The sequence below is a fragment of the Geotrypetes seraphini genome, chromosome 2 (assembly GCF_902459505.1).
Source record: "Geotrypetes seraphini chromosome 2, aGeoSer1.1, whole genome shotgun sequence".
Lineage (NCBI taxonomy): Eukaryota > Metazoa > Chordata > Amphibia > Gymnophiona > Dermophiidae > Geotrypetes > Geotrypetes seraphini.
Window position 1 is genome coordinate 182,548,311 of NC_047085.1, and position 70,257 is coordinate 182,618,567.

Below are 70,257 nucleotides of genomic sequence, written 5' to 3' on the forward strand. Positions count from 1 at the left end.
CCTTCCCGCCCGGAGATCCGGGCGTGTCTCCTCAGTTCTTTCTTTTCCGCGGAGCTGAGAAGTTCAACTTCATCATGCGCTAGCTGAATTCAGTTAAATTTGCCTTCCTTGTCCGCGTTTTCGCTTTCTTTTAATTACAGTTAACAGTACTTTTCTTTTTCAGTAAAAAAAAAAAAAAAAAAAAAAGAAGATTATTTCCTCCGGCGGGTCGAACGGGCCGGCCACGTGGCTCAGGCCCACTGGCTTCGACCTCGCGGCGGAGATTTTCCGGCCTATGTCCCGGCCAATCACCGGGTTTAAAAAGTGCAGCAAGTGCCAACGCGCGATTTCACTCACGGACCCTCACTGGCGCTGTTTGCAGTGTTTGGGCCCTGACCACATCCCGAAATCGTGCAGGCCTTGCTCTACCCTTACGGCACGCTCATTCAAGCGGCGTTGCCTATTGTGGGAATCGATGTTCAAGATGGACGCAGCTAAGGATCCCTCAGCCTCCACTTCATCTGATACCTCCCCGGTTCGGGCGAAACCGGTATCGACCCCTCCTGCATCGAGTGTGGTGAAACCGGCATCGTTCATCCCGACACCATCCACGAGCTCGACGTCGGTGCCTGCCCCGGTCTCCTCGGTTCAGGTACCTCTTCCTTCCACAGTGCCACCAGTGGTCATCAAAGTGCCGAAAGCTACTAAGCAGAAGCACTCGGCCTCGAAGGAGCGCGATGTCCGTGCAGGAGGACCCCCTTTCGGTGCGGATCCCTCCTTATCGGCTTCGCTACGGTCCGTGCTGGAAGCTCAATTCGTTGAGCTCATGCAGACCATCGGACCCGGGCTCATCGCTGCCATACAGGGTGACCTCCCGGTACCGGTCCAAAGGGGCGGTCCGCCCCCTCCCCCTCCTCGAAAACCGACGAGGACGAACGGGGGAGGGCGGCGATGCCCACGCGGCAAGCCTCGCTTACCGATATGCCGCCATTAGAACCCATTACGCCTCCGCGCCAACATGGGACCAGACCTCCGATCGATACTCAAAGCCCTGGGCATAGTCAGGAAGAGTTCTTCCGTACTCCTTACCAGACTTGGGTAGCATCGCAAGAACCCGCATCGCAACCCCAGTTGCGATCCACCGCTTCCAGCCCTATCCACCACTTGGGGGCCTCGGGAGACCATGCGATGCACAGACGATCCCGATCCCCGTCCCGCCACCGAGACGGGCACCGATCGAGACACTCATCCTGGCACTCTTCACGCCATTCGGAGGTGTCACCGCAGAAAAAACTGCAACGTAGGGGATACTCCTCATCAGAGGTGTCCCCTCCGGGGGGCCCGGAGTACGAGCAGACACCGGTGCCCGATTCTCCTTGCCACTCCCCGATGTCCATGGACCTGGAGGCCTCCTCCTCCTCCAGCCCGTCCCACAGGCCGACGCTGGCGGATCAATTGTCCTTCTCATCATTCCTCCGACAAATGGCGGATGATCTGGATGTGACCCTTGACACGGGCTCCCGATACTCCAAAGAGTATCTGGACACCATGCATTTACCTAACCCTCCAACGGAGTCGCTTCGGCTCCCCCTGCATAAATTGCTGGACCAGACCTTCATGCAGTGTTTCGAAACACCGTACTCCATACCGGCGATCCCCAGCAAACTCGATGCTCGATACCGCATCGTGCACCATAAAGGGTTTGAGGGCCCTCAACTCTCCCACCAATCCCTACTGGTCGAGTCTTCTCTTAAACGCTCTAATCCCTCCCAGGTCTACGCCTCTGTATCGCCGGGCCGAGAGGGGAGAACGATGGACAAATTTGGTAGAAAATTCTATCAAAACTCCATGATGGCGTCACGGGTGCTGAACTACAATTTCTTTTTCTCTTCCTATCTGGAGTTCTTCTTGCCGGTGCTCCGCAAGTTCACTCCGTTCATAGACAACCAAGCTCGATTCGAGTTCGAGGAAGTGGTAGCCTCCCTCTCCCAATTACGCCTCCAGCTGATGCAATCCTCCTTCGATGCATTCGAACTCTCGGCACGTGCTGCCGCAAGCGCGGTAGCCATGCGTCGCCTGGCATGGCTCCGTACAATCGATATGGATCCCAACCTCCAGGACAGACTCGCCAACGTACCATGTGCTGGAGCTGACCTGTTCGATGAGTCTATCGAAACTGTTACCAAGAAGCTGTCGGATCATGAAAAATCTTTTCAATCCATCCTGCGGCCCAAACCCAAACCTCAACAGTCTCGACCTTCCAGGCCACCCCTGATTTACCAGCGGCGTTACATGCCCAGACAAACGCCTGCTGCGAGACAACCTGCGAAGAGACAACCTCCCCAGAAGTCTCAGCAAAAACCTCAGCCACCGGCTGCACCTAAGGCTCCCCAGCCCTTTTGACTCCCCCCCCGGGAGCATAACCGACACCGTTCTGCACTCAGCCTCTCCCATAGGGGGCCGCCTCCATCTTTTTTACCATCGATGGGAGGCCATAACCACGGACCTATGGGTCCTTACCATCATAAGAGAAGGATACTCTCTTCAATTCCATCGGGTCCCCCCGGACCATCCTCCAAGAGAGTATCCTTCAAGCTCGACGCAGACCGCCCTTCTTCTTCAGGAAGTCCAAACCTTACTTCAGCTTCGGGCTGTCGAGCCGGTCCCGTCAGACCAATTGAACCGAGGGTTTTACTCCCGGTACTTCCTCGTCCCGAAGAAAACGGGCAACCTGCGACCCATTTTAGACCTTCGGGCCCTCAACAAATTTCTGGTCAAAGAGAAGTTTCGCATGTTGACTTTGGCTTCTCTATACCCCCTCCTCGAGCAGAACGACTGGTTATGCTCCCTGGATCTCAAGGAGGCCTACACTCACATCCCCATTCACCCGGCCTCCCGAAAGTTCCTCAGATTTCGGGTGGGAAATCTGCACCTACAGTATCGAGTGCTACCATTCGGCCTATCTTCGTCCCCCAGAGTCTTCACAAAGTGCCTGGTGGTAGTGGCCGCAGCACTCCGGGACAGGGGTCTACAGGTGTTCCCATACCTCGACGACTGGCTCATCAAGGCCCCGTCAGCCCCAGAGGTCACTTCGGCGGCCTTGGCTACAACCTACTTCCTCCAAAATTTGGGCTTCGAGATCAACTTTTCCAAGTCTCATCTACAACCCACCCAGTCCCTCCCCTTCATCGGAGCGGTCCTGGACACCACCCGACTCCGAGCATTCCTGCCTCTGCAACGCATGGAGTCTCTTCTTCATCTCTGCCAGTCGGTGTCTACTCGCCAAACCCTACCGGCGAGACAACTGATGGTGCTCCTGGGCCATATGGCCTCCACAGTACATGTGACACCCTTTGCCAGACTCCACCTCAGGATCCCCCAGTGGACCCTGGCATCACAGTGGAATCAGACGTCCGATCCACTATCCAAACACATCTCAGTCACACCTGCTCTTCGGCAGTCTCTACTTTGGTGGATGACCTCTTCGAATCTATCCAGAGGTTTGCTGATGCACTCTCCCCCCCATCAGAAAGTTCTCACAACCGATTCGTCGAATTATGCATGGGGGGCCCACCTGGATGGTCTCCGCACCCAAGGATTCTGGACCAGTGCGGAAAGACTACACCAAATCAATCTACTGGAACTCAGAGCCATCTTCAATGCGCTCCAAGCTTTCCAACACCTACTTCACGACATGGTGATCCTCATTCGCACAGACAATCAGGCCGCCATGTATTATATCAACAAGCAAGGAGGCACGGGCTCGGCCCTCCTTTGCCAGGAAGCTCTACGAGTCTGGGACTGGGCGGTGCGCCACAACGCCCTACTCAGAGCAGTATACATTCAGGGGGAGAACAACGTCTTAGCAGACAAACTAAGCCGTCTGCTACAACCGCACGAATGGACTCTCCATTCCAGCCCCCTTCACCAAATCTTCACGCAATGGGGGACGCCTCAGATAGACCTCTTTGCGGCTCCCCACAACTCCAAACTGCCTCAGTTTTGCTCCAGGATCTACACCCCTCATCGCCTCGAGGCAGATGCTTTTCTACTGAACTGGGGGAAACGATTTCTATATGCGTTCCCTCCATTCCCGCTGATCCAGAAGACTCTGGTCAAGCTGAAACTCGAACGGGCTACCATGATTCTAATAGCCCCTCGGTGGCCCAGACAACCTTGGTTCTCCCTCCTACTTCAACTCAGCAGCAGGGAACCAGTACCACTTCCAGTGTTTCCTTCACTACTTACTCAACATCAAGGATCACTGCTTCATCCCAACCTGCAGTCTCTCCACCTGACAGCTTGGTTCCTCTCAACGTAACCCCTCACCAATTCTCACAAGAAGTGAGGGAGGTCTTGGAAGCTTCCAGGAAGCCCGCCACTCGACAATGCTACTCCCAGAAATGGACCAGATTCTCCTCATGGTGTGTTTCTAAATCAAAGGAACCTCAGCGAGCTTCCTTATCCTCCGTGCTGGACTATCTCCTACACCTATCTCAATCTGGGCTCAAGTCCACATCCATACGAGTCCACCTGAGCGCTATTGCGGCGTTCCACCAGCCCCTACAAGGGAAACCCCTCTCGGCCCATCCGGTGGTCGCCAGATTTATGAAAGGACTCTTCCATGTTAACCCTCCTCTCAAACCACCCCCAGTAGTTTGGGACCTCAATGTAGTCCTTTCCCGTCTCATGAAGCCCCCGTTTGAACCACTCAACAGGGCCCCTCTTAAGTATCTCACCTGGAAAGTGCTTTTTCTTGTAGCCCTTACGTCCGCTCGCAGAGTCAGCGAACTCCAGGCATTGATGGCGGATCCACCATTCACAGTATTCCATCATGACAAGGTGGTCCTCCGCACTCACCCGAAATTCCTGCCTAAGGTGGTCTCCGAATTTCATCTCAACCAATCCATTGTACTTCCAGTATTCTTCTCTAAGCCCCATTCTCACCACGGAGAATCGGCCCTTCACACTCTAGACTGTAAACGTGCCTTGGCTTTCTACCTGGATCGCACCACTCCTCAACTTTTTGTCTCCTTCGATCCTAACAAGTTGGGAAGACCCGTATCAAAGCGCACCATCTCTAATTGGATGGCGGCTTGTATCTCTTTCTGCTATGCCCAGGCTGGATTATCACTTCCTTGTAAGGTCACAGCCCATAAGGTCAGAGCAATGGCAGCCTCAGTAGCATTCCTCAGATCAACACCAATCGAGGAAATTTGTAAGGCTGCCACCTGGTCCTTGGTTCACACATTCACCTCACATTATTGTCTGGATACTCTCTCCAGACGGGATGGACAGTTTGGCCAAACAGTATTGAAAAATGTATTCTCTTAAGTCGCCAACTCCCCCTCCATCCCACTGAGGTTAGCTTGGAGGTCACCCACTAGTGAGAATACCTGCCTGCTTGTCCTGGGATAAAGCAATGTTACTTACCGTAACAGTTGTTATCCAGGGACAGCAGGCAGCTATTCTCACGTCCCACCCACCTCCCCTGGGTTGGCTTCTCAGGCTAGCTACCTGAACTGAGGAGACACGCCCGTATCTCCGGGCGGGAAGGCACCGGCGCATGCGCGGTGCGGGCATCTAGAAACTTTAAGTTTCTACAAGCAACACGTGCTTGTGAGACGTCCGTACCGGGGCTCTGTCTGATGACATCACCCACTAGTGAGAATAGCTGCCTGCTGTCCCTGGATAACAACTGTTACGGTAAGTAACATTGCTATTTCTGTCTCACAGTTCAGATGGGAGGGAGAGGGGGGAGGGTCGGGGGGGGGGGGGGAGCGCTGCTGCTATTGCTGCTTCTTTTCGGAGGTAGGGCTTATATTAAGACCTAACCCGAAAATCATGCTAGGGCTTATTTTCGGGTAAACACGGTAGTGATTTTCCCACCAGAATTCAAATTTGTGACCAATGGACTTTCCCAAAATACAAATTGGTGATCAACAGACTTTCCTGCCGCATTCACCTCAAGCCCCAACCACTTAGGTTTGGACCCACTATAAGGATAAACTGGAAACCCCAACAGTATACCCTGAAGAAAGCCACAGCATGATGGCTGAAACATCGGTCCTACCTAACCAGATGTGATAAGACCCGGAAAACTACAAGCAGCCATTAAAAACCTTTTCAAAGAAGATTTTAAAATTTGCTTAAGGGCAGATAACAAAATTCCACAAAGAAGGAATTAGGAACATAAAAGTAGTTTTGCACATATAGCTTTACTGTATTTATAATGTGCCTTTAACCAAGATGGAGAAAAGAAAACATATACAATATAAATCACATAACAAAGAAAAAATAAATTACAAAAATGTTTCAGAACAATAGACCAAACCAGTCTATTAAATTCACAATTTAGAGTGCCTCAAAACTAAGCAAAAGCCAGACGTAACAAATGCTGTTAAAAGCTATTGCTTAAAAAAAAAAAAAGGCAAATGTGTTTTTTCAGCGCTGAAGGCAACTTATTCTACTCATGTGGACAAGTCACAGAAAATATACCATTCCAAATCCTGTCTAGTTGCCATTGGGGATACTCAGGAACCAACAATTTGCATGCAACTGCTGATCATAAAGCTTGTGTTGGGCTGGCAAATAATGCTGCAAATTCAAACACAGATAACACGAACAGTCCTGATATAATCCAGAATAAATCATTAGTTGCAATGTAAACTGACTTTGGAAAGCAATAGACACACGATAGGAAGACATGATCAGTTTCAGCCAACCTGCAAGGAAAAGTAAACAATATTGCAGTAGTCCAGGCTACCCAGGATCATGGCTTGCAAAACCTGTCAAAAGTCGACCACAGATACTAGCAGCTTCAACTTCCTCAATAAGCAAGTCTTAAAATATGAATTGTAAATCAAACACTGTATCTGTGACTGTTTATTCATATTTTGGGGGGTGGGAGGGGCTTAGAGACCACTAGGAGAGAGAGAGTGTGTGTGTGTGTGGGGGGAGGGGGGCGGTGTTTATTGTTTAATTCCTCCAGTGGTCATCTGGTCAGTTTGGATACCTTTTTGGCACTTAGATGTTTCTAAAACAGGTCTAGCTCAGAACGTCTAAGTTCCATCTAGAAAGTCCTGCAAAAAGTTTGATTATCTTTGCAAATTCAAAAAGGGGCGTGTTAAGAGGCATATTTTGGGCGGACTGTGGGCCAAGTTAGACTTGGACGTTTTGAAATGATAAACTTTTTGCAGGACTTCCTAGATGGAACTTAGACGTTCTGAGCTAGACCTGTTTTAGAAACAGATGTAACTTTGTATATGGTCTCATATATATTCCCTATGTCTGCATACATTTTAAAGAATAAGCATGCATATTGCAACTTCACCCTTGCTGTGCCTCTAGAGACACCTAAACATGGTTTATGAATCTACTGTATGTAGGATCATGGGGGTGTATGCATATGTCTGTATTCAATCATGTAAATATGCCTTGCAGAGGCATAGCTAGGTGGGATACAAGGCAAAGCGTTGCTCCCTCAAATGGATTTTGATTGAAATGGCTTGGCTCTTCAGCCTTCTACTGGTGCCTATTTTGCAAAAGGTCTGCTCCCCCTGATGAGAAAACCTGGCTATGCTTCTGGTGTCTTTTATATACAGCTTATTGAAGAACTAAGGCCAGTACTGGGCAGATTTGCACGGTTTGTGTCTGTATATGGCTGTTTGGGGGAGGATGGGCTGGGGAGGGCTTCAATGGCTGGGAAGGTGTAGATGGACTGGAGTGAGCTTTGATGGAGACTTCAGTAGTTGAAACCTAAGAACAGTACCGGTCAGAGCTTTAGAATCTTGCCCAGAAATAGCTAAGGAGAAGAAAAAACAACAACAAATTTTTAGATTGAATCAGGTTGGGCCGACTAGATGGACCATTCGAGTCTTTATCTGCCGTCATCTACTATATTACTATGTGACTTAAAAGTCAAACCAAAATCCAACAAAACTCTTAAAATTTTACTTGAGACTGTCACAGGGGTTCCAAGCAATGAGATTGTATCAGGAAAAGTAACGTCAATTCAGAGTTTTTGATGATTAACACAAAATGATTACACATCAACCATCTGATTTACTCAGCTCATATTATTATTTATTCAATTTTCTATACCGTTCTCCCAGAAGAGCTCAGAACGGTTTACATGAATTTATTTAGGTATGCAAGCATTTTTCCCTGTATCCCGGTGGGCTCACAATCTAGCTAATTTACATTTCTATGTGCAATTGTAATTGCTTCAAGTTTAAACCAGAGTGGAGTACAAATTAAGTTGTGCACCATTGTCTTCAAAATTCTATATGGTATTCCTCCTCTGTATTTAATTAATTTGATAGCCCTTCTTCGCCAAGTTGAACTCTATTACAGTGATTCCCAACCCTGTCCTGGAGGACCATCAGGCCAATCGGGTTTTCAGGCTAGCCCTAATGAATATGCATGAGAGAGATTTGCATATGATGGAAGTGATAGGCATGCAAATTTGCTTCATGCATATTCATTAGGGCTAGCCTGAAAACCCAATTGGCCTGGTGTTCCTCCAGGACAGGGTTGGGAACCACTGCTCTATTATATCAGGTTGTTTTATCTCGGAACACTTACCTATTGTCATAAGATTAACTACAAACTCTTTGTAAATCACTTGGGAGGAAGGGGATTCCCATGTTCATTGCATCTTTCAAAGTACAGGAAAAAATCAATTTTTTAATTCAATTTTCCTGCCCAATTGGGTGTTGGTTTTTTTTTTTTTCCAAACATCCTGGTGGGTTTATTTTATAGCCTCTTCACCCCCTTTGCCTTCTCCTAACACAGGGGTTGGCAATGCCGGTCCTTGAGGGCCAGAATCCAGTCAGGTTTTTAGGATTTCCCCAATGAATATGCATGAGATCTATTTGCATGTACTGCTTTCAATGAATATTCATTGGGGAAATCCTGAAAACCCGACTTCTGGCCCTTGAGGACCGGAATTGCCCACCCCTGTCCTGGAGGACCACCAGGCCAATCGGGTTTTCAGTCTGGCCCTAATGAATATGCATGAGAGAGATTTGCATATAATGGAAGTGAGAGGCATGCAAATCTGCTGCATGCATACTCATTAGGGCTATCCTGAAAACCCGATTGGCCTGGTGGTCCTCCTGGACAGAAAATAAAATTATTTTTTCTACCTTTTGTTGTCTGGTCATTATTCAAATCTTGTTGGTCCCAGGCTTTGGTTGTCTTATGATAACTTGCTTGCCAGGGTCTTCTTTCTTCTTTTTCCGTGCTAACCATCCATCTTCTATCTCTGTCCTCCCCTTCCGTTTCCCTTCCCTGGAGGTCTGGCATCTTTCCTTTTTTTGTCTCCATCCACAGATCCCCCTTTTCTCAACTACCCTCCTATCCAGTATCTCTTTCCCCCACTCCACACCATCCCTTGTGTCCATTCTGTTCCTTCCCTCCCTAAATCACATTGTCCACCATCTCTCTCCCTCTCCTGTTTTTAGACCCATTATTTCTTCCCCCCCCAAGTCCGGCATATGCACTTCTCTTTGAACCCCCTCTTCCCTCCGTGTACTTCTACACCAGGGCCCCCTCCCCTGAATCCCTGCATTCCACCCCTGAAGGCCTGTACCACCCCTCCCCCCCAAAGGATTCGCACCCTCTCCTGGAAGGCCTGCATGTTCCCCCTGGCTTCCCATGCACCATTTACCTAATATCAGCAGCCTGCTGGTGCTAGCGATATTTGCAAGCTGCCATAGGTCTTTGGGGCTGTTTCCTCTGCCGCGATCCTGCTTCTGACGTTAGAGGAGGGGGCGGGACCACAGCAGAGGAAACAGCTCCGAAGACCTATGGCAGCTTGCAAAGATTGCTAGCACCAGCGATCTCTGCAGGCTGCTGATATTAGGTAAATGGTGTGCGGGAGGCCATGGGGGGAACACAGACACCAGTGGGAGGCCAGGGGGGAAGCCGGACACTAGCACTTCCCGACTGACCCTCCCCCCTCGCCCTCTAAAGCAGGTGCGACAGCGGCCAGCCAGCAAGAGGCAGCGCTGCCGCTCCTGCTTTAGGGGGCGAGAGTCAGTTACTGAATTGGGAGGCCGATTTGTTTTAAATCAATTCAAATTGATTCACCCGAAGTGAATCGGGCAGCACTAGTGTACAGAGAGAGCACAGAAGGGAGTTGGAGTCAGAAAGTGAGTAGGGAAAAACACAGTCTCTCTCTGGTTAATAGTTTTGTGGGAGGTGGTAGAGAATTTCTCTAAGCAGCAACTACTTCTGGTACTGAAATAAATAATACTCTATTGTCTTTTTGAACATTTGGCAGCTGCAAAAAATTATTTCTTTCTGAGCTTTTTCATCAGCCTCCCACTGCTGTTGGATAACAGCTCAGGGGTTCAATGTCCCAGAGCCCTGAATATACTGGTAAAGGGGGAATTTCTATTTTATCCTCCTGTTACCCGATACTGTCCTTAACTGCCTTCTGTGCATATAACCAACCACAGGGTATGAAGGCCAGGGGCTACACAGTGCCTGAACTACAGGGACCTATCTTAAAGAGCTTACCTTAATTTTGGTGTATTTTGCTACATGCCATTCTAGCCACTTTGTAGTACGTTGGTTGCTATATTATAGCAGGGATTTTAAAATAAAATAAACAAGAAAAGCTCTGAAATAGAAACTTGTTTGTGTACTTTAGAATATTACTTTGAAAATAGCAATACAAACTTTAATAAATGGGTGTTCAGATGAGGGAATTAATTCTGCAATGGCCTTTCTGTTATAAGAGGTGCCTCTGTCAATTAATTTCCAAGAAATTCAGGCTGTACTTCAGAGAAACACAAACGTAGAAGGTATAAAAATCCTAGGTACGATGAGAGACTCCTCACAGGCAAAATTACTAGTCCTGTGTGTATGCCTTTATGACACAGACCCTAGGACAGGGGTGTCAAAATCAATCACATAAGGGGCTGAAATCTAAAACATAGGCTAAGTCATGGGACAAATTTTTTATTAAGATACTTAGTCTTAGTAGAAGTATAGGGTTACAATCTCTCCAACCCCACGCCAGCTCTGTGGTGTAAACAAAATAAATAAAAAAAAGAGACTTTTCCTACCTTTTAGGTATAGACCAAGGGTGTCAAAGTCCCTCCTCAAGGGTCGCAATCCAGTCGGGTTTCCAGGATTTCCCCAATGAATATGCATGAGGTCTATTAGCATACAATGAAAGCAGTGCATGCAAATAGATCTCATGCATATTCATTGGGGAAATCCTGAAAAACCGACTGGATTGTGGCCCTTGAGGAGGGACTTTGACACCCTTGGTATAGACCAAGGGTAAGCAATTCTTGTCTTCGAGAGCCATAGGCAGGTCAGGTTTTCAGGATATCCACAGTAAAGATGGATGAGATAGATTTGCATCTCAAGGAAGTAGTGCATGCAAATCCATCTCATACATATTCATTGTGGATATCTGGAAAATCTGACCTGCCTGTGGCTCTCGAGGACCGGAATTGCCTACCCCTGGTGTAGCCTGTGACTCTTTGGGGGGTTAGATTTGGTGTGTTCCTTGCATAGTGGTTGGGTTATAGCTACTGGCTGGATTTTTGGTGTATGTGTGAGGTGGGTTTGAAGTGTACTGTGTATTCTTTGGGAGTTGGCTTGGAGATCGTTGTGGGGTGGTAGAACTTGAGGTTTCTGGCTTTGACCTTCTTGGTCCACCAGTGACCTTCAAATGGGGTAGAAGAGGAGCTGGAGTGGGCGGAGCCAAGCCCAATGAGCAAAGCTGGAGAGCAGGCTGGGCCGAAGCAGGAGGGACAAAATGGAGGACTCTTGCCACTGCCTGGATATGAGCTGGAACAGTGGTTAGTAGCCCTCAAATATTGCAGAAGAGGAGCAGGAAGAGCTGGAGTAGGCAGAGCTAAGACCAATCAGTATCACTGGAGAGCAGGCTGGGCTGAGGAACGCAGGACAAAATGGAGAAATCCTTCCTCTACCTGGAGATAGCTGCTTTTGATACTATTTAGGGCTCCTTTTACAAAGCTGCGCTAGCGGTTTTAGTGTGTGCTAAATTGCCGCGTAGCACAGGTTTAGCGCGTGCTATAATTCTGTGTACGCTCAAAACGCTATCGCAGCTTAGTAAAAGGAGCCCTTAGTTTCACCCAGGACATCCCTACATGCTACTCCACAGGACCTAAATGAAACTCACCTTGAGCAACTACTGAAAAAAGTGAGCAAAATCTAAATAAAAATGCTAAATTGTTTAACTTTTATATTAGATTAAAAGGGGTGCGGTGGTCATATGCATAATTCATCAGCAATCTGAATTTTTTATTTTTACTTATCTTCCAGAAAGTAAAAAGTTTATATAAAACTGAGTTATACACACAAAAATGTACAATCGGAACTGGAGTTAATACTCGTATAGGTAGGATGTTAAAATAAATTCTGGTGGGCAGGTCATTTGTTTAGCAGCTAAGAAAGGCATAGCGACTCACCCCAAGTCCTTTGCATGAAAGATCTGCAGGAACTGTCCTCTTGGCATGTAAATCTGTTGCATGTAGATATCCTGAAAACATAACTGGCTGAATGTGTCTCTAAGGGTTGAGCAGCACTGAGTTTAAGAGACTAGACTACAGCACATATGAAAAACTGTATCCTAAGTATTTATGTTAAAATTTATAGCTGGCTAGAGCCAGCGATCACAGTGTGTTACAACCAAAAACATACATACATAATGAAAACACATCATAAATTATACAGACAGAATAATGTATACAGTATTGCATCTGATTATATAAATTTCACCCTAAGAGTTGGAATAAGCAAGTGAAAATAATCTTAAGCCTCTTCCTAGATTATGCTGTATTGATCAATAAATCACAAATTCTGAGGTAAAGCATTCCAGAGTATTGGACCTACAACAGAGAAGATGCATTCTTGTGTCTCAGAAAGTCAAACCCATTTCTGATATGGAATATAAAATAAACAGATTTATTAATCTTAAAGCTTCTGTTTGCTCAAAGCCAATGCTTGGGAAGGAAATTGCTGTGATAGCTTTTTAATAGTTCTAAACGCTGTGTAAAGCATTTTTCTCCTATCTATTACCAAATTCAAATTAAGGCCATAGTAGCAGTAGCAGAAATTCTCCACAGATGATAAGGATGTGGTCCAAGTTGAACTCCTGCAGCCACAAGGGTAAAGGGTTATGCTGGCAGGAAAGAGAAGGGTTTCAGGTAGGGGTCATGTTGGAGAGCTATATTGATGACAGTATCAGGTTAAAGTGGAAAGGAAAAGTTTGCAGCAGTAGTGTCAGAGAAAAAAATAAAACATACACCCTTGTAGGTACCCTCAACCCTTGCCACAAAAAGGAAGCTCTACTAGAGGGTGTGAAATAATCAAGAGTATATACTACACCGATACCTTTGAGTTATCCAATCTTGTAATGATAGGGATTGGAACTCTACTCATACCAAAATATTCTACGCATTCTGATAACATCTGTATTGGTATATTACCACATGTGGGAATCCCTACTAAAGTCATCATAAACAAAAACTAGTAAAGAGGGATATACAACAGGTAAGGCCAAACTAGTATTTGTATACATTCCTATGGGGTAGGTGCACCCTTGAACAAAAAAATAATGGGCCCCATGAGGGTGCAGTTGGATTCTACACACCAAATTCTACAGAACTGTCACATCAGGAATCATGTTCAGAGCAGTAGCAAGATATAAATGTATGGATTGAAGACCACATTAGAGCCCTCCAAATCTCCTCAATGGAAGATGACTTCAAAACAGACTATAGCTGAAGTCATAAGAACATAAGAATAATCTTACTGGGCCAGACCAATGCTCTGTTTAGCCCAGTATCCCATCTTCACATGCCTATCGAACTTATTACACTTCTTCGAAGGAATTAACAAACGAATGGACAAAGGGGACCCCATAGACATCGTATACTTGGATTTCCAAAAAGCCTTTGACAAGGTACCCCATGAACGCCTACTATGGAAACTGAAGAGCCATGGGGTGGAAGGAGACTTACATAGATGGATCAAAAATTGGTTGGCGGGTAGGAAGCAGAGGGTAGGAGTGAAGGGCCACTACTCTGACTGGAGGAGGGTCACGAGTGGTGTTCCACAGGCGTCGGTGCTCGGACCGCTGCTGTTCAATGTTTCTATATGTAGATACGTATACGTAGATAAACGATCTAGAAACAGGGACGAAGTGCGAGGTAATAAAGTTCGCAGATGACACCAAACTATTTAGTGGAGTTGGGACAAAAGAGGACTGTGAAGCTTTACAAAGAGACCTGAACAAACTAAAAGAATGGGCGGCGAGATGGCAGATGAAATTTAATGTAGAGAAATGTAAAGTCTTGCATGTGGGAAACAGAAACCCAAAGTACAGCTATACGATGGGAGGGTTGGAATTGGGTGAAAGTACCCTAGAAAAGGACTTAGGGGTAATGGTAGACAAGACAATGAAGTCGTCGACACAGTGCGCAGCGGCCTCAAAGAAGGCGAATAGAATGCTGGGTATTATCAAGAAAGGTATTACAGCCAGAACGAAAGAGGTTATCCTGCCATTGTATCGGGCGATGGTGCGGCCGCATCTGGAGTACTGCGTCCAATATTGGTCGCCGTTGCTAAAGAAGGATATGGCGTTACTCGAAAGGGTCCAGAAAAGTGACGCGATTCATAAAAGGTATGGAAAACCTTTCATATGCTGAAAGACTAGAGAAACGGGGGCTCTTTTCACTGGAAAAGCGGAGACTTAGAGGGGACATGATAGAGACTTATAAGATCATGAAGGGCATAGAGAAAGTGGAGAGGGACAGATTCTTCAAAAACTTTTGAAAACTACAAGAACGAGAGGACATTCAGAAAAATTAAAAGGGGACAGATTCAGAACCAATGCTAGGACGTTCTTCTTTACCCAAAGGGTGGTGGACACCTGGAATGAGCTTCCAGAGGGTGTGATAGGACAGAGCACGATATCAGGGTTCAAGAAAGGATTAGATAAATTCCTGAAGGAAAAAGGGATGGAAGGGTATAGATAGAAAAATACTATACAGGTCCTGGACCTGATGGGCCGCCGTGTGTGCAGACTGCTGGGCATGATGGACCTCTGGTCTGACCCAGCAGCGGCAATGCTTATGTTTTTATGTTCTTATGTTCTCATGGTCAAGCTAGGTCACAAGTACCTGGCAAACCCCCAAAAAGTATCTACATTCCATGTTACCAATCCCGGGCAAACAATGGCTTCCTCCATGTCTCAATAGTAGACAATGGACCTTTCCTCAAGGAAACTGTCCAAACCTTTTTTAAAACCAGCTACGTTAACCAATCTTACTAAATCCATTTTTAATGGAGTGAAAAATTGATCCACTTGTATCTGTTCTACTCCACTCAGGATTTTGTAGCCTTCAATCATATCTCCCCCCAGCTGTTTCTTTTCCAAGCTGAAGAGCCCTAACCTTTTTTAGTCTTTCCTCAAACGAGGAGTCCCATCCCCTTTACCATCTTTATTTTAGATAAGGCAACCAGAATTGAACGCAAAACTCAAGATGAGGTCACACCATTGAGTGACACAGAGGCATTATAACTTTCTTAGTCTTGTTTACCATCCCTTTTCTAATAATTCCTAGCATTGTTTGTTTTTATGGCCATGAGAATGACCCACCAGTCAGTCCAGCCTGGTCATAAATGAAGGATATGCAGCCTGCCAGTCAACTGGATAAAGAACTGACTGTTTACCCCATCATGTTAACAGAGAGGAGGCAAAGGCTCATTCATAGTCCAAAGTGTGCAGTGCACTTTTATCAGGATGGGCATAAGGGTTTGGTAAGAATGTTGATAAACTGACTAAGAGCAGAGTGGCATTGATGTACGATACCATGCTTTATGGCACTTTAATGAGGACTAAAAGCCAAATATCTTCCCACAATAAACCTCTCTTCATTATGACAGGGGTTGCCATGCAACTTATTTTGAGGAACTGGAAAAACTGAGATTGGCTAAATTATACTTTCTGGTGGGAATTTCTATGCCACACTTTTAAAATGGAACATATGATGGCCATACACCAGGGACATTATAGGAAATTTATGGATGTTTGGGAGCCATTGACAAAATTCTGTAAGGACCATACACGTCCAGGGTGCATATGTTGGATGAAAGGGGGGGATGATATATGCTTGTCATAAAATATAATTTGATAGAATTTAAGTGCTGTTAAAGTATAAAATGTATGTTTAATATGTTGTACTTATTTTTGGCTTTAAAATGAATAATGATTAAAAAAAAGAGTAGAGGAGCAGATGTGCAAACTGAAGACCTTAGTGAGCATGGGAGTTCTACTTCTCCTGCGACTGATGATGGCCTATGAATCTTCTGAACATCTATTCCATAGTTAGATTAGTAGCACTACTTTGCCATTTTCAAAGCTCACAAAAGAAAGCGATTCTGCTTCTTCTAGTTTTCGGACTATATAATGGATGTGTGTGCCAATTTTTTATGTTTCTATCTTCTTATTTCAGAATAAGGTGATTCCCTTTCTTTTTCTGTTTCATACCTTTGAAAAATAGGTTATAAATGTAGATAAAAATAAAAACATTCACATTATCCATTTAGGTTTAGCACAGTTTGTCTTCAGCTGACAATTATGATTATTTTATAGGTAGATTACATCTGGCACCTACACAAATGTTTATATACAGTTAGTCACTTCTATTTTAATATTTCAAATATAGAAAAGAATACCTTTGGTTACAGTGCATATATGTTGACACTTTATATTATAATGAAAAAAAAAAAATCAAGATTCTAGCCTGACCATTTCAAAATAGAACATTAAAGTGCAAACACAGAATAGTCTTGTTTTAAGTTTGCATAGTTTGAGAGTTCAGAGGAATAGCAGTGTATTCTCTTAATTGTTCAACACACAATACTCTATGGTACCACCCATTACCTATTTCTTGAGGAATTCAATTATGCGCATTTCTAATTTCAGCTCCTCAATTACCAAAACTTTAACATCAAAAAAATCCTACTATACCTAAAAGTCTGAACAAACATTTTCAAAAAAACATTAAAATATATACAAAAACGCTGTTGAACAGTAATGTGCTTACAAAATGAGAATTCAGGCTTTACATCATTTTTTTGAGGTTTTATGCAGTTGCCAATGTCCACACTCCAGGAAGACATACAATGATACAGGCTCCTCCTTAATCACAGACTTGGGTCTTAGTTTATATTAGTGCTGTGTGTGGTGCTTATTACAAGTCCATGCAGCTAATGCAGAATCTCCAGCACAAAAAATATTTCAGTTCCTACTACAGTACACTGTTTTTTCAAATGGCCAAAATCAGCTTAGAAGCAAGTTCATGAATGAGGCTCCTTGTTTTGACCTGGAAAGTAGTCTTTTGTCTTAAAAATAACTGGAGGCACATACTGGGTTTCCTGTTGTCTTGTAGAAGAAAACTTCTATAAAAAAACAAAACAAAAATGCATTTGTTAAGGGTTGAATACCTCAAAAGTCTTCACGTCACTGGACAAACCTTTGTGGAGTTCCTCAGGGTTCTCCCTTATTTCCTACGTTGCTTCACTAGGGAACCTGTTGCATAGTTTAAAAGTGAAATTTTATATTTATGCGGACGATAGTTATTCCCCTTACCACTTGACACCTGAGATTATAAACCATTTATCTTCCATTTTAAACCATATTGGACAGTGGATGATGAATTTTAAATTAAAACTTAATCCTGATAAAATTAAGATTTTTCTGGCAAGTCCCAATGACAAAATTAAGGAAACATCGATATTCTTGAATGGTCAAGATTTCCCTATAGTCGATATAATAAAAATTGTGGGTGTGACATCTTACTTTAGAAGAACATACTGATCAATTAGTTAAAAAATGTTTTTTTGGTTTTATGGAAACTTTGAACCATAAAAAAATATTTTTTTTTTTTTTTTTTTTTTTTTTTTTTTTTTATTTATCATTTTAATACATCCTATATATATAAAGATGTTTAAAGAAATACAGAAATATTGTCTCTTAGTCATAATACAAACCAAGGATCGAAATTTAAACATTCAAAATAAATCATATAATACAGTCCACAACCTGGAGAGAAGAGACAAGATGAAATAAAAAACCCCCTCGGGAAAGGGGAAATATACAAAAGAAAAATAGAAATAAAGAAATAGAGCAGCCTGATCTTATCCTATCCAAAATAAATCAACCGCATTATTAACCTTTATCATTCGGACTGTGTAGAGATACCTTTACCTTCAAGGAAAAAACCTAATTGGGCAGGTTCGAAGAAAATATATTTACTTCCTTGATAGGAAATAAAACATTTGCAAGGAAATCGCAACTGAAAACTTGCCCCCAAAGCAATCACCTTTGGTCTATATAGCAGAAATTCTTTCCTCCTAGATTGTGTCCACCTCGAAACATCAGGAAATATATATACCCTTTCTCCCAAATATGTAATCTGCTTTAAATTAAAATATAATCTAAGCAACATCTCTTTGTCTTGAAGAAATACCAACGAGACCAATAAAGTTGTTCTTCCTTGAGTTTCAATATCAGAAGATTGCAGAATAGCGGAAACATCTAATTGAGCATTTTCATCCACTACAGCTTTTTCTTTCTGCACTTGTTTTAAGTAATAAATTCTTTGTATCGGAGGAAGACTTACTTCAGGTACATTTAAAACATTCAACATAAAGTTCTTAAACAGTTCTTGAGGAGACATAAACTTGGCAACCGGAAAATTAAGAATCCTCAAATTTAAATTCTTTTGCTGGTTCTCCAGGTTTTCAATCTTCCTCAAAATCATCATTTTATCTGTTGTTTGTTTAGAAATTAAATTCTTAGTCTCTGTTGTTTCTTTATCTAATTTTTTTAAGTCCACTTGGTGTTGCTGGGTAATAGTTTCTAGGGAACTTATCCTGGAAGTAGAATTCTGAGTTGTAGTAAGAAAATTAGAACATACCAGGTGCAAATTCTCTATCGCAGTCCAGATAGAATCCAGGGTAACAGCCTGTGGTTTCACCAACGGTCCGAGGAGGGGGATACCGGCCGGCTTTGGTACGGCTCCTGCTCCTGCGATGGAATTCTGAACTCCTACAGCCTCCCCGACGCTGGTTACCAATGGCTCCTCTCCCCCAGGACGCTGACTCTCCGACATCGGAGTCAGCGTGTCTGCTGTGTGTTTCACTTCCGGGTTCACTTCGGAGAGTGAATGAGCCTCCCCCCACACTCCGGGGGAGCCCTCTTGCCAATTCCTCTGCGACGAAGATTCTCCTGGGATGGGAGGGGTATGCGGTCCTCGTGGGCTCAGCGAGAGAGACATCTCGCTGTCCAAGCTGTGGAGTTCCCTCTCCACAGCAGCGGAGGCGCCCGACATGGAAGGAGGAACTGTGAAAGCTGTTATCACAGTTTGCCTCGGCGTCGAGAAGCCCGAGGTAGGTAGAGGAATACCCCTCGTTTTCCCTCTTCTTTTAGGCATTGAAATATAAACGTTAAAGTTGAAATAAAGGAAATTTTCCCCCAGAAGAGAGAAGTGCTCCTCTCAGCGTCCTGCTCCAGACGCCATCTTGCCTCGTCTCCCTCCTGCTCCAGACGCCATCTTGCCTCGTCTCAAGATTTCCCTATAGTCGATATAATAAAAATTGTGGGTGTGACATCTTACTTTAGAAGAACATACTGATCAATTAGTTAAAAAATGTTTTTTTGGTTTTATGGAAACTTTGAACCATAAAAAAATATTTTGATGCATTTTCATTCCGTTTGTTGGTTCAATTTTCCGTACTAAGTATGCTGGACTATTGTAATATTATTTATTTGGGAACTTGCAAGAAAACCCTTAATAGACTTTGAGTTGTTCAAAACTCAGCAGTTCAGTTGATTTTTGATTTGAAAAAAATGGGAACATATTAGTCCTTATTTTAAAAAATTGCATTGGTTGCCAACTGAGGCAAGAGTTCTATTTAAATTTATTTGTATCTGTTTTAAATCACTATTTGGTATGGCACCTGCCTACCTGGATTCACATTTTTCTTTGGACTGTTCTAACAGATCCACAAATCTAATACATCTGTTCACTTTTCCAACAGTAAAAGCTTGTAGGTATAAAAGATTTTTTGATAGAACCCTCGCTTTTAAAGCTGGCAAAATGAATGACTGGTTGGGTAATATCTTTATGCATGCGCCTTCTTATCTTGCTTTTAGAAAATTAGTAAAAACCCAGCTGTTTGATTGATTTATAATTTGAAGGTTTATTGTTTTAACTTTTTAATTCATTTTTATTCTTATTTTAATATTGTATTTCGTATGATATGTATCTTTCTACTGCTTGTCCAGTATTTCTTGTTGTAAACCGCCTCGAACTATTATGGCTTAGGCAGTATATAAGAATAAAATTATTATTATTACAACAGCAACAAAAAAACAGAAGCAGGGTGTTATTTCTTTAAACTACAAAGGTATTTCACCAGCAGCACTTATTAAACTTAAAGAACCATATGTTTTGCATAAAAAAGGAGGGGCAATCCCAAACTGCAAAATCAATGCAGGAAAATAAAAAGAGCAGTAGTATTGTATCTATTGATTAAAGTTTATAAATAGGAAATGGAAATAAGGCAGTTTTTTGGGGACTAAACCCCTTTCCTCAGGTCAGGACAGGATACCATAACAGCAGGGGTGCCCAAATGGTCGAGCGCGATTGACCAGTAGATCGCAAAGGCAATGTGAATTGATCGCGTTGCCTTTGCAATCTTTTTCTTCCTGCCTTCCCGAGCCAGGCCAGGCGCGTATAAGCGCCAGATTCACAAGACTTCACCTCCAACGTCAATTCTGACGTCAGAGAGGAAATTCTGAGCCAGCCAATCGCTGCCTGGCTGGCCTGGAACTTCCTCTCCGACGTTAGAATTGACGTCAGAGGTGAAGGTGGATCTGTGGAGGGAGACAAAAAAAAGGAAAGATGCTAGACCTCCTGGGGAGGGAAGAGAAACGGAAGTGGAGGACAGAGATGGAAGATGGATGGTTAGCAGGGAGAAAGAAGAAAGAAGGAGATCCTGGCAAGCAAGTTATCAGAAGACAACCAGAGCCCGAGACCAACAAAATTTGAATAATGACCACACAACAAAAGGTAGAAAAACTAATTTTATTTTCTGTTTTGTGATTACAATATGTCAGATTTGAAATGTGTATCCTGGCAGAGCTGGTGTTAGACTGCAAATGTGAGCTAGGATTTAACAGAGAGAGGAAAAGTCTTTTTTGTTTGTTTATTTTGTTTACACTACAGCACCAGTGTGGTTAGGAGAAGGCAAAGGGGGTGAAGAGGCTGTAAAATAAACCCACCAAGATGTTTGGAAAAAAACCCAAAACACCCAATTGGGCAGGAAAATCGAATTGAATCGAAAAACCAATTCAATAGGCTGAATTGAATTGAAAATTTTTTCCCTAAATCGGGCAGCACTAGTTGTGATGGATTGCCCAGTTCCACACCTTTTGAGCTTCCTGACAAAGAGGGAGAGAACCAGTGCCCCCCTGCTTGTTGACATATTACATGGTGACTTGGTTGTCTGTACGAATGAAGACTATTTGATCGTGAAGAAGATGCTGAAAAGCTTTGAGAGCATTGAAGATCACTCTGAGTTCCAACATTGATGTGGCACTGACGATCCATGCTGGACCAATGGCCTTGAGTAAGGAGACCATCGAGATGAGCCCCCCAAACATAGGTTGAGGAATCTGTCATGCGGACCTTCTGATGAGGGGGCGTTTGAAAGAGTAAATCTCTGAAGAGATTGGAAGAGAGCATCCACCAGTGGAGAGACTGTCTCAACGAAGGAGAGTGGGTCGAAAGCCTGCGCCCACTGAGATGCCAGGGTCCACTGAGGAATTCTGAGGTGAAGTCTGACAAAAGAAGTCATGTGAATGGTAGAAGCCATGTGACCTAGGAGAACCATCATGTGTTTGTCTTGCTGAAACTGAAGACAGAGAAGACACTTTTTGGCAAGGTTGAATGAGAATATCCCGACGTTGTTGAGGAAGAAATGCTCCGAGTTGCACAGTATCCAGTACAGCTCCAATGAACTGTAAATTCTGAGAGGGCTGTAGTTGGGTTTGGGAAAGTTGATTTTGAAGCCCAAACTTTGGAGGAACCACATAGTCCGTTGGGTCGCTACAATAACCCCCTGAGATGTTGAGTCTTTGATGAGCCAGTCGTCCAGGTATGGGAACACCTGAAGACCATGGTTGCGCAGAGCTGCTGCCACTACAACTAGGCACTTGGTGAACACTCTGGGAGATGATGCCAGGCCGAAGGGTAGTATTTTGTGCTGAAAATGAAGATGTCCTACCTGAAATCTGAGGAACTTGCGAGAGGCTGGATGAATGGGAATATGAGTGTAAGTCTCTTTGAGATCTACAGAACATAACCAATCGTTCTGATCTAGAAGGGGATATAAGGATGCCAGAGACAACATTCTAAATTTTTCTCTGACAAGAAATTTGTTGAGTGCTCTGAGATCCAAGATAGGTTGCAGATCGCCCGTCTTCTTTGGAACTAGGAAGTAGCGGGAGTAAAACCAACTGCTCTGCTGTTCCAGAGAAACCTCCACGATGGCACAGAGATGGAGCAGAGCCTGGGCTTCCTGAAGAAGAGTGGTCTGCGATGAATTGGAAGAATACTCTCTTGGAGGCAGATCTGGCAGAATCTGTTGAAATGAAGAGTAATTTTCCCTGATGATTGAGAGTACCCAGGGATCGGAAGTAATGAGTTCCCAACGTTGGTAAAGATGATGGAGACGACCCCCAATGGGAAAAGGAGAGGACAGAGGCAGAACGATTGAGGTTATGCTCTGTATTAGATGGTCAAAAAGACTGAGAGGCCTTGAGTGCAGCAGGAGTCTGAGGTTTCTGATGTCTTTGCTGTTGTTTCTTAGGGGGTGCCCTTGAATAAGGAGCCGTCCGCTGAGGAAAACGCCTCTGGTAGGATGGACTAGGCCTGGAGCCCTTAGAGGTAGAAGGCTTAGGCTTTGGCCTGATGATGGAAGCAAACGATTTCTCATGTTCAGATAAACGTTTGGTAGCTGCCTCGATAGAGTCATCAAAAAGCTCATTGCCTTGACAAGGAATGTTGGCCAGACGATCTTGAAGATTCGGGTCCATGTCTACAGTGTGAAGCCAGGCAAGCCGGCGCATTGCCACCAAGAATGCAGTGACCCTCGAGGAAAGTTCAAATGCATCATATGAAGATTGTACAAGATGAGTGTGAAGGTGAGTCAGAGTGTTGCACAGCTGTTGAAACTCTGGAAGCCGATGCTGTGGAATATATTTGGCAAAATCAGGCATGGTATTGACCAAATGTTTGAGATAAGAAGTGAATTCAAAACTCTGGTTGCTATAAGTGAATTTTGATACAGGCGACAGCTAAACTTGTCCATAGTCCTGCCCTCTCTTCCAGGCAAGACGGTGGAATTAACTTGGGCAGGATTGGTTCTTTTTAAAGAGGACTCCATGAGAAGGGACTGATGGGATAATTGAGACTTTTCAAAGCCTTTAGAGTGGACCATCCTGTGGCGAGATTCCAACTTCTCTGGCACAGCGGGAACGGAATTAGGTGTCTCAAGATTTTGTTTGAAGGTTTGAGAAATAAGTCGATTAATTGGTAATTTTAGAGACTCCCTAGGAGGATGAGGCATACCCATTTCTTCCAAATACTCAGTGGAGTATTTGGAGTCAGACTCCAACGTGATGTCCAGATCCTTACTCATTTGACAGAGAAACTTGGAAAAGGATACCTGATCTGAAGAAGGTGACCTTGAGGCTCCTCTCATTGCAGAGAACGAAGGTGAAGTGTCTCTGAAGTACTGATACCTTAGATCTGAATCCATTGGTAAAGCTGACTCACTGATAGAATGCATAGAATACCTCGCAGGAGAAGAACTCGAGAGGCGAGAGTGGTAAGGCTCTGCAGTAGGTCTTCTCAACTGAGGAGTTGGAGTCTTAATGCCTGGATAAGCGAGACCTATCTCGAGAAGACAACTTGGGCCTCGATGGGTACCTCGACAGCTGATGTGGAGAACTGTGCCCGAATCATGGTCCTGTGATTGAGTCAGGTCCAGCTTAGAATATGAATGTCGAGGAGTCCTTGCCCTATGCCTCGAAAAGGGCAATGCCTTTGAAAGGAAGGAGGGCTGGAAGTCGGAGATCGATGTCGAGACACCAAAAAGGATTCAGCTCCTTGTGTCGAGGTATCTTGAAGCACTCGTAAAGACTCAGCTCCTTGCATAGAGTGTGCAGACTCCGATTGAGTCACTCGCAAGGACTTGACTCCTTGATTAGTGTGTGTAGATTCAACTCGGGCATTCTTAAAGACTCGACTCCTTGCATAGAGTGACTAGGAAGAGCTTGAGGCACTGCCAAGGACTCGACTCCTTGTGATACTGCTGAGTACTCAGGCTGGACTGCAGGAGTAAATTGGGCAAGCACATTACCAAACTCCTGATGCAGAATAGTCTGGATCATATCCTGCAAAACCGGGACCAAGACCAGTGGATCTGGTACATTTGGTGTGGCTATAGTTTCCGAGGAAGATGAGGAAGAATGATGCCTAGATTTGGAGACATGCTTCTTAGGCAGCTTCAGGACTATCGGTTCTAAGGGTGGCATGACTGGAGGAATTTGCTTAGCTACCTTGCCTAAGGGAGACAGTTAGGATAACAGCTCCTCAGGAGAAGACTTACTAGATTTGCCCGAGGATGAGGACTTCTCAAACGAGGAAGGTTTGATTAAGGTTGAGGTTGAAGGTGGGAACCCCGTAAGAGACTTGACTGGATTCGGGGTTGAGGTTGAGACTGGGATTGGAGTCGGGGTTAGGACCTTAGGTAAAGGCCTATCCATACCACCGAATATCTTCTCTACCTGAACTCGACGACGTTTAATGGCTCGAGGTTGAAGGGTAGCGCAGCAGGCACATGACTCCAGACAATGGTCAAGTCCTAAACAATGAACACACCACTTATGTGGGTCAGTGAGGGATATTGCGCGCTGGCAGCGGCTACACTTCTTAAAGTCTGTGACTGACTGGGAAATAGACTGGAAAATAGCCACGTTGAAATCGAAGCCCATAGGCTGAGGCCCTGCTGTCACACAATGAAAAAAGGAAACAAAATTTTTTTTAAAGAAATGAAAACGCGCAAAAAGCACAGCGACCCTGTAAGAAAAAAATTTACATGAGCTGCAATGAGAGAAGGCACGAAGTAAAACTAAGTCTAGCACAGAGCTTTGAAAGAGGACTTCTCAGCTCCGCAGAAAACTGAGGAGACGCACGTCCTACATCGGGCAGGAAGACACTCGCACATGCACGGTGTGGCAGTTGCGAACTTTCTTAAAGTTTTACAAACAAGTCTGCTTGCGAGACTGTCCGCATCCGGGCTCCGTGGATGACATCATCCACATGTGAGAATATGCTGCCTGCTTGTCCTGGGATAAAAGCAAAACGTCGGCTACTGCACAGGAGGGAGGGAGACAAGCGGGTCCCCTGCTCATCGGGTCCCCCTGATCTCCTCGGGTCTTTCTTCATGTTATTCACATCATCCTGGGTGTCTACTCTATTGCAGATTTTGGAATCATCTACAAAGAGCCAAATCTTACCCAACAGCCCTGCAGCAATTTAGTTTATAAAAATGTTAAAAAGAACAGGACCAAGAAAGAACTTTGAGGCACACCACTGGCAACATTCCTTTCCTCAGAGCGATCTCCATTGATCACTACCTTCCGTCGCCTTCCACTCAACCAGTTCTTGACCCAGCCTATCACTTTGGGATCCATCCTGAGAGCACTCAGTTTATTTATTAGACGTCTGTGTGGAACACTGTCAAAACACTTTGCTAAAATCTAAATATACCACATCTAATGCACTCCCTCTATCCAATTCTCTGATCACCCAGTCAAAGAAAATGATCAGATTTGTCTGACAAGACCTACCTCTAGTGAATCCATATTGCCTCCGGTCCTGTAATCCACAGGTTTCCAGAAACTTGACCATTCTCCATTTTAAAAGCATTTCCATTAATTTGCTTACTACAGAAGTCAGACTTACCGGCCAGTAATTCCCTACTTCTTTCTCACTTCCACTTTTGTGGAGAGGAACCACATCCACCCTTCTCCAGTGCTCTGGTACCACTCCCGACTAGAGACTCATTGAAAAGGTCAGTCAGCGGAGCCACCAGAACTTCCCCAAGTTCCTTCAGCACCCTCGGGTGAACACCATCAGACCCCATCTCTTTGTCTACCTTTAGCTAGCTCCTCACGAAACACAACCCTCTGAAAATCAATCAGGGTCTACCACTCCTCCATCCTTATTCACGTTTGTCTTCTGCAGTTCCGCTCCTGTTGCTTTAGCCGTGAATACAGAACAGAAATATTTGTTAAGCAATTCAGCCTTTTCTTTATCAGCTTCTACATATTTCTCCCCTTCACCTTTGAGTCTCACAATGCCACTTTTGTACTTCTTCCTCACTAATATATCTAAAAAAATGTCTTGTCTCCACGTTTTACTGTGTCAGCTATTTTTTCTTACATTTGCATCTTTGCTTTCCTGACTACCCAACCAACCTCTTTCTTAACTTTTCCAGATATTTTTGCCCGTCTTCCTCTTTCTGCAATCTTTTGTAGTTTATGAAAGCTAACCTCTTATTCCTTACCTTCTCAGCTACTACTTTTGAGAACCATTTTCCTCTTACTTTTACTTACTTGCCTCACTATGGTTAAAGCAGGTGCATGCGTGCAAAATGCAAACACTGCAACAAAGAAATGCAAGGCCTGGTGGTGAATAGAATTTGCTCAGAGGAAAGAAAGATGAGTATTGGTATGCCTCACAGATCAGTATTGGGGCCCATTCTGTTGAGTGATATTTCTGAATGATTAGAAGTGTGTCTTTTTGCAGGTGATGAAGATTTGCAACACAGCAGACATACCAGAGGAAATAGAAAACATGAGAGGAGATCTATAAATGTTGGAAATATGGTCTAATGTCTGGGAGACTGGGCATCAAAATGGCAGATGTTTAATGTGAGCAAGTGCAAAGTGATGCATGTGGGAAAGAGGAACCAGAACTATAGCTACATGATGCAGGGTTCCACGTTAGGAATCACCACCTAGCGGTAGCTGGAAAAGGATGTTTAGAAAACATTCCTGAAGCATATGTCATTCCCAAAGAATAGCTGAGTATTTCCTTCCATTGGGTTACAAAGTAGGTTGACTATTCTAACAAGCATGGCTTTGGATACAACTTTCTGATCACACTGTGGGGGTCTTGTTCAACAATGATCTCACATGAGCCTACTACCTGAGCTTGGGCAGTGTTCAGTTTTTCAAGCTAAAACTGCCCCTAAACAATTTATCAATCAAGTAACTGTTCTGAAGTACTTCTCTCACTACACGGAACAGAATCTCATGCAGGGGGGGAAGGGCACAGGGGCCATGGCCTCCCCAAAAATTGCCCATCCTGTTGGTCAGGTGGTGCGCGAGCTGACCGCCGCCCACTGCCGCTGCTGTTCCCTGCCCGCCACCTCTGTAACTGCAGGAAAGGAAAGGTCAGGGGCATGCAGCCAATGCACACCGCCGGCCCACAAGCCTCCCTCCGATGTCAGAATTGATGTCGGGTTAAGGCTTGTGGGTCGGCACCGCTGTATGCGCCTGGCTCTTCCCTTCTTAGATTTGCTGCAGCAGCAGGCAGTGAGCAGCGGCTGACCATAAGGGGGGAGGAAGAACCAGGTAGGCCAGGCTTCAGCGCGGCAGGCAGACTAGCTTCAGCGGTGGACCAGGGGAAGGAAGAATCTGCAGCAGGTAGGTCAAGCTTCGACACGGCAGAGACTGGCTTCGGTGGCAGACTGGGGGAAGAATCAGCGGTGGGTAGGCCAGGCTTTGGCGCAGGAGGGAGGCATGCTGGCTTCAGGGGAGGGGGTGGGACAAAGGCTGGAAGGAAGCGAGGGGGGCTTAGGAAGGAGGGAGGGAGGAAGGAAAGAGAGAGCCAGAGAAAGACTTGGGGGGAGGGGAGGTTGGTAAGCAGAAGAAAGACAGAGAGAGAGAAAGGCCTCGACCAAAGGGGAAAGACAGGAGGCAGATGCTGGACTATGGGATGTGCAGACAGAGGGGGTGAGAGACCCTGAGGAAGAAAAAAGAGATGGAAGATCATAACAAAGGAGGGAGAGAGAGGAAGGGGGTTGTAAGCAGAAGAAAGACAAAGATAGAGAAAGGCCTGGACCAAAGAGGAAAAACAGGAGGCAGATGCTGGACTATGGGAGGTGCAGAGGGAGAGAGACCTTGAGGAAGAACAAAGAGATGGAAGATCATAACAGAAGAGGGAGGGGGTTGTAAGCAGAAAAAAGACAAAGAGAGAGAGGCCTGGACCAAAAGGGAAAGACAGGAGGCAGATGCTGGATTACGGGAGGTGCAGACAGAAGAGATAAGAGGGGGAGAGACCCTGAGGAAGAACAGCGAGATGCAAGATCATAACAAAGGAGGGAGAGAGAGGGAGACATGTTGCCAATAGGACGGGAGGGGGGAGGGGTTGTAAGCAGAAGAAAGAGAGAGAGAGAGGCCTGGACCAAAGGGGAAAGACAGGAGGCAGATGCTGGACTATGGGAGGTGCAGACAGAGGGGGAGAGACCCTGAGGAAGAACAAAGAGATGGAAGATCATAACAGAGGAGGAACAGAGAGAGAGGGGGTTGTAAGCAGAAGAAAGACACAGAGAGAGAGGCCTGGACCAAAGGTGAAAGACAGGAGGCAGATGCTGGTCCATGAGAGGTGCACATAGAGGGGGAGACCATGAGGAAGAACAGAGAGATGCAAGATCATAACAGAGGAGGGAGACCTGGAACAAAGGTGGTGGTAGGTACAAAGGAGAACCGACAATGGATCTGGGGAGGGTAAGCAGAGGGAAAAGAGAGAGAGACCTGGACCCAAAGGGGATGGGGCTGGATTGTGAAAGAAATGTTGGATAAGAAAGAAATATTGGATGCACAGTCAGATGGAAATGCAACTAGAGACTCATGAAATCACTAGACAACAAAGGTAGGAAAAATGATTTTATTTTCAATTTAGTGATCAAAATGTGTCAGTTTTGAGAATTTATATCTGCTGTCTACATTTTCTCTGCATACAGTGTGCTTTGTGTTTTTTTAATTTTCTGGTTACTATTATATATTAATAAGATATTGTGTGTATATGAAAAATGGTTAGAAGAAATTGCATTGCAATTAGTATTATTATTATGGGGGTGGAGTCAGAGTCATAGTTTGGACAGGTCTGGGGTGGAGCTTTTGGGCCCCCACCAAACAAAAAAGCGTTCCGATGGATGGAGGAAACCTGCTCATTAGGAGGGTGGCCCTAGATCCAGGCTCTACCTATTTCAGTGGTTAAAATCTGCTAAAGCATTAATGATGATTTAATGATGGCACATTTCAGGTGAACTTTTATCATGACAGGTGAACTTTTATCATGACCACACAAAAATCATAATTTGCAACCAAAGTGAAGAGAACCTATTGACTTAAATTAATACTGATATATTTATTGGGATATCGACAACCTTCCGCCTGACAACGCTGGAGAAAAAAAAAAGAAATAGTGAATAGAGTGGAGGCTCTAGAAACGGTTGACAGCACAGAATTCTGCTGCAAGCACAGAGAAGAAGCAACAGTCAGGGAATAAAAAGATTAGAAATTAAATCACCAGACAACAAAGGTAAAATAAATTGCTTTCTAATTTTATTTTTTTCCCTTTGTCAATTGCTTCTTTATGTTATATTAAATCACATTTAAAATTTGCTTATAAAAGAATCAGATGATACCTTTATCTCCTATAGGAAAACAGAGTACAGTGCTCCCCGCGAATTCGCGGTTCCAGTCATTCGTGGTATTTTCCGACCGCGAATGACCAGGCAATCGGAGCACCGGCGAGTGAAGGAAATCATTTGCGGTATGCTCCGACTGCCTCTTCCTGTACTAAAGTTGGGCCTCATCAATCAGGAAGAGGCGGTCAGAGCATACCGCAAATGATTTCCTTCACTCACCGGCGCTCCGGCTGCCCTCTCCTGTCTCCCCTGCTAAAAACCATATTTGTGGTTTTTCAACATTTGCGGGGATTCCTGGAACGGAACCTCCACGAATATCGGGGGAGTACTGTAGTTCCGTTACTCTCAGGAAGGCCAGAGCATATCATGACATCATTAAGCATTTATAAGATTGCTCTATCAATGACTAATATTTGTGCTTACCAGCTTACACTCAGCTTTGTGCACAGTGAATTTTGATATAACCATATGCAAATTTCTGTACCAAAGGAAACTAGCATCATGAAATTACATTACATTACATTAGTGATTTCTATTCCGCCATTACCTTGCGGTTCAAGGCGGATTACATAAGAGTGGAACCTTCTATAGAACCTTTTGGTGCTATTTGGAATTTGTTTTAATTGTGAGATAGTACCATCTACCTGTTTGATCTGCTGGATAATAATTGTTAAAGGAAGAGATTTATAGAAAATAGATCCATTTTTCTTACCAACAGCGTGTGAAGCAATACCTAGTGTGAATTTAGAGTGTTTTAGTAAATATATATATTTCTCAGTCAAGTGTGTCTCTTGAAGAAAAATTATATCAGGGGACAAATGTGTTACATACGACCTGAACTCTTGATGCTTAAAGGGATTATGTAAAATCTAATTGTAGACTTGACCATAGTCCTCCAAATTTATTGTGAAATGCGCTTTTTACTTTTAAAGCTGAACTATCTTCAAACATCTCATTATATTCTATATGTTCAGCCCTTATTCAAACTTTTGCTGACATTCAACTTCAAAATTAACTTTTGTTAGACAGTGAAAGACAAAAACAATTTTAGTATAAAGTATTGAACTTAAATTTAGGATTACAGCTGATTACATCTGGGAATACTTACACTGAGGAAAGGCGGAACACTGATGCGGTGTAAAATTTTTCTTAAAGGACTAGGAAAAGCCCCAAGGTCTGTTTCTGCCTGTACAACTTGTTCTTCTAGTACAGACACAGTGTGTCCAACAGTTTTTACAAAGGTCTGGTTAAAAAGAAATAATTTTTGCATTAGATCAGTAGACTTTTTTCATCTTCTTGCATTGTACAGAACAAAGCAGCATACCTATCACAAGTGCTCTCCACAGATAGCAGGATCAAATCATGCTTAAAAATGGGTGAAGCCATCCAGGTGCAATCAGTTCTCCCAGAGCTAACAACTATTGTAAAGAAGAACATACCTCTTTCTGTGCACAGGATAGCAAAAACAAGGGCAGGAAAAAAATAAAAAAGTATTGATGTGATAAAAAAATTTTCAGGTATATTGGTGAAAGGAGTAAAGCCAGAGGCAGAATTCCAAGATTCAAATTCTGTCTGAAATTTGGCAGCTAAAACTTAATGCTAAGAAATGCAAGGTCATGCATTTGGGCTGCAAAAACCTAAAAAAACGGTACAGTTAGGGGGTGAAGAACTTATATACATGACAGAAGAGTGGGTGTGACTGTATGTGAAGATCTTAAGGTGGCCAAACATGTTGAAAAGATGATGGTGAAAGATGTTAGGGTACATAGGGAGAGGTATGGCCAATAGGAAAAAGGAGGTATTGATGCCACTGTATAACATAAGAATTGCCGTTATTGGGTCAGACCAGTGGTCCATCATGCCCAGCAGTCCACTCACGCGGTAGCCCTTGGTCAAGGACTAGCGCCCTGAGACTAGCCCTACCTGCATACGTTCTGGTTCAGCAGGAACGTGTCTAGCTTTGTCTTGAATCCCTGGAGGATGTTTTCCCCCACGACAGACTCCGGAAGAGCGTTCCAGTTTTCTACCATTCTCTGAGTGAAGAAGAACTTTCTTACATTCGTACGTAATCTATCCCCTTTCAATTTTAGAGAGTGCCTTCTCATTCTCCCTACCTTGGAGAGGGTGAACAACTTGTCCTTATCTTCTAAGTCTATTCCCTTCAGTACCTTGAATGTTTCGATCATGTCCCCTCTCAATCTCCTCTGTTCGAGGGAGAAAAAGCCCAGTTTCTCTAATCTTTCACTGTACGGCAACTCCTCCAGCCCCTTAACCATCTTAGTCGCTCTTCTCTGGACCCTTTCGAGTAGTACCGTGTCCTTCTTCATGTACGGCGACCAGTGCTGGACACAGTACTCCAGGTGAGGGCGCACCATGGCTCGGTACAGTGGCATGATAACCTTCTCCGTTCTGTTCGTGATCCCCTTCTTTATCATTCCTAGCATTCTGTTCGCCCTTTTTGCCGCTGCCTCACATTGCTGGGACGGCTTCATCGACTTGTCAATCATAACTCCCAAGTCTCTTTCCTGGGAGGTCTCTCCAAGTACCGCCCCAGACATCCTGTATTCGTGCATGAGATTTTTGTTACCTACATGCATCACTTTACACTTATCCACATTGAACCTCATCTGCCATGTTGATGCCCATTCCTCGAGCCTGATTATATCACGTTGCAGATCTTTGCAATCCCCGTCTTCACTACTCTAAATAACTTTGTATCGTCCGCAAATTTAATCACCTCACTCGTCGTACCAATGTCTAGATCATTTATAAAGATGTTGAAGAGCACGGGTTCAAGCACCGAGCTCTGCAGCACCCCACTGGTGACGCTCTTCCAGTCCAAGTATTGTCCATTTATCCCCACTCTCTGTTTCCTATGATCCAGCCAGTTTTTAATCCACGTATTTCACCCTCGATTTCATGGCTCACAATTTTCCGAAGTAGTCATTCAAGCGGAACCTTGTCAAATGTCTCCTGAAAATCCAGATATACAATGTTGACCGGGTCGCCCTTGTCTGTCTGTTTACTCCTTCAAAATAGTGCAGCAAGTTCATCAAACATGATCTGCCTTTGCTAAAACCATGCTGACTGGTTCTCATCAGCCTGTGTCCATCAAGGTGATCGATGATGCGGTTCTTTATCAGCGACTCTACTATCTTTCCCAGTACTGAGGTCAGACTCACCAGGGTCTGTAGTTTCCCGGATCTCCCCTCGAACCTTTCTTGAAGATCGGCGTAACATTTGCCACCTTCCAGTCTTCTGGAATCTTTCCCGATTTGATCGACAGATTGGCTATTAATTGAAGCAGTTCAGCTGTGGTCCCTTTCAGTTCCTTGATGACCCTCAGATGGATACCATAAGTCTTTGTCGATACCTCATTTAGAATATTGTGTACAATTCTGGAGGCCATACCTTCAAAAAGACATAAAAAGGATGGAGTCGGTCTAGAGGAAGGCTACTAAAATGGTCTTCATCATAAAGCATATAGGGACAGACTTAAATATCTCAATCTGTATACTTTATCATATCTCCTCTCTCTCGCCTTTCCTTCAAAGACGTTTAAATACCAACGTGATGTAAATGTATGATTTGAGTCTCTTTCATTTGAAAGGAAGTTCTGGAATGAGAAGGCATAGGATGAAGTTAAGAGGTGACAGGCTCAAGAGTAATCTAAAGAAATACTTTTTTTACAGAAAAGGGTGGTAGGTGCGTGAAACAGTCTCCCGGAAGAGGGTGTAAAGACAGAGACTGTGTAAATTCAAGAAAGTGTGGGATATCTTTTTTTTTTTTAATGAAATGAGCTTTTATTTAACCAATCCAGAAGCATATGTTAAGCATCATATAAACAGTATACAAAAAAGGAGAGAATAGTGCAGCTAATAATAACATACCCATACTCTCTCGCCCATGCTTATTGAAAAAGAACAAGACAAGATTCCCCCCTCCTACCCTTCCCCCCTCCCACCATCCTCTCCCTCCCAACCCCCAACCCCCAAGGAAAGGACATGTGCTCTTCGGTCAGCAGCTAAAGAACAAGCAAGTTCCGTCTATTAAAGTAAGGACGTAGAGTCAGAATGAGTGTGGTGCCAATTATCATAAGCTTCCCATTAGAGAATGACACGGTGACAAAATTTATCACCGTTCCTGTCCCCACGGATAACCGCGGGAAATAATCCCATGTCATTTTCTAATGTTTATTTCAACCTCAGTCCTTCTACACCAGCATTCTTCAAAGCAAAGCTTGCGGGTCAGTGGTTGTGCCCAATTATTTTCTGATTCTTCCCTCTCTCCTTAAAGAATGACATGAGATGGTTTCCCGTGGTTATCCGCGGGGACAGGAACGGTGATGAATTTTGTCACTGTGTCATTCTCTACTTCCCATATCTTACAATAGTTCTGCAACTGATTCCTCCGGAGGGCAGTCAATTCAGACATTTGCTAGATATAATGCATTTTTGCCAACAACATCCTAAAAGCTGGAAGATTCGGCTTCTTCCAAGCAGAGGCCAGCAAAAGTCGGCCCACCATAAGACCCAGGTGAATCTATTTCTTCTGTCGTGTAGTCAATACATTCAACATTCAATAAACAGCACTCCATGGATTTAGGTCTACTATGGCCCAACATTTTTGCAATAAATTGCAATACACTATCCCAATAGGTCTGTGTCTTGGGGCAAGTCTACCAAATATGTTCAAATGTACCCACCGCTCCACATCCTCTCCAGCACACATCAGAGCCACAACCATAAATAGACCAAATGCATGCTGGAGTATAGTACCAGTGACAGTACATCTTATAACCATTTTCTACCAAATTGCTAGCAATAGATACCGTAAGCAAAGACTGAAATATTTTCCCCCATTCTTTATCTGAATAACTTTTACTAAGAAGCCTCTCCCATTGCTGCCTATACTTCAGAGGGGGCTGAAGGTGCGCCAACTGTGCAGCATAGATCTTTGCGATATTACCCTTGCCACTCCCTTCCGTCATAGCCCGCCCAAGAGACAATTGCTCAGGGGAGGTCAAATCAGTGATGGCCTGTCTTTTAATTAAGCTTTCAATTTGTTTATAGTGAAAAAGGTCTCTAGGTGGCAGACCATATTCATCAACTAGTGTGCTAAATGGATGGAGCTTCCCATCCACCCAGAGTCTGAAGGCCCCATTTAGCCCAGACCTGGAAAATCGGATTAATCTTACCCGGGGCAAAATTGGGTGCATAGGAGATGGCTGTCCCAGAAAATAAGTCAGCCCACCAAAGCATCTAGTACGTAGGATTTCTTAAGAGAGAGGAAGATATAATGGTTACTGAGGATAGGCAGACTGGATGGGCCATTTGGCCTTTATCTGCCATCATGTTTCTATGAAATGTTGCTACTCCTTGGGTTTTGGCCTGATACTAGGGACCTGGATTGTCCACCATAAGAACGAGCTACTGGGCTTGATGAACCATTGGTCTGACCTGGTAAGGCTATTCTTAAATTGTCCAACTAAACAGCACAGGGCCAAAACAGCCATAAAAATCATTTACTAAACCACAAAATTGTCCAAACCTTTCTACTGAACAAAAATAGCTCGTATTTAAAAATGGATTTAAAAAAGGTAAAAAATTCTGATAAAAATTCAAAACAGAAAAAGAAAAATATTTATGCTCTGTTATATCTCTCAGGTAGTGATGCAACTGGGTCAGACTATAAAATTGGCCTCTATTTCTGACTTAGGAGGAACCATTCTGAACCTTGTCTAATCACAACCGAGACCCCCTGCTGCAAAACGTTAGCCCTATAAGATGAAAGGTTGCAGCTGTAGTCGGCCCAGGAAAAAGAGATGCTGTTGTTGCAACTAAGTCCATGCTTATGTGACACATCTACTAACAATGTTGAATGAAAGCTAGAATGGTAAAAAAAATAAAAAAATAAATAATAATATTTTTTAAAAGTAGATTAAAAAATACTTCTCTGCCAAAAAAGTAAATCACTAATACAAACATAAGAAAACAGAAGCAAAGAGAAAATAAGAAAAATGTGAATGATACAAAAAGTATCTATTTATTTGTATTATATATGAAATGTGTACCCATTAGAAGTTTTATTCATGTCTTCTGCCACAATGTGCTAATTGCTCGTACATTGTTTAATTTCTATGTAAATATGTGGTTTCAGTTTACAACTGCCCTTTCAGGCAGGTGATGGTTTCCACGAAGTGTACATATGTATTTATTTATTTCTTATGTCGTATCCATGTTTGTACAGATCCAATGGTAACAGTATTCTATATTATTCAAAGTTTTTTTTAGTTTTCAGCCTCTTTCATTCATAAAAAAATTTAATTTACATGTTTTAATTTATATTGCATTTGAAATGTGTTTCAATGCGTTGTATTATGTAAAAATTTTTTGTTGTAAAGTGCCAATTGCTCAAACGTTGTTTAATTTAATGCTAATATGTCGTTTCAGTTTACAATTGTCTCATGAGGAAGGCGATGTTTTCGCTGAAACTCGGATCCTAGTTGGAACTCTGCCTTTGGGCAATTTGCTCGTTTTTAACCTTGATACAAACTGCTAATAAAGGATCTCTGACCACTTGGTTGGAAGTGACATCTCCAGAGCCTCTTTTTGTTTGTTTTCGAGGCTTGGTACCTTCTTTTCCCTTTCCTAATGATACAAAAAGAACATAAGATGCAAGATGAAAATCCAGTGTGCCTAGCATCCTGGTTTCCAAATGTGATTAATTCAGGTCACAAGTACCTAGAAGTATTCAAAGCAATAGATCCATTCCTTATTGCTCACAGCTACATATGAACAGTAGCCTTCTCAAGTCTAAATGGCTGAGTCGCACTGTGCAGAGGAAGAACTGTTTTGATGATGCAGTGATGGAACAGAAAACAGAAAAAACCTCAAGGCGGCATGAAATCCCAGACATCAGAGTATTAGTTCTAAATGCCATGGTAATCTGGTGCCTGTGAATTGTAGAGCCCTGGTTTACACTTCTTTTTTTTTTTTTTTTAAATTAAGAAAATAGCATTTAATATAAAAACTCTTTGTCACACCAAGAGTTTACACAACATTCCCATATTACATACCTCCAATTTATCAATTTTTCTATAGATTGTTCTCATTTCTGCAGCTTTAGCATAAATGTGAGGTACACTTTCATTCACAACTTGAGAGGAATCATTTCGAATCTGCAGCAAATAAATAAATGGGTTAAAGATCCAGTCCAAATCTTCAAGCTACAATATTTGATATTTGCCATAAAACTTGTTTTAGATTTGTTTTTATTGTGATGTCCTGAATGCTTTAATGAGAGAGTATCTATTGGTTTCTCAATTTTTAGATCCACTTGAAGGCTTTCATGAACAAATTGGCTGAATTTGCACCTATAGCTTATAATAATTAAAATCTCTCTAACAATGACAAAACGACTAAATTTAAAAATAAAAAAGTTATGAGCAGCTTGTAAACCCATCTCATACTTCAGAGTTGACTAGTAAGCTACACACAGTCATTGAAATTAACTACTTTCTGTCTTTCTAGGAACACAACTGCTTCTTGACTGGACACTCGGTCCAAAAGAAGACTGATTCAGCCAGCAGCCTATAAATCTTTCTTTAAACTTGGGCATCCTTCTTTAGGATTATATTTTATTTCCATTTTTGCATATACCCTGCCTTTGCAATCCCAAAGGACTAAAGTGGCTAGCGCAATGACCTGGTATGAAGAACCAGAGGTAGCAGGATAACAGAAGATCACAAAATACCAGTATGGTGCACAAAATGATATCTATGTGGTCATGCTCCTGCGAGCACTTACATCAGAGGTATATATCTAAAAATTATGAGCTGTGTTTTCTGGTATCTTGCTGCTGCCCCCTGGTTCCTTCTACCAGGTCACTGTGCTATCACTACTCATGTAGCTTTACCTCTATTACAGTGGTTCCCAAACCTTGTCCTGGGGGACCCCCAGCCAGTCAGGTTTTCAAAATATCCCTAATGAATATGCATGAGAAAGATTTGCATACCTGTCGCTTCCATTATATGCAAATCTCTCTCATGCATATTCATTAGGGATATCTTGAAAACCCAACTGGCTGGGGGTCCCCCAGGACAGGGTTTGGGAACCACTGCTCTATTACATAGAAAACAGAATAGGGTTAAATGGTCAATATTCTCAAAGGAACAGGAGTAAATAAAGCACAGTTACTTACCTGTAACAAGTGTTATCCAGGAACAGCAGGCAGATATTCTCACAGATGGGTGATATCATCCACAAAGTCCCAGTACAGACAGTGTAAAAGAGTACTTTCATTTTAAATTCTTTAGAAGTCTCAAGACTGCCTGTACCGCATATGTGTGAGTGCGTTCCTGCCTGACATCGGCTCACAGAACCATCAGTTCAGTAAAGAAGCTAAGAATCCAACTAGGCAAGGTGGGAAGGTTGTGAGAATATCTGCCTGGATAACACCTGCTACAGGTAAGTAACTGCGCTTTATTTCAAGACAATTAGGCAGCATATTCTCACAGATAGAACTGCCTAGCTACTACAAATGGGATGGAGGGAGGTTGGCAACTAAATAGAAAGTAAATTTTGTAAACTGTTTGGCCAAACTGACTATCCAGTCTGGAATTAGTCTCCATAAATGTCCCCAGTGGGCAGGAAATTTTATAAACTGGTTGAGATCGAGACTACTTCTGGTCAAAATTGAGATGAATGAGAATAACAACTCTATTATGTGAAAATGTTGTGTAAGTGAATAGAGTTATGGTTCCAACCTGCTCATAGATGCACTGGAATAATGACAATTGTACAAATATTTCCAATCAAATATTGTTTATTAAAAATTAACAGAATAATCTGTTTCAAAAGGCATTTGTACAATGGAGGCACATTACAGCCTCAAAATTCTTATTCTGCTATGTTTAATATATGAGGACACTCCTCTACCTGCATATCTTGGTCAAGAATATTTGATACCATATAAGGTTTTTGCATGCATATTGGGGGAGTGTCTTTCCCCTCACACAAGGATTTCTAAAAGTTACATTCTAATACTAGCTTACATCATTTATAAAAATACAGAAGAAAGAAAAAGTATTGCAATATACTTACAAAGAAAAATATCCATGCATACAGCTTTAAATCATTCTCTTAGAAGTCAAACTGCTTCTCTCATGCTGAGTCATTTAACAGCGTGCACTGAAGATCTCTAGTCTCAGTGAAAAAGAAGGGGAGTGGCCAACCCACTCCCCACAAAAAATCTACTTTTTTCTATATAAATCCTCCAATACATTTTTGAAGTAATTAGATTCTAATCTAAGTTCCTATATATGCGAGTACTATTGTATTTTAATAGTTTACTAAAATTTAATTCTATCATATATGCATTTTGTATATCCAATTAGTGTTTCTAACTTTACTCTGAAAAAAGGGGAGGGCCCCCTGGAATGTAATCTCTGTACCTCACGAGTGCCTACTAAGGAAACTGTGGAACCACGGGGTGGAAGGGGACATACACAAATGGATCAGAAACTGGCTGGCAGACAGGAAACAGAGGGTAGGAGTAAAGGGACAATATTCTGAATGGAAAGGAGTCACGAGTGGCGTCCCGCAAGGGTCAGTGCTGGGACCACTGCTGTTCAATATATTTATTAATGACCTGGAAACAGGGACGAAGTGCGAAGTTATAAAATTTACAGATGACACAAAATTCTCCGGTATGGTTAGATCTGTTGAGGAATGTAAAGAACTCCAAAGGGACCTGAACAAACTGAGTGAGTGGGCAAATAAATGGCAGATGAGCTTCAATGTAGAGAAATGTAAAGTCATGCACATAGAGAAAGGAAACCCGATGTACAACTACACAATGGGGGGGATGATATTGGGGGAAAGCAACCTAGAAAAGGACTTGGGGGTTTTGGTGGATAAAACAATAAAACCAGCGGCACAATGCGCAGCGGCCTCAAAAAAGGCGAACAGAATATTGGGCATTATCAAAAAAGGTATCACTACCAGAACCAAGGAAGTTATCCTCCCGCTGTATAGGGCAATGGTGCGACCGCATCTGGAGTACTGCGTTCAATACTGGTCGCCGTATCTTAAAAAGGATATGGCGACACTCGAGAGGGTCCAGATAAGAGCAACAAAAATGATAAAGGGCTTGGAGAACCTTCCTTATGCTGAGAGGCTGGAGCTCTTTTCCCTGGAAAAGCAGAGACTTAGAGGGGATATGATAGAAACTTACAAGATTATGACGGGTATAGAGAAGGTAGAGAGGGACAGATTCTTCAGACTGGCGGGGGCAATAAAACTAGACGGCACTCAAAAAAATTGAAGGGAGACAGATTCAGAACAAATGCTAGGAAGTTCTTCTTCACTCAGAGGGTGGTGGACACCTGGAATTCGCTTCCAGAAGAGGTGGTAGAGCAGAGTACGATTTTGGGTTTCAAAATGGGATTGGACGAGTTCCTGAAGAAAAAGGGGATTGAAGGGTACAATTAGAAGGTTACTATACAGTATAAAATGCTTGGAGCATTAGATCACTTACAGGTCATTGACCTGGGGGGCCGCCGTAGGAGCGGATTGCTGGGCATGTTGGACCTGTGGTCCGTCTCAGCAGAGGCGATTCTTATGTTCTTAGTAAGAAGAAAAAGTCCATTTCTATAGCAACCAGGTCAAAGGCCAAACCTTATCTGCCACAGGTCTCTGGAGTAATACCCCAAGACCAGACTAAGCATACATTGAAACAATGGAACTTCATAAAACTAAACTACAGCCCCTGGTTTATCTTCTATGGGCTTCAACAAAGCTTTATCAATTAATTCTAGTGTCCTGAGAGAATGCCTGCTCTTCTCCTGTTTCCAGTGACCACAGCACAAAACACATATTTTTTCAAATGAATAAGTTATCCATCTTTGTCTACCTGGTTTGTGTTCTGGTTCTGGTTCATCCATTGTGATTTTATATAGCCACTCATAAAACCTTCTTCTCTGCTCTTGGATTAAGTCCTTATCTTATCAATCAATCCCTAACTAGTAAAATCCTGAGCCATGGTAAGAAAGTGTAGTGGCTATTTTTTTATTTCATGCTTGCCCATTCCACCACATACCTGTCCATTTTTAATTGGCTGCCACCCCCTGGCTCATTTGAGCCGAAGGGCTACATCAGTAAGGTGGATCAGGTGTTAGAGATTGTATCACTTCTGCACACCAAGTCAATGAATTCCAAAGTGAGAAGACTACCATTTCAAGTGAGGTGTTTGAGAGATTAAGTCGTTAAGTCTTTCAAATGGAAGCTTCATCAAGTGGAAAGGATAACATGTAGGATCCAAACAGATGGAGAAGGTTGGATTGGAGGCTTTGACACAATCTCTTTCAAGAAGTGATAAGGCAAAAGATATGTTACTCAAAGTCACACATAAGGCACTGGTAGTCTTGAGATAAACATGTACTTAAGTGCTTTTGTTTGCAGTCTCTCTCTCTCTCCTTTATTTTTTTTTACTAGTATGAGACAGAAACATAAAAGGTAGTACAGTACTGATGATATGGGACATATGTTTGGAGCTAAGTCTTGTAGGATACACCAAAAGGTAAAAAACGTGTCCACATGAAGCAGTAGTATCACCGTGTGGAGAGTTGTGCATAGGAAGTTACGGTGGTTAACATTGGAACAGCGAGATGGAAGTTATTACAAATGGGGAGCCAGGAATCAGGCTGTAAAGTGCCAATACTGTAGAACGGAGGCAGAATGGATTTTTCTCTCAGAGTCAAGACATGGAAAGGTTTCAAGAGGAATTGGTTCCTCGACGTTGATTTGAAAAAGGAAAAGGTAATCAGGGTTGTGTCGGTTATCGTGAAGCCACGAGAATCATGGTGGTTGGATTCTGCCAAACCTTGAATAAAGATTTCCCAATCATAGGGATTGAAGGGAACACGTAGGAAATTGTCTGTGTCTTCTGGAAGAAATTCATCTGATTCCAGACGATGAGGAGAGTGGAGACAGGATCAGAAGTGCTAAAATTTGTGATTGCTGGCAGACAAAATAGACGTAATTGTAGAGATCTGCAAGTCAAATAGATTTGATGAAGCAGAGTTGAACCAACTTGTGCCAGTCATTCAACTAGTGACTCTGCACCAAGCAGGAAGATTGCTCCTGCTCAGTTTACTACTGGACCACCAGGGAAAGGTACGTGGGGGAAGGCATGAGTGAGGTAAAGGTCGTCACAGTTGGCTGAGACAGAAGGTGGGAGGGAACCCTCCTGTCCTGGCCCACCATGAAACTGTTAGGGAATTCAAAAGATATGAAGGGAGGGGAGGAAAGTAAAAAGTTTTAGATTTGGCAGGGATCCCTCCTGTCCCCGCCCACCGCTGGACTCCCAGGTCTTACGGCAGGCCCGGTGGAGGCTTGCAAGGCATCAGGGAGGGGGGACAGGGTGCAGAGCCTGGCAGGGCAGGAAGAGAGGAGGGTTGGCTGCAGAGCCTGGCAGGGCAAAGCACTTGAATATTAAACCACACTCTCCCCATCTTATATTCAAGTCAACCCTTTTTCCTCCTTTTTTTTTTGGGAAAGGGCTACCTTAGCTTACATTCAGGTCGGCTTATATTCGCGTATATACGGGTACTCTGTTAGGTACCCCGACACAAACTACCACCAGATCTGCCCACAGACAAACTATCCTTCCCCTCTCTACACGGCATCCTCCACGCAGGTAAACTGGGTAGATCCCTCCTCTCCAAAATCACCGGCCTCTGGAACGACCTCACTGTCCCGCTGCGGAATCTGGACTCCCTCCAACTATTCCGAAAACAACTGAAAACCTGGCTTTTCTCTAGCATATAATAATCTCTTCTCCTGATTACATCCCCTCTTTTTATGCTTTGTAAACTCTTTCTCTTCTCTCTTCCCATATTTTTTAAACTCTGTAAACCGTGTCGAGCTCCACTTCAGTGGAGAAGATGCGGTATATAAACCTAAGGCTTAGTTTAGTTTAGTTCAGGTAAAGAATGTGCAGGAGTACCCAAGAAGAGAACTGTATCACCTTCTGGCATAGAGGTCGCGATCCTGCATCTCCTTGATTATGTAGGAGACTATTCTTTAAGCCCGTTACATTAACGGGTGCTAGAATAGATGTGTGTGTTTGTCTTTCTTTGTCTCTCTCTCCTTGGCCGCTGGCCTGTCTGTCTGTTTTCCTTTCTGTCTGTCTCTCTGGTCCCTTGTCTGTCTGTCATTCCCCTTTCCCTCTCCCCCCCTGGCCCCCTGTTGTGCCATGCCTGCCTGCTCCGTGGCCCCCTTCTGTTTCCCCCCTTCCAGAGCATGGCATGGAGGGACTCATCATGCTTTCAGGGAACACGCCATTCTAAGTGCGCATGCGTGCTTAGGGTTTTATTATAGAGGATGACTATCTGAGTACTGTGTTCATCAGAATTAGTTGGTTTAGGAGACAATCTTGAAAGGTGTGGAAGGCAGTGCAAATGGTTGGAAGGCTCTCTCTCATAAACTCCAATGAAGGCTGGTCAGGTGAGCTCCTCATGCATACCTGATGGCATCCGTTAACAGTGTTATGATGCAGAGGAAAATGGAATAGGATGGACTGGGTTCTTGGATGTAATCACTACTGAAGATTGATTGAGAGGGGAGGCAACCTGGAAACGCTGTGAGAGCAGGTCCTTAGCCTGTTTCCACTGAGGGGCTAGAATGCAATGAGTAGCCATTAGATATAGTCATGGAAATGAGGTTGCATGAACTGTGGATGCCATGCAGTGTAAAGGTACCTTAGTTGTCGAGCTGTAAAATCTTTGTAGAGCAGACTTCATGGAAAGGTGATGCTGAGTGATTAGATCCCACCAAGGGAGTCCCTATGAATTCTAGAGACTTGGTAAGTTGGAGATAGGAAATCTCATAACTGAGTGCATCCCCTAGAAGTTACAATAGATGTATTTTTAGGTCGATGGATGACTGGACTGCTTGAGGTGAAGCCTTTATCAACCAGTTATCCAGATAGGGGAACACATGAAAGCTATAAGAGTGAAGGTGGTGCAGCCATGACAACTAAATTCTTTGAGAACACTCTAGGTGCTGGTACCAGGCCAAAAGTCAGTTCACTATAGTGAAGGTGATGCTGGCCTATTTGAAAGCACAGGTACTTCCTATGGACTTGCAGAATGGGGATGTGTATGCGATGTTGAGAACAGAGCAAGTTCTTCTACTGGAGGTGATATGAGGTTGTTAAAAAGAGTATGGGAATTTTTCTTTGACTAAGTATTTGTTGAGAACACAAAGGTCAAGAATTAGTTGAAACCTCTCATCCTTCTTAGTATGAGGAAATACTTGGAACAGAACCCTAGCCCCTCTGTTGAGAAGGTACTGGTTTGATAGCACTGAACTTCTAGTAGGGCTGAGAGTTTCTAAAGAAAGAGGAAGTTGCTGGAAATTGAAAGAAATCTCCTTGTTGTTTGTTTGGATGGAGTTCTGGTAACTCTAGAGAATGTACTCTTATTTCATCAGAGGCAAAACTGAAGTCACTGTTAGTGGTAAAGGGTGAGTGGACCTCAGATAGGCCTGGACAGAGATTGTAGAACAATAACTAGGAATTTTAGAAGCGCAGCGGCATTCCCTTCTGGAGGTTGGATGTGTGGAGCTACCATGCCATGCTGGCACCCATGGACCAACAGAGGTGAACTTTGTAGTCCTGTGAGATTGTTTACCAGTGGGACAGAAGCGACCACTGTAGTGGTTTTATGTAGGCTTTGGCCCAATGAATCATATCTAGCACCACTGCCATGGAGCCGAGGACTTATGCATAGTTCTGAGTACTGGGGCATGGGTCCAAGAGCAGGAGTCGTATCTGGGCTTGCAGCTTGGCCATCCTGGCATCCGGGAGAAAGACCATCCCCAGAGCCACGTCAAATAGAGCTTTCAAGTACTCCAGCTGTTGAGTCGGTTCTAGGTGGCTCTTGGCTTCGTTGAAAACCCAACCTAGAGACTGCAAGACCGCGACCACCCGATCTGTGGCCTTCCTGGCATCCTGTGCCATGTTAGCCCAAATTAGCCAATCATTGAGGTATGGATTCATACCCCAATTCCCTCTCTTCACAGGACCACCACCACTATCTTGAAGAATGTTCTGGGGGCAGTGGACAGGCCGAATGGCATGGCGATAAACTGGAAGTGATGGCTGAGAACCGCAAAATGGAGAAACCAGTAATACGTAGGCAAGATTGGAATATGCAGGTAGGCCTCCATAAGGTCGAGGGAGGTGTAAAATTCTCCTGATTGCACAGCTGCGATGACAGACCGAAGAGTTTCCATGCCAAAGTGCTGAACCTACAGGAACTCGTTGAACTTTTGAGGTCTAGGACCGGGTGGAAGGATCCGCCTTTCTTTGGAACAATAAAATAAATGAAGTACCTGCCCATTCGGAGGAAGGAACCAAAGCCACTGTGCCGATATCCTTAAATGCTTCATGAGCGGCATAATCTCTGCCTGATTGCCCAGGGAACGGAAAAGGGACTCTACAAAGGAAGGAAAAATTATATTCTTACCTGTTAATTTTCTTTCCTTTAGACGCAGCAGATGAATCAAGAACATAATTTTTCCTTCCTTAGCAACAGCAGCAGATGAATCCAGAGACCAGTGGGATGTAGCAAAGCAATCCTCTATCTGGGTGGGAAGCAAATGCCGTCTCCACAACAACCGAAGCACTAAACTCAGCCTCTGCACACGCCACCACATCCAACCGTTAATGCTTAGACACAGTATTGTTGGAAGACCAAGTAATCGCATGATCAATCTCTTCCAAGGAAAAAACCTCTGGATTGAGTCCAAGAAGTAGCCATCACTCTGGCTGAATGGTCATGAAGTTCTTCTGCCAACCGCTTCCATACCATCATGTAAGCGTAAAAAATGTCCTCATGGAACCCTCGAGTGATGGAAGCTTTGGATGCTGCCATACATTATCGCGTCCCTTAAAGAATACAAAGAGGTGATCTAAATGATCTAGAAGAATGAATGAATACTGAGTCTCTTCTTAAGACTAGACTCCTTGCTCTGAGGATTGAAGGCACTGAGCCCCCGAACCCGACAGCCTTGGATGTTTGGCAACTATGATCTAGTCCAGCAAAGACTGAGGCATGCCTTTGAAAAGATTAATCTCACTGAGCCATCAAATTATACTGAGCGATGCTTGAGAAGCCTGCTAGATACTGCAATTGGAGCCTTGAGACACCAGGAACCACCGGAAAAGCGACTGCTGTAGCGTTCTCACATGAAAGTGAGCCAAAGTGCCCAGTGGAATTAGCACCATGGATCCTAGAACCTGCACAGAATCCTATACTCTAGTTCTTGGTGACTGAAGAAGAATAAGGCAAACCTGAGACTGTAACCTGTCGCCCCAGTCTCTGGGAAGAAACACATTCCTCTCTTACGTGAATAACAACATTCCCCCTATAATCCAATAATTAGTACAGGAGAAAAGAGCTCTTTGTAAATTTGAAGATTCACATAAACTAAACTAAACTAAACCTTAAGTTTGTATACCGCATCATCTCCACAGAAGTAGAGCTCGGCACGGTTTACAGGAATTGGTATAGAAAGGAACTACAATGAAAAGTAGAAGGACTTAGAAAGAAAGGTTTAGAGGGAATTAGTATATCGATGAGGGAGAGGTCATTGCATTTTGGAGAACAGCCAAGTTTTCAGATGTTTTCGGAAGAGTTGGAGGGAGGACAGGCACCGAAGCGGAGTGGTAAAACTGTTCCAGAGTTCGGTGATCCTGAAGAAGAGGGAGGTTCCTAGTTTTCCTGCGTGGGATATGCCTTTTAAAGAGGGGAAGGATAGTTTGAATTTTTGAGTGGATCTGGTGGTGTTGGGATTAGAGGAGTTCCAAGATAGTGGAAAAAGGGGAGGCAGGATACCGTGTAGAGACTTGAAGGTTAGGCAGGCGCATTTGTAGTGAACCCTAAGGATTACTGGGAGCCAGTGAAGCTTAGAAAGAAGCGGGGAGACGTGGTCAAATTTTCTTTTTGCGAAGATTAGTTTAGCCGCAGTGTTCTGGATCTGTTGGAGTCTGTGAAGGCTTTTCTTTGTCAGGCTTAAGTAGATAGAGTTACAGTAATCCAGTCTGGAAAGAATGATGGATTCAACGAGGACAGCAAAGTGATGATGAATGAAGCAGGATCTCACTTTCCTTAACATGTGGAGATTGAAAAAGCATTTTTTTTACTAAGGAATTAAGGTGGTCATTGAAGGACAGTGTGGAATCAATGATGATGCCCAGAACTTTGCATGAGTGTTCAAGATGCAATGTGGTGCCAGAGGACAGAGGGTGGGTAGCTTATCTAATTTTGGGCCTAGCCAAAATAGTTTTGTTTTGGTCTCATTTAATTTCATTTGTACGGTGAGGGCCCAGGATTGGAGGTTCGATATACATGAGGAGATGTTCTGTGAGAGATTAGTGAGGTTAGAGTCGGTCTCGAGGAGGACAAGGATGTCATCAGCGTAAGTGTAAAGTGTTTCCAAGGGGGTCAGTTGGAGGAGTTTCAGGGAGGACATATAAACATTGTAGAGAATCGGGGATAGAGGTGACCCCTGAGGAACTCCACAGATCGGTTTCCACGGGAGGGATGAGGAGCCATTCATGTTAACGAAGTAGGAGCGGGAACGTAAGAATTTTGAGAACCAATCTAAGACTGTTAAGTTTAAGCCAATTTCAGAAAGTTGGAGAATTATTATATCATGATGGACCATGTCGAAAGCTGCAGAAAGGTCGAATTGAAGAACAGCAAACTTATTGCAAGAGTGGAGATGTTGGACTTTTGAGATTAATGAGGCCAATAGGGATTCGGTGCTGAAGTTGGGTCTGAAGCCATGTTGGTAGGGTAGGAGAATGGAGAATCTTTCAAGATAGGATGAAAGTTGGGTAGATATGATGGACTCCAGCAACTTGATCAGGAGAGGAATATTTGCTATTGGGCGATAGTTGGATGGTATGGTGGGGTCTAGATCAGCTTTTTTCAGTAGTGGGGATAGGGCAATGTGTCCCATTTCTGCAGAGAATAGGCCTGAAAGTAAGGCAGAGTTTATGAGTTTGGTGAGAGATGAGATGGCTTGTGTGGGAATTTTCTCGTACAGGTAGGAGGGGAAATGGTCCAAGGTACAGTTGCAGGATTTTAACTTGAGGCAGAGTTTGGCGACCTGGGAATCAGATACAGGCTCGAAGGCGGTCCAGGATCTGGAATATGGTTGGCGACGGTTAGAGTGGGGTTGGAGTCGGTGGATACCAGAGAGTTGAAAGAGGATGCTGGTGGGAACGAGCCTCGTAAGGTAGTGACTTTCTCATTGAAGAATTTTGCTAGATCGTCAGCAGTTGGAGAGGAGGGGAGTGTGGTAGTGTCATGCTTGGAGGATATGGAGCGCCAGATGTTGAACAAAGTATTACTTTGGTTGTTGGACCTGGAGATTTTGTTACCATAGTAATTCTTCCTTGCTTTTTTTAGTTCAGTATTGTATGACTTAATATTAGCCCTCCAGGATTGTCTGTCTGTGGGGGATTTAGATTTTTTCCATTTGCGTTCCAGTAATCGACATTTCTGCTTCAGTTCTCTGTGGTATGGAAGGTACCAAGGGGCCTTGCGGAGTAGGAGACCGTTTTAGTGGATAGTGGTGCGAGGGAGTGGTAGGTGGTCTCAGAGAGGGTGATCCAGGTGTGCCAGTTGGATTCAGGGTTTGGAGGATTAGGAATGGTGGGAATTAGGTTGAGGAATTTGGTCCAGAACAGTTCGCTAGCGATATTTTTTCGAAAGGTAATGGAGCTTGAGGAACGAGGTGGGGGCACAAGGTGAGACATGAAAATGGGGAGGCAAAAAGCCCCTAGAAGTGGTCAGACCAAGGGACATGATCCCAGCGCAGGTCATCGACCGAAGTTTTGTAATCGATGAGATCGAGGAAACTGATGATGTCTAGTGTGTTTCCCTTTTCATGGGTTTGGGAGAGAGCCGGTGGGGGGAAGCCTAAAGAAGTGAGGAAATTAATGAAATCAGTTGCATCCATGTTGGTGGTGTCGTTTAGGTGGAGATTGTCACCAATGATTAGTAATCTATGAAATTTGAGGAAGGCGTTTGTAATGGTCTCGAGGACTGGTTCAGAGGATTGGTTCCAGAGGAACGGTGGACGATATAATAGTAGGATACCCAGTGGGTGAGGATGGAGTTCGTCGTTGACCGAGACTAACATATATTCTAGAGAGGCATGGCTGCCCTTTTAGAGAAGCTGGACATCGAAGAATGATTTGTGAAGGAGTGCCAAGCCACCTCCTTTTCGGTTAATTCTGGGGGAGAAGAGGCCTTGGTAGCAGTGAGAACAAAGCTCGTTTTGTGTAAATATGTTGTCTTTTGCAATCCATGATTCTGTGATGAAAAGGAATCCGGGGTCAAGATCTTCAAGTAGGTCCTTCAAAATTTGGGTTTTGTTGCATGTGGATCTGGCATTGCAGTAAAGTGACGGGACTGGGGTGAGCGAGTCAAAAGCAAGGTTGGGAAGGTTGGCAGATGGAATGGGCTTTAAGGAAGCATGATTAGTTCTTCGTGGGTTTTTTTTGAAAGAATGATTTCTGGTGCGCAGTAGTGTGGGGATTTTGATGCCTGGGCAAATAGTACTGACATTTATGGGGTCAGGTAAATTAGGAGAGGGGGGTTTCAGGCAGAGGGTGATATTGGAGGATGAGCAGAGAAGGAGAAGAAGAATCCATGGGTGTGGCTTCATGATTGGGGTTGGGGAGGCCTATGGGAGGGCTAGGAGGCAGGAGTAGAGGAAATTCTTGGCAATTGGGTAGGACTTGAGCAATTAAAAAGTATCTGATGGGCCTTAGCAATTGAGCAGAGCATAAACAATTAGAAAGAATCTGGTGAATCCTAGAGATTCAAAAATGTGAACTGATTTTGCTGTTACAATAGTAACCTATCTATGGTGTGATCAAGATTTTTTCCAGGTTACTCAGAGGCATGAAACTCTACAAGGAAGAGGTATACCCTCCCAAGAATGGAACAGAGTTCACTTTCCAATCATTGTAATTGTTTCAATAAAGATACAGATAAATAGCTAGGATACAGATAAATAAAGAATGTATCACAATTTTTCAATGCTTCAATGTGTCATTGCTTTCTTTTCTTCATGAAGAGTGTTAAGTTAACATCACTGAAACTGGGTAAGTTATAAAATAATAACTTAACTTTATGAAGGGTTTGGGGTCCCAACGTGGCCCCGTTTCGCTTTCTTCCTCAGGAGACCCAATCATAAATTTGATAAAAATCCTTTAAAACTCTGAATAATATTAGAATTGGTGATGTATAATTGCTTCTACAAGAATAATTTCTATAGCGCTACCAGACACACGCAGTGCTGAACAAAGGCACAAATAAGAAGGGAAGCTACAAACATATAAAGCCTCACCCTTCAGGTACCCTGAGAGAGACGATGAGAGATACCCGTGAGAAACACAGGGTACTTCCTTTGGTGCTTATATCACTGTGTCGCAATTTACCTTCTGCCGACCCAGTCCGGAGATAAACTGAGAGTGGGCAGCCTAAGACAGGGTAGAATCTCTCTGATAAGCTGCTTGAGGGCTAACTGTACAGCTCGATTAAACTAGTTGCTTCAGTTCAAGTGAATACAGTTGAATAGACACACACACTAATCTAGATGTGCCCAATCTTGCCTAAATCTACTGAAGCACTTCCTACGCATCTATGACCCTGAAGAGATAGAAGCTGCGGCATACCCTGACAAAGGCAGCTGGAACATAACTTCCCTGAAGGCTGCAGCTTTCCCGCTATCGCTGGAGACACAAGCGCGCTCCCGATTCACGCTGAAATGTGGCTGCTCCATCAACACTATTATAAATACAGCTGGAGCCAACCGCCACAAAATTTACAAAAAATATGGCTCGGGGAAGAAGTATAATAATGTTGCAGTGCTTCCTACAGCGCCGGAAACATGTCATTTTTCATGCGTGCTGCAATAAACCTGCTCCTCAATAGTGAAAAACAGCCCCCAAACAAACAAATTCACACTGCCGTGGCAAATGCTGCCTAAAGTGAGTCTTGTGAGTAAATTTCAGTAATACTGCTGCGCTGTAATCAGATTAAGAGAACAAGCGCAAGCATGAAATTTAAAGTAATACTGCTGCACTGTAACCAAGTATAACAAGTGCATGCAATGGGCGGGAAGGTACTGGTGCTCTCAACAGAGTTCAAGCCATCTTCCCCGAAGCCCTCCATCGAAGTAACTTCTCCGAAATTTAAAAAAAATTACTGCACAAAACTTAGCATTATTAAACCGACAGCGACCTAACCCGCAACTCTAATACTCCGAACAGTTCAAAACCAGTAATAATGCACACATACTCACAAACTTGTTGGTAGTGCCAGTTGATGCCGGTATGCAGCACTAACAAGGCAGAATGTAGTAACTGTGGTCTCCCTTTTTTTTAAATTTATACAATGAAGGGAAGGAAGTAAAATAGAGACCCAGTCAGACCCTCTATCACTGGAGGGGGGCCCAGGTGTAACCCCTAAAGCTGGCACCGTTCAGCCTGACACCCCTGTCTCACTGAAAAGAAACCTCAACAGGAGAAAATAATTTTCCAGTCACAGCCAGAATTCAGGAGCTCATTGAATAGCGACCATCACCAGCTGGGAGATAGAGCATACTGAAGATACAGGAGCTGTGCCAGCCAATAGGACCATCTGTTAACAGGTTTCTCTATCTCCACCTGCTGGTAGATATGTGCTATCCCACTGGTCTCTGGATTCATCTGCTGCTGTTGCTAAGGAATCTGGGGAGGCAAACTCCAGTTTGTAACCATCGCAAATGATATCACAGACCCACTGGTTGGAACTGATGGCCCCCTCCTTGTAAATGAGACAGCCATCCCCCTTTGCAACGATATTCCAGAGAGCATGCTGGCCTCCCATTATTGGGCGGTGCAGGCACCTGAAGAGGAATGGGGGGAGGGGGGCTGACCTGTGGATTTTCTATTAGAGCGAAAGGAGGGCCTGGTTTGAAATTTCAGCTTTTGGAAGGACTGAGTTTTACCAGGACGATATCTTCTGGATTTGCGCTCTATACTGCTGCAGCTGAAAAGAGGATCTATCCTCCAGCAACCTTTGAGACTTGATATGAGAGACAGAGACAGACATTGGCCTGGCTCCTCCAGGTATATCCCCTAGGCCCTTGCAAACCTAAGCCCCCTGAGGCTCCAACCAAGGCTATTCAGACAATGGGAGCCTGTTGGAGAGAAGAATCCAGGAGCATGGAAAAGTCCAATTGTCCACTTGCTAGAGATAGAGTAATACTGGAGAGGTATGGAGCATGCCATCTGAGGTACTAGCTCACAACTCTGCCGCTCTCCATCTCTGCCTGCTGGTGAGTGGACTTAAATCCATGCATCTGGATTCATCTGCTGTTCCATGACAGGAAAAGAACAATGCACCTACACTCATCCCTGTCTTCTCTGGGAAGCCACAACCATAACTGCAAAAGACCAAGCACATTGCTTAGGTATACTTCTAGATGCAAACCTTTCACTCTCCAGACATATTTCCCAAGTAGTCTCAATTTCTTTCTACTATCTCCAGCAGCTCAAGAAAATAACTGAACTTGACCGCCTAATTTATCTATGCCTTCATCCTATCCTGCATGGACTACTGTAACGCATCATTCAATAGTTTAACAGCAAAAAATCTCCAATGTCTACAATGAGTATAAAACGCAGTTAGACTCCTAAAGAACCTCCATGCTTACAACCCTGTCTCAGAAGCACTATCATCAGCACACTGGCTACCCAAACGTTGCATCTTTAAGGGCCTAATAATAGCATCCAAGTCCTTACATAACATGACACCTAGCTACATAACAGACATGCTTCCTCCATATGTCCCAAACAGACCACTCTGTTCTCAGGGGATTACAGGTCTTCAAATACCTCCGGCCATGCCCAACTCCAGAGTGCCAGATGCTTTTCTTACTCCCATTTCCTGCCAAGCTACTGGATTCAACTGCCTCCTCAAATCAGATCCCTCAATGGACTTCGGAGTTTTAGAAGAGCAATAAAGACCTACCTCTTCCTATAAACTCCCTTCGCTTACTATCCTTTAGTACTTCTCCCAGTATTTTTCCTTAACCTACCCCTTTTAGCCGTTGTGATGAAATTGATCCTCACTATATATGCTACCTCTGTATGCTAACTATGAGGCTCATAATCAAAACTTTAAAACGTCCAAAAATCAGCCTTAGTAGGGACATCCAAGTGCTGATAATCAAAACCAACTTTCTGGATGTGCAGCAGCACTTCTAAGCAGCTGGGCGTTCAGAGATCAAAGGGGCGTATTGGGAGGTGTGTTATGGGCAGGAATTGGGCGGGCTTCAACCTGGACGTACCCCATCCATAATCAAAGTTTTTCTAGAGGGAACTTAGATACCGGCAGTTAGACCTGTTTGAGTTGCATCTAAGTTCCACAAAAGTGCCTAAACTGACAAGACCACCACTAGAGGATTTAAGGAATGACCCCCCCTTACTCCCCCAATGGTCACGACGCCCTCCCCACAACCCGTTTCAGGGATTCCTGGCAGCTTAGCTAATGGGGATTTCCCCTGCAAGGATCAGCTGAGCCACGGAGCTCTACAACCCTCCCCCTGACATCTCGGACCTTCCCTTACATCTCTGCCCCCTCCACCATTTCCCCAGACTCCCCATACCTTTGGATGAGAAAACAGCAGGAGGGAAGCTTACTCCCTCTTGCCTACAGGGCCGCGTGCTGCAAATGATGGGGCTTCCCCCTCCCAATACATCTTGGGATGCAGTGGGAGGGCCAAAGGCCCTGATTGGTTAAAACCGTAACCCATTCTGAGCTTGTTGAGGACAAAATATAAAACGAACCAAATAAATAAAAAAATATCAGTCTGAAAACTAATACATACCATGTCTAACATCCCCACAAATTCATCAACTCTGGTTAATAAGTCTTCTAGGCTCTTCTCCAAAGTTTCTATCTGAAAAAGATACATTTAGAAATCGTTTACTATTTCCAACATCAATTCAAGAATTTATTCAGGTATTCAAGCATTTTCCCCTGTCTGTCCCAGAGGGCTCACAATCTATTTAATGTACCTGAGGCAATGGGGGATTAAGTGACTTGTCTAGGGTCACAAGGAGCAGCATGGGTTTGAACCCAAACAACCTCAGGGTGCTGAGGCTGTCACTTTAACCACTGCTCTGCACATATCATGTTCCAATGATGAGGAGACAAAGTTGATTCTAGATCTTTTTTCCAAACTTTGAGTGCCAATACAGAAGTTTCTTTTCCATAGTTACAGAGACTTCCATCTGTTTCAAGAGAAATTAACTATGTTTAGAATCTAGATATTAAAGCAGGACATTTGGATTTCCTATCTAAAAAAAGTGTTCAAAACTAAATTGAAATCACCACACAGTATTAAATGAGGGAGATAAATCCGTGATTACATTAACTAAGTTCTAGAAAAACAGAAGGTCATCACAGTGAAGAGCATAAACACAGCACAATGATAACTGAAAGGAATTTATGATAATTGTGAGGTAGCAAAACAACACAAAAAGATTGTGGAACAGAAGATCTGATATCCCAGTTTGTAGTTTAATAAGTGTCTGAATAACTTTAAAACAATCATAAAAACAATCCACTAAGGGTGCATACAGTCACAAGTGATCCACAGGATAGAAACTAAATAATGTATACAATAAAAATGTCTTCCTCAGAGGTCTTACAGGGTCTTGGCTGTCTTAAATATAAAAACATGAGTCACAAAAATTCCAAGTAGTTGCGAGATAAGAGGCTACAAACAAGCAGCACAAGACCACAAGGACCCTATAAAACCTCTAAGGAAGTCATTTTTATTTTACCGAAACACAGCCTGTGTTGGATTATTTTTATTGTATACCTTATTTGGGTTCTATCCTGTGGGTCGCTTGTGACTGTATACACCTTTGTGGATTATTTTAAGTTATTTGAACACTTATTAAACTATAAACTAATACGTTCAATCTTCTGTTCCACAATCTTTTTGTTGTTTTGCTGTTTCATTTCCTTTACATTACATTAGTGATTTCTAATCCGCCATTACCTTGCGGTTCAAGGCGGATTACATAAGAATGGAACATTCTGTGGAACCTTTTGGTGCTATTTGATTTTGTTGTAATTGTGAGGTAGCACCATCTACCTGTTTGATCTGCTGGATAATTATTGTTAAAGCAAGAGAAGATTTATAGAAAATAGATCCATTTTTCTTACCAACAGCGTGTGAAGCAATACCTAGTGTGAATTTAGAGTGTTTTAGTAAATATATATATTTCTCAGTCAAGTGTGTCTCTTGAAGAAAAATTATATCAGGGAACAAATGTGTTACATACGACCTGAACTTTTGATGCTTAAAGGGACTATGCAAAATCTAATTGTAGACTTGACAACTGTCCTCCAAATTTATTGAGAAACGCGCCTTTTAAAGCTGAACTATTTAGATGGATTACACTCTTATTTAAAGAGGATTTATTCCCAAAAGAGATAGGTCATATCGCCGTTACTCCTATCGTAAAAAAATCTAAAAGAGCCCATTACCTGTGAAACCAATTATAGGTCCTTAGCCAGTATTCCACTGTTTACAAAACTGATGGAGGGACTGGTAAATGAGGATTTGGTAAAATATCTAGATAAATTTGATGTCCCTCATGATCATCAGTCAGGATTTCATTCCGGTTATAGTACAGAAACAGTTCTTGCATCGTTTTGATCCCCCCATTGTTGCAATTTTTTTAATACCCTGGTAAATAGAGAGAAACTGCTCTATTCATGGCGTTTAGCAGGTATAACTTTGATATTAAAACCAAGTAAAGATCCGACATCCTGTTCCTCCTATAGACCCATATCACTACTAGATGTGGATTATAAATTGTTTACCAAGATTTTAGCTAAACGTTTACAAATATATATGCCACATCTAGTGGTTGATGATCAATCTGGATTTGTATGAGGTCATCAAACTTTCGATAACATTCACCGAGTCTGTCATATATTGTGTCAAGTTGGTTGCAGAAATGATTCGACTCTTATTTTGGGTATTGATGCCGAGAAGGCATTTGATAGGGTTTATTGGCCCTTAGTGTTAGAAAAAATGAGAATCTCTGGAACTTTCCTACATTGGCTTCGATTGCTGTATATGGCCCCTTTGGCTTCAATCAATATTAATGGAGGATATACTGACTGTCTTCTTTTGGGGAGAGGGACTCGCCAAGGTTGTGCTTTGTCACCCGTTCTTTTTGCACTAGTTATGGAGCCTCTTGCACAATTGGTGCAACAAACTTCAAATATTTCAGGTATAAACTGTGGTGGGTTAGAAACAAAAAGACTACTATTTGCAGATGACATTCTTTTTACAATACGAGATCCCTCCATTTCGTTGAAAGCTGTAGTGGAAGTTCTTACAGCTTTTAGATGGATATCAGGATTTCAGATAAATATGTCTAAATCAGAAATTCTGTCAGATTTAGATCACAGATGGATTTCTAGTAATTATTCCTTTAAATGGGCACAACAATCATTACAATATTTGGGGATCAATTTAACAAAACATAAAGAATTGCTATATGCTGCTAATTATCCCCCTCTTTTGAAAGTGATTTGGCAGGATATTGAAAGATGGAAACATTTAAACATCTCTTGGCTGGGAAGAGTACAAACAATAAGATGGTGGTGCTCCCGAGGTTGCTATACCTCTTTTCAGCCTTACTGATTCCTTTACCTAAAAAATTCTTTTTACAGTTAGAACGGAAGATATTTGCTTTTATTTGGCACCATAAGACCCAAAGAGTTTCTCGAGCTATGATGTATCAACCTAGAAAACTGAAAGGAATGGCAGTACCACAATTTCAGTACTATTATCAAGCAGTTCAATTATGATATTTAGTTAACTGGAAATGGGATAGTGGAAAATCTTGGGTATGTATGGAACAGGAGATATTGGGAGCATTCCCACTGTGGACGATACCCTGGCTCCAACTTTCTGTAATAGCTAAGAAGTCTAACTCTGTAATACGGCACACTCTTGATTTGTGGATTCAGATATGTAGGCGATGTTACAAGGATAAAAAAAAAACTTTATGGGGCCAGCTATTAAATATATACCCAATTTTACTCCAGGAGAAGTTGATGTGGCCTTTCATCTCGGGGGGAAAAAAGGTCTTAAAATATTAGGCTAATTGCTGGAAGATGGGAAAATTGTCCCCTTTGAATTATTGAGAGAAGAATATGGCCTTGCATCAAGTGATTTATTCTACTATAGACAAATTGAAAGTTTTATTAGAAAATGGTTCAAAAAGAATTAGTTGTTGTTCAACAGTCGGATTTGGGGAAGGCTATGATAAAAGAGAGTGGGAGAGGAAGTATCACTAGATTATATAATGCATTATTGGAGCACCTTCATCTCCCTTTGAAATATAGATGTCGCTGGGAAAAGATCATAGGTAAAACTTATTCCAATAAGGAATGGTTTAAAATATTGCACTCTCTTTTATATGGTAATATAACCAGTAATATGATAAAGAATAGATATAAGATGCTTTTTTGTTGGTACTATACACCAGCATGATTACGAGCCATGTATGGGAATGGATCAGATAAATGTTGGCGAGGATGTGTAGAAATAGGCACTTTTGAACATATTTGGTGGTATTGTACTAAAGCACAGATTTATTAGGATAATTTCCTTTATTGAGGAAGTACAAGGTGTTTCAATTCCTAAAACTATGGAGTGCTGTCTGTTGAATAAGGGGCCAGATGCCCTGCCCTTGAAATATCAGAAATGGATACATTTGATAATTATAGCAGCCCGACTTGTCTGCTTGGAAACAATTAGATCTACCAGGGTTACGAGTATTATTGGCTAAAATTCAATATACTAAATCCTCGTGATTTTTGAGGTTTATTAAAATTCAATATATACAACAGACGTCTACTCCTAACCCCTTATATTGTACCAGCTCCCCTACTTTCATCTATTAATTGTATCTATTTTGCGGATTGTTCCCTTTCACCGATTGTATTTGCTGATTGTACCCTTTCTCTGATTGTACCCATTCGCTGATTGTCCAGCCCTTCTTTATTGTAAACCGCCTCGAACTACTACGGCTTTGGCAGTATAAAAGAAATAAATTATTATTAAATTAACTGCTCTTCAGAGAAATCAGCTACAGAATTATAACACCATCTGGAGTGCATATGAAATTTGGATTAAATCCCAAAATGATAGTCCCAAATGAACTTTGCTATATAATCTCTTGCTCATTTTTATGAATTTCCTGCACACAGCCTTCCATCGGGGTTGGGGGGGGAGTTGGATGGGAGGGATGAGACATATTAAACATCATAATAGACAATTTAAATTTTTATTACTTGCCATGGAATAAGATATATAATTAATCAATGTATTGTTTGGTATACAACTGTATAAGCCAGCAGTTTTTAATTATCTTTTTTTATTGAAAAATAATGCATTCTCATTTGAGAACTAGAAAGGTTCCACTAAGAGTATTACTAGAAGAGAATAAATACATCATACGCTAACCTCAAGCTCACACGTAAATAAATAAATATATATATATATATATATATATATATATATATATATATATATATATATATATATAAATGCAAAGAGTATATTATAATCTTACATGCATGCACATAAATCTTTTCCTTGCGCCACAGCATAGATGCCAGCTTTCTAGACACTACTGTATCCAGGAACGGCTAACCCAGAGACTGACGTTTCTATTTTGAAGAGCTAGGTCCGACACCCGACACTGCTGCCCAGTGATAGCTTTCCTGAAGGCTGGCACCTAGGCTCGTGAACCCCATCCTCCAATCGGCGTTACGCAGTGCCCAGGAGCACATCACTAAAGCAGCGCTTCCCGCCAGGGAGTTGGTCACGCGCCAGCACTTAACCTCAGAGTTCCGTCCATCAGGCCCTCCCCACATCTCACCTCTTCGGAAAAGCAGCTCTGCAGTACGTACGAGCTGTAGTCGGCGGCGGCACGGTTGAGCAGCGCTTCGATAACCTCGGCCCCCGGTTCGCCACCTTCCTGTTCGCCTAACCCGGAAGCGTTGCTATGGCTTTGCGAAACATTGCCGCTGTCGCGGCCAATGTTCTGCGGCTCTTCTTCCTCCCCTTCTTCCTCCGCTTTCTCCTCTAGGGCCCCACCTGCCTCACTTCGCTGTGAACCCTCCATGCTACAGCTGCCCTTAGCTGCAGCCAGCTTTCAGTAGCAGCACCAAGGAACCCCCCCCCCCCCCAATCACGTGAAAAGGGAGAGCTACTGGAGCCGTTTAGGATCAAACTTTCTCGGGTCAGCGTGACGTGAATGAGGAGGTGGCGGCGCGGACTTGCAGGGAAAGTTTCTGCTGCCTCTTCGCGTGAAGGGATGGGAGGACAGGTAGTTAATGATTTCTAAACAGCCCGCTGGAATGGACCACATCTTCTATCTCTGTCCTCCCTTTCTGTTTCCCTTCCCTCCCTCGGAGGTCTGGCATCTTTCCTTTTTTTCATTTCCATCCCCAGATCCACCTTTTCTCAACTACCCTTTCATCCAGCATCTCTCCCTCCTTCCCCACCACCCCAGGTTCCACCAGTCTCCCTTTCTCTTCCCAACTAACCTCCTATCCAGTATCTCTACCCCCCCCTCTCCCGCACCATCCCTTGTATCCAACTTCTCTCCCTTTCTGTTCCTTCCCTCCCTCCCCATCTCCCCCAAGTTAATCTCTCCCTCCCCCAAGTCCATCCCCCTTCTCCATCATCTTCCCCCTCCATCTTCTCCAGTCCATCTCCAAGTCCATCTCCCCTCTCTCCCCAGCTCAGACTCCCAACACAGAAGCCCAATATTTGGCTGGCAGAGGACAATACTCGTGCATTGTGGCACCTACCAAGAGCTGCTTTGCACAGCGGACAAACACTTTTCCCGTGAGCTGCAGAAGACGTGGCTTTGCAAAAGCCGAGTGAGAAGCGTCTCCCCACTGCAGCACTTCCAATGTGCTCGCACCGCTCCTCGGAAGCTCCCGTGCGCCACCACATCACCCAGCGCTCGCCGGTGCACAGGGCTCTAGCCGTCATGTGGCCAAAAGGCCAGCCGCTGGCAGGACCTGGGAGAGCAGATGCGCACCAATGAGCAGCAGCAGCAAGAGCGGTGCATGCAGGTGGCGGATCAGGGGTGCTTGCCGTGCTCCGGGGGAAGCATGAGCATGCATGTGGGAAGATGGGGCATGGGCATCTGCTGCCAGCCAACCAATTAACAATCACCTTGTTTCCGCCGTTCTGCATGCAGAGGTCCACTCGGCTTTCCCTCTGCCACCGGAGTTCTTTCTTCTGATGTAAGTTCTGGTTTCGCAAAACCAGAAGTTACATTAGATGGAAGGATTCCAGTGGCTGAGAGAAAGCCCAAATGGGTCTCTAGCAAGGGGGCCGACGAATCGGTGAGTTCGATTTTTTTACAAAAACAAATCGATTCAAATTGATTCACCTGAAGTGAATCGGTGAGTCGATGCGAATCGGGCAGCATTACTATTCACTTTTGTTCTGGGAAATGAATTGGCCAATTTTGGAGAACTATCAGGAAAAGGGTGAAACAGTAAATAGTGCCCAATACAGTGCAATGTTGGAAGAGGAGCTGAAGCCAAAAATACAGAGCCGTCGCAGAGGACTTTTGTCTAAAAACATTCTTATCCATAATAGCACGCGCTGCCATGGCCACTGCAACTCTTGACACCATTCAGAGATTGAGATTTCAGATCTTACAGCAGCCTCCATATATAGCTCTGATCTTACTTCCTCTGATTATCATGTGTTTGGACCCTTATAGGACGAAGATTTTAAAGCGATGACAAGGTCAAAGATGTGGTGTATTCCTGGCTGAAGACACAACCAAAAACATTTTTTCCAATGGAATAAAGAAGTTGGTGTGTATGTGTGTGTTAAAAAAGAAGGGAATTATGTAGGAAAATGACATATACTTTGTATCTCTAATTGAATTATATATTTAAAAAATAAAATTTGCTGTTACTTTTTTGAAACACCCTCATATATACAGCTACTTATTTTGTACTTAGGACACTGGAGGTTAAGTGACTTGCCCAGAATCACAAGGAGCTGCAATGAAATATAAAATAAAATACCTTTAATTAAAATGCAGCCCCAGTTATTTTGAAAAATATGTTACTGAGAGGGAATTTCTGTGCATGCTGTTCTTTGCCTATTATTTGCAAGCTTTTTAAATCAAAAGGTTAGAAAGTTCAATAGACTAATTGGAAAAAAAAAGTTGCAAGTCAAAGAACTCCCCAACATAAACACTGATAAACAGAAAACAAGATGCAGGATACGGAGCTCACAAAACTAAAACTTAGTTAAAGGCTCCTTTAACTAAGCTGCGATAGCGTTTTTAGCGCACGCAGAATTTTAGCACACGCTAAACCTGCACTACATGGCTAGAACTAATGCCAGCTCAATGCTTTAGTAAAATGAGCCCAAAATGCCAGTGTGTGCAGCAGTATCTGTCTTATAAACTCTCTATGACAGTTTTATTTTCCGGCATCATCATTTAAAAAAAAATTAGCACCGATTAATAGGTGCAGTTAAGAAGCATATCTTTTATAACTAATTTTTATGCTGACAATCCATGCATGTGTGGATCCCCACAATTTTGCTTTTCCAAACATAGCTGCCATTACAATGTGAAACAAATGTGCATGTGTGCCATACCCCTCATATCAGGGACAATATGATTTTGCCATGCCTAATATTTGCATCTTATTAGTTTCCTATATGCTGCAGGATTGCAAAGTATTTTCTTGGTATGCTATCTTCCAACTATGTCTGTATCATGGGCTTACTGCATCGACTCCTATGTGAGCTTTGTCACTTGATAGATTACTCTGGCAAACTTCTAAAAAATGCAAGACATTAGTAGGTGCTGTCTTCCTGTGTATTTGCAACTGGTTAAAAGATAAAGAGAGGGATTTTAGATTTAACTCAGTCCTTTTTTCAGTTATAGGGCAAGGCAAGCTAAATTCAGATGAGGCAGGTATTTTCCTGACCTAGGGAGCTTACAACTGCAGAGGCCCTGTTCCTAAAGTTTTAAGCACTTAATATACAATTAATATCCAGAATCAGGCTACCTTGCCATGTTAAGGGGTTTTGCAGTTTGTCTGTTTCATTTCATTACTGATTTTTTTTTCTATCAGGTGTGGCATAGATGGAGAATGGGCATAGAAGTGTTACCAGTTAGTATGTTACATTTACTGTACACTAACTGGCTAAATAGGAGGTAGTAAGTGGTCTTGGTGTTAACTCTCAGCTGGTGCCATGCTAATGGGACCTGCAGAAAAAATACTAGGAATGCCACTTCTTGATGCAGCATTAATTATGGGCATGCCTTGCATTATGAAATGTTAAGGCCAAAAGGCACCTGAGGCAGTGGAGTGTTGAGTAACTTGCCTAAGAATTCAAGGAGCTACAGTGAAGTTTAAACCAATATTTCCTGGGCCACAGCACGCTGCTCCTCCATTGCAGAAACAAAACTGAAAAAAGATTTGATATAATCCCCGGAGTAAGTTCACACAGGAAATCCAATACAGTAGCATTTAAATTAAAAAAAATGAGACTATGATAACATGAGGAGACCCCAATGGTGGAATACCTTACCACAATACATTAGAACTGAAAAAGACATCGCAACATTTAAAAAATTCTTAAAAACTTATTTATTTAACGACGCTTTTAATATTTAAAACTTTTATACTTTCTGGAGATGCTCTTAACAGTGTTATGGATTAATTACCCCTTACCTTTTGTTTTTCTACCAAAAATTTAAGATTGTAACTTTTAAATTTTTTCCTCCCGACTCATGTTTGTATAATATGTAACCATTTTGTTAAATGTTAGCCTCTTTTTATTATTCTTTATTGGATTTTGTACATCGCTTAGTAATTTTAATAGGCGATTTATCAAATGTATTAATAAAACTTGAAACTTAAAAAAAAAACACAAAAAAACCCCAAACTTAGAGGAATAGCTGCAAAGGAAAAAATTTAGATCAGGTGTGGATGTTATTTTAAAAAATACCACCCTGGAAGCCCAGACCAGATATATTCCATATATTAAGAAAGGAGGAAGGAGATGTCTGACTTTTTGCTCTCATTGCCATACCAAACAGCACAGTATCATATGACAATGCCACTGGCTTGTCTAATAAACAATTAATTTGATCCCAAATTGATTTCCAAAAAGTCATAATAAATGGACAATAGAATAATAAATGATCTAAAGTCCCTGCTTCGAGATGACAATGCCAACATCTATTAGACATAGAGCTATCTAATTTTTGTAACCAAACAGGGGTCCATAATGCTGCATGTAACAGAAAAAAACATGTTTGTTTCATAGATGCTGACACTGTACATTTCATCCTCCAAGTCCAAATTTGTGGCAGTTCTTGAGGGAGTCCAAAGAAGAGCGACTAAACTAATAAAGGGTATGGAAAACTTCTCATATGCTGACAGGTTGAAAAAGCTGGGGCTATTCTCCCTGGAAAAGCGGAGACTTAGAGGAGACATGATAGAAACCTTCAAAATCCTGAAGGGCATTGAAAAGGTAGACAGGGACAGATTCTTCACACTGTGGGGAACCACAAGTACAAGGGGACACTCGGAGAAATTAAAAGGGGACAGGTTTAGAACAAACGCTAGGAAGTTCTTTTTTACCCAGAGGGTGGTGGACACATGGAACACGCTTCCGGAGGCCGTGATAAGCCAGAGGACACTACAGGGCTTCAAAGAAGATTTGGATAGGTTCCTAGAGGATAAGGGGATTGAGGGGTACAGATAGGAGTTGAGGTAGGTTATAGGAATAGTCAGGGACCACTGCACTGGTGATAGGCCTGATGGGCCGCCGCAGGAGCAGACCGCTGGGCGGGATGGAACTCTGGTCTGACCCAGCGGAGGTAACTTCTTATGTTCTTATGTGTCCAAATTTGTGTCTCTCAGACCAGTGTTTGTTTTTTTTTTAATAAATCCAGTTAGCAATTTATACCACTGGGCAACCTGGTGACCCAAGAAGTCTGCCTGAAAGCATAAGAACTCCATACTATATTGATTATTAAGGTTTTTCCATTCAGGGAACTCCGCCTGAATGGCCTGCTTCAGTTGCAACCATCTAAAACTATCTGATTTATTGAGACCATATTTATGTTGCAACTGTGAAAACTCAAGCAGTTTACCATTAGAGATAACATCATCCAATAACCGTATTCCTGCTATCATCCAATGGTTCCAGGCGAGCTTTTCCCGCCAATTTGAATCTTGGAGTTTAGCCATATAGATTGATTTGTAGATTTGTGAATTGGAATAGTTGTTAAATTACTTACAAATCGCAATGTTTTCAATGTATCAACTAATATTCTGTTATCTTTACAGTACCTAGGCATTTTAATACTGAGAACATGGCATATAGACATATAGGAGACTTGAGTTGCCATTCTAACCACAACCAATCTGGGAGTTTTTCCATGAGCTCTGGGAGGACCCAATACATACCCTGGCATAGAATATAGGATTGATGGTACCTATAAAAATTGGGAAAATTTACCCCTCCCTCTGATTTCTTCAAATAATAACAAATTATTACTTATAATGACTGGGGTTGCCATTCAACAAATTATGTATAATTGGAAAAACTGGAGTAGATTAAATCATAATTTCTGGTGGAATTTCTTATGTCATATTTATAAAATGGAAAGATTTATTACAATACAGCGAGGATGTTTTAGGAAATTTCAAGATGTGTGGGAGCCATTACAAAATATTATACTGATTAGATGACATTTTTTCCATTAAATTTACAGGTTCAATTATGAGGGGGGAGGGGGGTAATTTTATGACTACATATTGTACAAGGTATTGATTATATAATAGGAAGGGGTGGGAAGGGTGGGAGATAAGAATATATAATTTCTACTATTGATGATTATTAAGTGACTAGTGTTTAAGCCCGTTACATTAACGGGTGCTAGAAAGCAGCCCCCTTTCCCACTCCCCCTCCAATTCCTCCCCGACTGTCTCTCCGTGGCCCCCCTTCTGTCTTCTCCCCCTAAGCAAAACAATCTGCCTCCCAGCACACCCCTCCCCCCGAAGCAGCCCCCTTTCCCTCTACCCCTCCAATTCCTCCCTGACAGTGTCTCCGTGGCCCCCATTTTGTCTCCCCTCCCAAGCAAAGCTGTCTGCCTCCCAGCACACCCCTCCCCCCAAAGCAGCCCCCTTTTCCTCTACCCCTCCAGTTCCTCCCTGACTGTCTCTCCGTGGCCCCCTTCTGTCTTCCCCCCTAAGCAAAACGATCTGCCTCCCAGCACACCCCTCCCCCCGAAACAGCCCCGTTTCCCTCTACCCCTCCAATTCCTCCCTGTGTCTTCGTGGCCCCCCTTCTGTCTCCCCTCCCAAGCAAAGCTGTCTGCCTCCCAGGACACCCCTCCCCCAAAGCATCCCCCTTTCCCTCTCCCCCTCCAATTCCTCCCTGACTGTCTCTCCATGGCCCCCCATTCTGTCTCCCCCCCCCAAGCAAAGCTATCTACCTCCTAGCACACCCCTCCCCCAAAGCCGACCCCTTTCCCTCTGCCCCTCCAGTTCCTCCCTGACTGTCTCTCCGTGGGCCCCATTCTGTCTCCCCCCAAGCAAAGCTGTCTGCCTCCCAGCACACCCCTCCCCCCAAAGCAGCCCCCTTTCCCCTCCTTTGAGAATTTGTACCTGCATGGGCCACCTGAAGCACCCTCCAGCCGTTCCTCTGAGCTTAAACTCCTTCACGCGCCTCCTGCCTACACATTGTTGAAGATGCGCGCCATCCCCGTGGTCTGACCAGCTCCCCTAGTCCCTTGCCGCCGCCGCCACCCCCTTCCCTTCCTGCAGTCAACAAACCTCCTGGCTCCAGCAGTGGCCGCAGCACTGTAAACACGCTGCTTCGCGTCCTCTACTGCCCTGATTTGCTCTTCCGTGTCCCTGATGACATCATCAGAGACATGGCAGAGCAAATCAGGGCAGTAGAGGCCGTGAAGCAGCGTGTTTATAGTGCTGCGGCCGCTGCTGGAGCCAGGAGGTTTGTCGACCGTGGGAAGGGAAGGGGGTGGCGGCGGCGGCAAGGGACTAAGGGAGCCGGGAGAAGGGAAAGTCGGATGGAAGGGTCAGACCGTGGTGGGAAGCTCAACGGGGATTCGGGTGGGGGGGAGGGCGAAGACGACGATGAAGACGAACTGAAAAACCCTAGGTGCGCATGCGCACTCCTGCAGCCACAGACCTACATCTCACAGATCAGGGAAAACGGAAGCACGCAAGTAGGAGTGCGCATGCGCGGCTAGCATTTTATTATATAGGATATACTTATTGTTAATCTGTTTTAACATATTGACACACTTATTGTAAGTTCGAAAATGAATAAGATTAAAAAAAAAAAAAAAAGTGGAAGGAAAGGGAGACCAAATGGCAGCTGGCATGGTTGGCAAGTGAGATGAAGGAAGCTATTAGAGCTAAAAGAGAATCCTTCAGAAAGTGAAAGAAGGATCGTACTGAAAATAAGAAACAGCACAAGGAATGGCAAATCAAATGCAAGGTGCCGATAAGGAAGGCAAACAGAGACCTTGAAAAGAAGATTGTGCTGGAAGCAAAAATACATAGTACAAAAACTTATAGGTATATTAAAAGCAAGAAAACAGGAAAAGAATCACTTACAGTGGCATAGTAAAGGGGGATGGATTGCCCAGACACTGTCTTTGCATGGGGCAGTGGCATCTCTCCTCCCTCCCGCATAACTTAAATGTTCGTCGGACAGGATATGATGTCAGAAGGGAGCTGAGGCCGGTGGAAGCAGCAGGTAGAAGATGCTGCTTATGGTAGTGAACATTTCAAGAGGTATGTGGGGGGCAATTAAGCAGTGGGGAAGAGTGTGTGTGTGTGGGGAGGGGGTGTGTGCAGGCTTGAAGACACTTTGGTGCTTAATGCTAGTGATTCATCCATTAATGCAGCAGCCCCAAAGGCACAGTAGCAGAGGGAAAGGAAGAAGAAAGGAGATATTGTTTGATTGAGGGGAAAGGATAGACAGATGAAAGAAAAGGGAATGGAAGAGAGAAGGGTTGATGGTGGATAGGGGATGGGAAGAGAGTAGTAATGGCAGGTAGCAGATTTTTTATTTATCATTTTCATATTTATATTTCAAGTATAAACTTGTACAGATAGTAATATAGGACCAAATCAAAACATAAAACAAATACATACATAACAAGAAAAATTTTCCCTCCATAATCGCTCTAGTTCCCAATAAATGAGATCCAAAATGTAGATAGCGGAATAATCAAAAAAGAAATAAAGTAACTAAAGATTACACGACTGGTCCGGTTAGTATCTAGTTTAAATAATCACCTTATAAACTTTTATTTAGGGCATTAAAGTAGTAACTTTATCCTTCTCCAATCACGACAATGAAAGGAAAGTGGTCAATTGGCAAGGTTCAAAGAAGACATTTCTGTGAAGAATAATGAACCACACATATACATGGATAACGAAAGAAAAAGGTCACCCCCAACGCAAGAATCCCAGGTTTTAATAAAATAAATTCCTTTCGTCATCTTTGGGTATCCCTAGCTAAATCTGGATACATTTTCACTTTCAAATCTAAAAATTCTTTCTGCATATGTCTAAAGAAATTTTTCATAAGCCAATTTTTATCTGGGGCCATAGCCACCGTCAGTAATAATGTAGCAGGTATAACTGATTCTGTATCAGAAAGTTCAAGTAATGCTGTTACATTCATATCAGGAGCAATTACTTGCTGCTGAATTTGTAATTTTCCCGATAGGTAATACACTTGAGATATAGGAGGTAATAATTCCTCTGAGATTTCCAGTACTTCGAGAAAATATCTCTTCAGCAATTCCCTTGGGGTATACAGAGCACTGCTAGGGAAATTAATCAACCTAATGTTATTTGCTCATGATGAATTTTCCAACGACTAATTTTCTTCACAAATTTGTATTATCCTTTATCAGTGCTTCATGAGTCTTTTTAAAGGTGTTAATATCTTGGTTGATATTCGTTAAAGAAGTCTTGGAATCTAATATTTCTGTTTGTAAATTCTTTATATCTATCCCTTGAACTTTCATTTTATCTTCCAAATGTTGGCAATGGGGATTAATTAATGTAGGCAGAGTAGCCATAAGGTCCCAAATAGATTCTAAAGTTAACTCCTGGGGTTTCTGGACCAGCGGCAAACAAAGTGTAGGCAGAGAAACCCTTCCAATTTCTTGCTTTCCATCCATGTCGTTTCCTTGAGTCTTCTCACCCACCATGCTGAATCTCAACTTCAGAGCCCAATTCTGGAGTACCCACCGAAGATAGAGTATCCAGCTCAGCTCGGCCTTCTTTGGCCTCCTGGACTTGCAGCGACTGATTCCTTTCAGGCTGCTCTGTCTGCGGAGAGCTGGTGCTCTGAGGGCATGGGGTGGAGCCCTAGCATCGGGGCTGAGTGTGGTATCCAATCCCAGGGAGAACGCTGCGGTTCCGCTAGCTCATGGCGTCTCCAGTGGGAGCATCTCCAAGGCTGACAACGAGGTGGCTTGCATCTGATGTAGGAGTTCTTCTATATTGCCGAACCCGTTTGAAGAGGAGCTCCACGATGCCCCAGCAGAGCTCTTCCCTCTCTGTTTCGGTTTCGTTTCAAAAGAGGTAAATTAGTAGCTGCAAAGAGTTCTATAGTGAGCTCTGAGCCATGCCTCACAACCCAGTCAGTCTGTGGCCATTTTGGATCAGGCAGGTAGCAGATTTAAACCAAATTATTGCATTCAAAATATGCTGTTTCCAATCAAGTTTTGGAATTTGTTGGAAGCAGATTTGGTCAAAGCATCTAGCACAACTAGGATTAACGGATTTTTACAACTTTTTGAAGAAGTCCAGACACACAATTATCTTAGCCAAATGGACTTGGGTAACCCTTGGGAGTGAGCTGCAAGAGAATTGATTTACTCTTCAGGAAATGCTGGGTGCTTCATTGTTACTCAGACTGATCAGAATGCTGGGCTTGATGGAACTTTGATCTGACCCAGTATGGTATTCTGTTATTACAGCTGCACTCCTGCTAAAAAAAAAAGAAAAAAAAAAAAAGAAGTGGTATTTGTTTAGGTTTACAGGAGCATATTACCAATTGGCTTCCTCAACAATTTGGATCTGATGCACCCTCTGCTGGAGAACCGAGTGTGTTGCACAATTAGCACATCATCAGAGGCTCCTTGCTATCATTTTCCACCATTTGTGGCACTATGGATGTGGTTGGTTTTTGCTGATCAGGAGCGAGCACAATTGCTGTTCCCCTAGGATCCTGCATTTGTAATCTCTCATAGGATCTTGATTTATACTCAGTCTTTTTAAGTGGCTAGTTTCCATCCATTAAATATCTGCTTACCTTTTTTATTTTATTGATAAAATAAAATGAACTACTTTGCAGTCATGATATTGTGCATTTCCAGCTATGGGCTTTCTCATGTTTAATTTTGAAGCATAAGTCAGCATTTTGCCTGTTAAGAATCAGTCTGGCATATATAACCAAGATTTAGCTGGGATATAGTGACACCCAGATGGTACCATAGGAGACAAATGAAAAGTTTAGTTTGATTTTTTATTTGTTGGAAAACTTGCATGCCACACAATCTGTTAATTATTGATGATTTGCATATACACAAACTTGATAATTAAAACAAAATATAATTATATAAACAACAGGATGCAATATTCATACACTACTTTCTTTAAACCAAAGTTTAATTCACATTTGACAGGCTAATGAAAATACATAAAAACACAATACTATTGTGTTCAATATTTATTTTTGTACTTCTCTCCAAGTACTCGAGGTGAGGAGTGGCGTAGTGATAGAGCTGCTGCCTCAACACCCTGAAATTGTGGGACTGATCCCAGCGCTGCTCCTTTTGACCCTGAGCAAGTCATTTAATCCTCCATTGCCCTGTAAACCATTTTGAATGTGTAACCACAAAAAGGCGGTATACAAGACCCATTCCCTTTCTCCTTCCTCCTACTCTGAGACAAGTGTTGGGCATATTGCCAGTTAATTCCTGTTTTAAATGGGCTACTGGGCTACCAGGATGTCTGATTTTCAAGACATCTATAATGAAAATTCCTGATATTTTGCATTCTTGTGTGGTTTAAACCATGCTGAAGACACCTGGAGATAGAAGCATCCCATTATCATCCATTATCATCCTAAAAATCCTTGGAGTTATTATTTGCTGTCATCAGGTAAGTCCCTCTTATCTGTACCT

General features: G+C 43.2%; 1 protein-coding gene across 1 annotated transcript; it reads right to left on the reverse strand.

The window, feature by feature from the left end:
* Positions 1-16,576: 16,576 nt before the first annotated feature.
* Positions 16,577-59,189, reverse strand: LOC117355628 (biogenesis of lysosome-related organelles complex 1 subunit 4-like). The gene is made up of 5 exons (XM_033934475.1): positions 58,888-59,189; positions 53,796-53,867; positions 36,911-37,012; positions 30,941-31,075; positions 16,577-17,436 (listed from the first exon to the last, which is right to left on the reverse strand). The coding sequence occupies exons 1-5, from the start codon at positions 59,131-59,133 to the stop codon at positions 17,335-17,337; spliced, it is 657 nt and encodes a 218-aa protein (XP_033790366.1). The 5' UTR covers positions 59,134-59,189; the 3' UTR covers positions 16,577-17,334.
* Between the last annotated feature and the right edge of the window lie 11,068 nt (positions 59,190-70,257).

Coding starts and splice junctions, on each gene's coding strand:
- LOC117355628 (XM_033934475.1), bottom strand. CDS start 59,133: ATGGAGGGTTCACAGCGAAGTGAGGCAGGTGGGGCCCTAGAGGAGAAA. Junction 53,868..58,887: donor AGAGCTGCTTTTCCGAAGAG/GTGAGATGTGGG, acceptor TATCTTTTTCAG/ATAGAAACTTTGGAGAAGAG. Junction 31,076..36,910: donor GAAAAATTGATAAATTGGAG/GTATGTAATATG, acceptor CTTTTTAACCAG/ACCTTTGTAAAAACTGTTGG.